Below are 71,923 nucleotides of genomic sequence, written 5' to 3'. Positions count from 1 at the left end.
CTTTGCTTTGTCTTTTCTGGGTCTTTGAGTTTGAAGATTCAGGCCAAGTTCATGGAGACTGCCATAATCGGATAGTGTGAAGTTGACGTATGGATGTTGGCAACGACGATTGGATCTAACCAATGTGGGAGAATTACAGAAAACATGAAATGTGTTTTGGTTCAATAGTAATTGCCAAGTTGGCTTTGTACTTGTTTATAAGGCAATTTTTGACATGGCTTATTTTTATTGTGCCATCTCATACATATTGCAGGAAATGCATGTTAAGCAATTGCATAAAGTCTGTTGTCCTAAATAATGTTGCCACATCATTAAAAATATGTCAACTCATTTTTCGGTTAGACACATAAGCAAAAAAATACTAAAGAAAGTTAGTGGAGTGACCAATTGTGTTTAGTTTTGAGATTTTAGAAACCAATAATGTTCAATTAAAATTTCAAGAACTAAAAATACTCAGTAAATAAACTTCAGATACCAATAATGTAGTTTTGCCTAAATAACAAGATTTATACTAAGAATTGTAGCTCTTATGTGGCGTTTGGTACAAGGTAATGTTTTAAGATTCCTAGGAATGTTTAAAGATTCCCATGTTTGGTTGCAAATCATGCTAGGGAATCAGATGTCAGGGGAATTTGGATTCCTCCCTTAAACCCCTCTCAGTGGGAATGTGGATTCCTTTTAAAACAGGTGAGAATCCAGATTCCCAAGCTTAAAGGAAATTATATGTTTTATAAATTGACAATTTTAACCCTTTTTTTAAAATGACTTGGTAGTTCACATTCAAATCTAAGGATAAAATTGAAAAAATAAATAATTCATTTAAGATTCCTGGAAATAAACCAAACATAGGAATAGCTACATTTTTAAGAATGTGATTCTTAAGAATCACATTCCTAAAAATCTGAATGCCAGAAGTAATGTGAATTCTCCTGTACCAAACGTTACATTAGAGTTTTTTTTTTTTTTTTGGGTGAGAAACTTTAAAAAAGTTAAGTGAATACTGACAGTTTACTTTACCTCTACTCTGTCAAAAGACTAAAAACGTGAAAGTGTCACATATGATACAACCCCCCATCAACAAACAAAAAAAAAAAAAGGTGTCACACAACAAGATGAATGACACAAGTAAAAACTACTTTTAGACACTCAAAGATTAGCCACAAAAAAAATAAACTTTACTAAATCGAATTCAAACAAACGTGAACGTCGGTCAAACCGACTCAATCTTGAATCGAAGTTGCGGAACAGACTTATACCGCACGTTCACAACGGAGATATAGATCGACGCCACGACAACGACGGCGGCGGCAAGTTGAGGCTGATTCGTTGTTGCTACCTAAGGCTATGGCTCACCACTCAAACTCCTCTGCTCAGGTCTTCGACGGCGTCGAAGGGATCACTGATCGGAGTTCCACTTGCACGGCTGCAACGGCGGCGTAAGCACAACTTTTTTTTAAAAAAATATATATTCAGATTTCTGTATTTTGTTTTTATATGGATTTTGGAGGATATAATTAAGACACCTGATATATTTAGGAGTCCTGATTTAGAAAGGAAACGATAATTTTATTTTTTATTTATTTATTATTTTTTTGTGATATTGCAAATTTTAAAAAAAATTATTTTTTTGTGTATTTGGATTTTGGAGTGGTTATGACTTATGAGCAAAATAATTAGGCTAATCTTTTTTTTAACTTACTTTAATCTAGCCTTGCTCTCAACATCCTTTTTTTTTTTTTTAAATCTTGCTACCTAATATTTAATATTTGGGTAAAGCTTAGTACCATTGACCAGTTACATAGGACAAATCTGGGTCCAACGTCCTGTTGTATTGCCATGATGACACTTTTAACCACATATCGCTTAATCATGCAGCATCACCTCAAGCCAAGTTTTACTCAAAATTCGGTGCCGGTGAGTAAGTGGTTCTTAATTTTTCAGATTATTTTTGAATTACTATTATTAAGGAATTTTTTGAAAAGCCAAGGGACAACCCTGGCCAGTGGCCACCTAGCTTGGTCTGTAATTGAGAAGTTTAAGATAAGTATATAGGTTTGGTCCAAATTTTGTCATTATTACACGATATTTTGACCAGTTACATAGGACAAATCTGGGTCCAACGTCCTGTTGTATTGCCATGATGACACTTTTAACCACATATCGCTTAATCATGCAGCATCACCTCAAGCCAAGTTTTACTCAAAATTCGGTGCCGGTGAGTAAGTGGTTCTTAATTTTTCAGATTATTTTTGAATTACTATTATTAAGGAATTTTTTGAAAAGCCAAGGGACAACCCTGGCCAGTGGCCACCTAGCTTGGTCTGTAATTGAGAAGTTTAAGATAAGTATATAGGTTTGGTCCAAATTTTGTCATTATTACACGATATGGTATGGGGACTTTATGACTACTGAACTAGTCATGCTACTCATGCTTGAATAGTCCAACAGGAGCGTCACTTCCAATACTCAAACTCTACTAATCTATTAAAGAAATAAGAACAAAAGTCTTCTATCTCAAACTGAGGAGCAAGAGCTCTTGTTTTCACCGTCTTCATCTCGCTTAATCATGCACTACTCTCAGCAATGGATTGTCATGGGCATAATAATATGTGCATCTTTTGTACACATCTTTGTCCCTGTGGAACCTTATCCCATAGCTGATAAAATCACAAGTCTGCCGGGGCAACCTCAAGTCAGTTTCCAACAATTTTCCGGATACATCACCGTCGATGAAAAGCAACAGAGAGCTCTTTTCTACTACTTTGTTGAAGCTGAAGGGCAGCCAGCTTCAAAGCCACTTGTTCTCTGGCTAAATGGAGGTAAAATTACGTTGATTTTTGATTTGTCACCTAGCTCACAGAATGAACTCTTTAACTCTAATTAGTTTTCCATTTGCTGAATGTAAAATTTCCGAGTTTGATATACAAAACTATGTGAACATGTGCTTCTTCTCTTTCCGTAGGGCCTGGTTGTTCATCTTTTGGAGCAGGAGCTTTCCTTGAGCATGGCCCCTTTAAAGTGAAGGGAGACAATCTGGTCAGGAATGAGTACAACTGGAATAAAGGTATTCTAATTTTTTCCAAGTCCGTGAGTACTCTTGTTTATCTTGTATCGTTTCCTTTTCAACTGCCTATGATTAATGATTTACTTTGTTTATTGGTGCATTTGACTATTTCTAGACCAAATCTGATTATTTATTTTTATTTATCCGGGATTAAAAACAAACCTGATTTACTTTGTTTATATAGCTGTTATTTACTTCTTAAGTTAACCTTTGTTACAGAAGCAAATATGCTGTACCTGGAATCACCGGCAGGAGTTGGTTTCTCTTACTCTGCTAATAAATCATTCTACACCTATGTGAACGATGAGATAACAGGTTTATATTCTTTGGCCTTATTTCTTATCGTCAAAGGCATGTAACAAACAAACTTTTTCCTACTGAGTTCATTTGAAATTACTTTTGTTGAGTTTTATGCAAATAGATTGTGCAGATATCATCTTTCTGCCAATGATTTTAAAGATAAAATACAGATGTGACAACTGTGATTTCGGAACAAACATAAACAAAAGAAATTGACATAAATCACAACTTACATTCAAATATCAGTGCCTTTTATATGTGTAATTTTTTCCAAGAAAATTACTATAAGGATGTTTAAATATCCAATCATTTTATATATGGACATTTTGAAACTGATGACATGTCTGCTTTTGTTAAGCACGAGAAAATCTTATATTTCTGCAGCGCTGGTTTGCCAAATATCCAGAATACCGAGACAAAGATTTTTTTATCACAGGAGAGAGCTATGCAGGTAAATTTTCCATTTTAAACTAAGACCATCAGTTCTGGTGCAAACAGCTGTAAGATTTTGTGTTGATGCCCATATACACGTTGCTTAGAGAAAGTCTAATAGAGAGCATGGACTAGAATACAATATTATGGTCTACATTACATAGATAAGGTATTAAAAATATAAATATGCAAGATTTAATTCAGTATGAGGAATAGGAATTCTTATAGTAGTCTAGTTTTCCCAAAAAAAAAAAAAAAAAAGAATCATCCTCCTACAAATCCAGGTGTATTATAGTTGTTCATTTTATTGATACAACATTAAAGCCTTGTACCTGTTTCTGTAATAGGTCACTACGTGCCCCAACTTGCCCAGCTCATTATTCAGTCCAATGTGAAGATCAATTTGAAGGGAATAGCTGTGAGTAGAACATGAAATTTTTACTTTTGGAAAAACATATAATAAAAAAAATTCTCATGTCAAATAATCTTGACTAAGCAGAATTTTATTAATTTGTACTATTGCAGGTAGGGAATGCTCTTCTTGATTATTACACTTTTATCACCTCACCTGGCGAGTACTATTGGTCTCATGGCTTGATATCTGATGCCGATTATCAACTTTTCACTAAAGTATGCAATGGTTCTGAGATTAGGAGTAGTATAAACAGAGAAGTCAGTACTGCTTGTTATAATGCAGCTGAAGAACTCTACGCAAAACTTGCCCTTACATCCGGGATTGATCTATACGGTGTCATTAGTGATGTGTGTCTATCACCTGTTAAGTCACAAATTGACAAGCTACATGAACCCCTCTTGTCCAGAATTCAAAATTTGTCATCTCTCCATTCAAAACTAGAGGCTCTTAGTCAACAGGTGAAGTTTACACACCATTGGGAACGCTTATATTGTGATATGTCTTTATCATTTTTTTTGTAGTTAAAACTCAGCCTTTTCTTCCTGTAGATTTCAATTGATTATTACCTTTTCTTCCTTATGCTTACAGCAACTTAAAGTGAAGGAACTGATCTGTGGAGAAGGCATCACACAAAAATATTTTAACAGGAAAGATGTGCAGAAGGCTCTCCATGCCCAGCTTCTCGGAGTCCAGCAATGGACTTTATGCAGCGAGTAATAATATGCACTAATAATCATAGTAATTATTTCACTTTAGTCTAGGTAGAGGTTGGCCTTAATGTGTTGATAAGTGTCTTCCGTCCAAAGCCAAATGTGGCGATTTTGAGTATGAGAATCAATCTCTCCAAAAATAAAAATAAGACTAAGACTACTTACCAATCTCCCATTCCAAATCCGGCAAAACTGTAAGTTTTGACGACTGGGTATAACCAATGTAAGCATCTCAAAGATAATGAAATGAAATTAATCACAATTTCATGGTTCTTTTCAAAACTAGTCCTGATAGTGGTACAAAGAAATGTAGTATACATTTTGTTTCTATAAATAAGTAATTCCTTCCTCTTGTTGACATTGGAATTGTTTGGGTTCCTTATTTTGCCTTTTCAATTTCAGAGTTCTACATTATGATTCTGGAAACCGAAAGATACTAACAATTGGTGTTGTGGGCTCACTTGTCAAGACTGGCATCCAAGCCTTGGTTTACAGGTATGGTAATAAACTCTTTACAAAGCTTTTTACTATTTTACTTCCTATCCTTTTATCACATTTGTAGAAGAAAGAAAGGGTTTTGCTTACAATCTAGTTTATTTTGATGTAATATGACAGTGGAGATCAAGATGCAACAATCCCATTTACGGGGTCTCGGACACTGGTAAATGAGTTGGCAAAGGAGTTGGGTCTGAAAACAACTGTGCCATACAGAGCATGGTTTGAGGGAGAACAGGTCAATATGCTCATATGGTTGTGTTGAATGGTTCGTGCCAAATGGTATTGTCTTTTCTGATTTATTTTTCACTGCAGGTAGGTGGATGGACACAAGTTTATGGTAACAATCAGTTATCTTTTGCCAGCATAAGAGGAGCTTCACACACAGCTCCATCGACGCAACCAGCGAGATCATTTTCACTGTTTAAGGCATTTCTCTCAGGAAAGCCACTGCCAAACGCATGAACTTATCAAAATCATGAATAAAATAAGAATGTGCTTGTATTATTAATCTGCGCGTCATTTATTTGAATAGCAAAGGCATGTATTCATGAAATTGCATTAAATAAATATGTATGCACTTGTGTTATTAATCTGAAAATATTCCAACTGTGCCATTTGTATTTATGTCTGGTGGACTTTGCTTGGATTGAATTTCATATAGCATACATTGAAGGACCAAAGCCATATCTTCAGAACAACAAATATTAGTCTTCAAAACAGATGCTTTCCGGAAAATCTGAGAGCACCAAGCAAGAAGAAAAAAAAAATCTCATTAAAATTTAAAATTCAAAAATTGCAAAGCTAATGAAACAAACAAGGATGACTTCATTCAATTACTAATTTAGCCTCTGAACTATTACAAAAATAGCGTGAATTCGGAATTTCATAATACTTTTAACACCTTAGGTGGAGTATAAAATAAGAATAAAGCTAGAGGTACAAACAATTTTACAAAAAAATTTACAAACTGCTGATGTGGTGAGTAATTATTGGTAAATGAAAAAATGATATTAATGGGCGGCTTAGATGAAAACCAATAAAAGATTGGTCACGTCAATATTTTGTAAAAATATTGTAAAATAGTTTGTAGATATAGTATTACTCATAAAATAATACTTTCATAATACTTTGACATCCTAGGTGGAGTCCAATTAAGACCTTACTATAAAATAATGGTACAACATTTAATCCAAAAATTTAAACTTATGAATGTGAGCTTAAGAATATTATGGGTGCATTGTTTAGGGGACAAATATAGATATAATCTTAGTTTCTTTTATCCCATAGATTTTCACATATTTCACCTCGACACTGTGTTAAACTTATGCCTCTTCATTGAAAACGATTTTTATTTTTTTAGCATATAATGTGGCTAGAATGATCCCCTTAACCTCAATGAGTAATCTTCAGAAGTAGCCTAAAACGTATCTTCAGAGGGCTGGCCTAACATATTTTAATGTTAGAAGGGTTCGAAATGTGAAAGTCCACTTTAGATTGGACAATTCAAAGTAGAGGTAATATCTTGGGCCTTACAAATGAGGGCTCGCTGAATACATTTTTTCTGGTAGAAGTGTTCGAAGAGGATTTTTTTTTTTTTTTATAATTTAGAAGAACTGAAGTCCACTTAAGTTCAGGCAATTCAAAGTTACACGTGTAATAAGTTTAAGTAATGTTATACTACTGAAACATTATTCATTAAATTAATATTTTAAAATTTTCACCGTTAAATTACATGTTCTTTATGTTCTTAGTATACATGTCAAATTTTGTACCAATCAAGTGTCAATAATGTCATCTACCAAATATTTAAATTTTAAGTTTTATATAGTAAAACTATGCATAAAAGATGAATCATAGATCAATTAGTAAATAACATCTGCTTAATGCAAAATTTGGCATGTGCGTTAAAAAGATAGAGAATATAAAATCCAACAATGAGATTTTCAAAATATTAATCCAATAAAATTTTATTAAATTGTGTAACATTGCTTATACTCTCTCTCTCTCTCTCTCTCTCTCTCTTCATACACACACACACACACATATATATATATATATATATAATTTTTCCACATATCTGGTCCTACCTATATACATTGCTACGACAGAGTTCTTTCCAACCAAATCATTTAGACTTCATTTCTTAAAGCAAAATATAAATAATAATTAAGGTTTCATTTGATTGGGGATGGAAAAGTAGGCAATAGAAAATGGTTTGATTGGGGTCATGTCTTACAAAACAATTTTTTTTTTTTTTTTTGAGTGTTGGGGGGGGGGGGGGGATGTATTTCATTGCGACCCAGTCCATTGCAACCCAACACCGTGACGCAATTAATTTATCGAGTCCGAACACCATGACCATGCCACCGGGGAGAGAGAGAGAGGTTAAATGTGCTATAGCATGTTGTATATTTAGATCTTACTCTATTAAGTTTGTAAAAAAATTTACACTTTGGCTCTCTAAGTATGGTTTTTTTTTTTTTTTTTTTCCTTTCAAGAATGCTCTATCTTATGTGTCGGTACTTTTAGGGGATGGAGAAACTTTATACATTAAAAAAATAAAAATAAATCCAATCAAATTGTGAGGGACACACAAACAAATCCCAAGTAAGGGCTCAATTTACTGATTGGGGCCATATGTCTTACAAAAGAAAGTTTTATTATTTGGAGTAAATTACAAAGTACACTCCTAAAACTTGGCTTTGTTTAAATTTTACACCCCATAATTTCAAAATTTTGATTTTATACCCTAATGTTTGGTTTCGTAAACAATTCCCACCCCGGTTACTTTTTGTAGTTAAGTGGCACATAGGACTGCTGACGATTTTTTTTTTTTTTTTTTTCCTGCCAAATCAGCCTTTAAACCCCTTTTAAAATTTTCAAGAACTGGCTTCTCCAAACGACCCCGTTTCACCCAAAATAAAAACACAAAACCCATAACCTAGCTCCCTAGCACGTACAAATCAATCATGAAACCAACTCCACCATCGACGGCTTCAAATCAAGTCTAAGGTGATGACCACGCCAACAGTGAGCTGCTATTCCAGCTCAGTTTTTCTCTCTTTTTGGAATTGGTTTACTTGAGCCTTCATTATAGTTTTTGTTGCTGAAAAGATTTGGATTTTGGGGGGTTTTTGTTGCTGGATGAACGGGATGATTGGGTTTTTGTTGTGTATTATAGGGCTACATGAAATCCCAAAGGAAATTTCTAATACTGATGCCAAGAAGATAGTCATGAATTTCCAGTTATTTAAATATTGATGATGAAATAGTTACTGATTACATTTTACTTGACAAGAATTAGAAGTGAAGTTACTAACAAGGTGGTTTGTTTCAGCCTCAAGACTAGGATGATAAGGAAGATGGTGTGTGGACACTTCACCTCCGTGCAGAAAATTAAAAACCCCAACTACCAGGGGAAGTGGAAGGCACCATTAATTGATTATTATTATTATTATTATTATTATTATTTTGAGAAAGGCACCATTGATTGATATATAAATCTACAAATTGCATAATGTAATATCAATAATTTTTAAGTTTTATGATGTGCCGTGACCCCCCATTAGTTTGTTGCTGTTACTGGTATTCTGTAATACGTAGTTTTTTTTTTTTTTGGATGAAATACTTAGTGGTTTTGTTATTAAGCAGATTTCAAGGATGATCTAGACCTATACCTCTTCCCCAAATTGAAGTAGTTTGGCAGAAGAAACGTTGTCGTTTGAAGAAGCCAGCTCTTGGATTTTTTGAGAGTGGTTTAAGGGCTGATTTGGCCAAAAAAGAAGAAGAAGAAGAAGAAGAAGAAGACAAGTCAGCAATTCTATGTGTCATTTAACAACAAAAACTAACCACAAGAGGGGGAGGGGGGGGGGGATTTGCTATTGGAACCAACTTCGGGGTATAAAATCAAATTTTTGAAACGTTATGGTGTAAAATCCAAATAACCCAAAACTTTAAGGGTGTATTTTGCAATTTACTCTATTATTTATTATGGTAAATTGTAAATTACACCTCTAAAGTTTGAGGTTGCTTAGATTTTACACCCCAAATTGCAAAATACACCCTAGTTTGGCTCCATTAGCAATTCACCCTCCATGATTAGTTTCTGCTGTTAAGTAACATGTGCATACTGACATGTTTTATTTTTATCAAATCAGTCCCAAAACTACGTTATTTCAATGAAAAATAAAGGCTTAGTTGGCACTATCCAAACGGTGCCCGTTTTGGCTAAAGAGAAACTAAAAAAAAAACAAATAATAAATAAAAAATAAAAAAATTAGTCAAATTGTGAGGGACACATAAACGAATCACAAGTGGGGGGCTCAATTTACTGATTGGGGGCCATATGTCTTACAAAAGAAAGTTTTATTATTTATTAGGATAAATTACAAATTACACTCTTAAAGTTTGGGATTGCTTAGATTTTACACCCCAAATTGTAAATTACACCTTGAAGTTTGGTTCCTTTAGCAATTCACTCTCCACGGTTAGTTTCTGCTGTTAAGTAACACGTGCATGCTAGTGTGTTTTATTTTTGCCAAACCAGTCCCAAAACTACATTATTTCAACGAAAAATAAATGCTTACCTGGCACTATCCAAACAGTACTACTTTGCCTAAAGAAATATTGTCTTGAATTTTCTTTTTGTGTTTTAGCTTCGGGCAAAATGGTACCGTTTGGATAATGCCAAGTAAGCTTTTATTTTTCATTGAAACGACGTAGTTTTGGGGCTGATTTGACAAAAATAAAACACATCAAAATGCATATATGTCACTTAATAGCAGAAATTAACCATGGGGGATAAATGGCTAACGAAACCAAATTACAAGATGTAAAACCAAAGTTCTGAAACTTTGGAGTGTAAAATCCAAACAACTCTAAGCTTTAAGGATGTATTTTGCAATTTACCCTATTTATTATTATTCAGTCTTTCAAAACAAAGTTGGTGTCTCACTTTTACCAATTAAAAATATGATTTTTTTTTTTGGGACGTGGTGGGTCATGGCCCTCCTTGTATTGTCCTTAGTTCTACCCCTAAATATATGATAACACTACTTAATCCAAAAACTTAAACTTATAGGTTTGGTCCAATTCTATGTTATATAAACTAATCACTCTTATCATTATTACACAATGTGGGTACTCACTACTTTTTTTTTTTTCTTTTTTCTTTTTCCTTTTTTGGATAATAAGAAATCTTTGTTGATCTCAAGAAAAATAAGAAGTGGCTTCAATTGAAGCAGAACTATGTCCTACCATAAAGCATTAACAAAAAACGAACAACAACATCACATGTTACATTGTCATTAAAATAAATAAAAATTAAAAAAAAAAAAAAAAATCGTATGTTACATAAAGACACTGCTTCACTACCACGCGAATAGTTCAAAAATAGCAACACCTCCAACTCTAGATCTATTTAAGAATAAGCACCTTCAAGGTCTTCTATCTGAAACTAAAGAGCACTTGTTCTCACTGTCTTCATCTCGCTCAATCATGCAGTCCCAGAGATGGATTGTCATGGGCATAATATGTGCCACTTTCATTCACATTCTTATGCCAGTGGAACCTTTTCCCATAGCTGATAAAATCACGAGTCTGTCAGGGCAACCACAAGTCAGTTTCCAACAATTTGCAGGATACATCACAGTTGATGAAAAGCAAAACAGAGCTCTTTTCTATTACTTTGTTGAAGCTGAATCACAGCTAGCTTCAAAGCCTCTTGTTCTCTGGCTAAATGGAGGTACAATTACAGTATCTACTTGAATTATATCACCAAGGTCACTGAATGAACTCTTAATTAACTCAAATTTGTTTTCCTGAATTTTCTATTTCTGAGTTTGATATACAAAAACAAAACTATGTTTGACATTTTACTTCGTTTCGATGTGTGTACGTGTGCTTCTTCTCTTTTGGTAGGGCCTGGTTGTTCATCTGTTGGAGCAGGAGCTTTGCTTGAGCATGGGCCCTTTAAAGTGAGGGGAGACAATCTGGTCAGGAATGAGTACAACTGGAATAAAGGTTTTCCAATTGAGGCTAAGTCCATGACCAGTACTCTTGTTTATCTTGTATCATTTCCTTTTTAATTGGCAATGATTAATGTTTTACTTTGTTTATAGGTGCGTTTGACTATTTACATGCAGACCAAATATGCTAATTTATTTTTACTTATCTGGGATAAATGACAAACCAGATTTAAGTGAATATATAGCCATTGTTTACCTCTTAAGTTAACCTTCGTTACAGAAGCAAATGTGTTGTATTTGGAGTCACCGGCAGGAGTTGGTTTCTCTTACTCGGCTAATAAATCATTCTACACCTATGTGAACGATGAGATAACAGGTATATGTTGTTTGGCCTTATTTCCTATTATTTAAAAACACACCAATCAGTCAAACTTTTTCATATTGAATTGATTTTAAGTACTTTTGTTGTAATATCCATAATGAATACCATACGTTAATAGTTTTTTCACATACCTTCTCTTTGCTGACGGTTTTTCTTAGATTATTTAGACCCATATACACTCATATTTGTTTTAACTTAAATCAATTAACCAAGTTGTTACTTAGGTTGATTTTTCAAATCTAGATTAAACTCAATCAATCATATTACTTAGTGCGGAAAAGTAAAGAAGACAATATTATGATGACCTAGAAAAATCAATGAAATCATCTAGTTTTAAGGTAAAAAACTTGGAGAGGATTTAGCCTTAACTATCCTCAAGGCAACAAATTCATTATGATAGAATGGAAGTTCTACAATAGATTTTTCTCCCTAAAATCTAAAGCTACCTCTTGTAGTACTTACTCACACGACTACTTTTTACTCTGAATCCACAAACTCTTCTATCTAAATTTGCTAAATACAAACATTCACGTTTGTGACTCTGAGATCTCACTCAAAGTTTTAAATCGTCAGTTATGTATGATCTTGTTGTAACAACTTCAAATCTATTGGTTCTAATAATACGTAGATGAAATTCCGGTAATGACTTTGAAAGAAGAAGACACAATATCTTTTAGATCTCAAAAGAGCATCTCCAAAATCTCTTCAAAACGCGCCTTAAGGTTTCCTTTAAATATTAGGAGAATTAGATTTGAAACCTAGCATGTTGGGCTTTAATTAAAATTCTACAGATCCGTGTCTCGATCGATCAAACCTGTTCTCTCAATCAGTCAAACCTGGCATTTTTCAAATTTCAAAACCAGTAGCTTCATTTTTCTTGTATTCTGACTTGCAGCACCTTGAGTATTATCTAATAAACCTATAGACTTAGAACCTAACAGTTTAAAGATAAAATAAAATACAAATGTGACAACCGTGATTTGAGAACAAAGAAAACAAAACGCAATTTACATAAATTACAACTTAAATTCAAAAATCAATATCCTTTATATGTGGAATTTTTTTTCCAGGCATTACAAGGATGTTTATATAACCAATCATTTTATATATGGAGATTTTGAAACTGACTACGTGTCTACTTTTGTTAAGCACGAGACAATCTTATATTTCTGCAACGCTGGTTTGCCAAATATCCAGAATACCGAGGAAAAGATTTTTTTATCGCAGGAGAGAGTTATGCAGGTAATTTTTCCATTTTAGATGATTACCATTGTTTTTAGTGCAAACAGCCGTAAGGTTTTGTGTTCATGCACATTCAAGTACAACCGTAACCGAGAGATCAGATAGAGAGCATGGACTAGAATACAATATTATGGTCTACATTACATAGATAAGATATATATATATATATATATATGAAGACTCAAGGCAATATGGTGAATAGAAATTCTTTTATAGTATAGTTTTCAAAAACTAGAATCATCCCCCCTACAAATTTAGGTAGTATTATAGTTGTTCATTTAATTAATAAATCACTCGCACACATAGATTTCTTTTAAAACTCATGAATCCTATTTTTGTAACAGGTCACTATGTGCCCCAACTTGCCCAGCTAATTATTCAATCCAATTTGAAGATCAATTTGAAGGGGATAGCTGTGAGTAGAACATGGAATATTATTTCTGAAATAAATTTAAGAAAAAAAAAATTCCCATGTCAAATAATATTGACTTATCAAAATTTTATTAATATGTACTATTTCGCAGGTAGGGAATGCTCTTCTGGATTTCACCATTGATTTCAACTCGCGAGACGAGTATTACTGGTCTCATGGATTGATATAAGATGACGATTATCAATTTCACACTAACTCTTGTAATGGTTCATCCGAGATCATAAGAAAATACATGAACCAAGAAGCTGATACTAAATGTCTTGTTGTATATGTCCTAGTCAATCAACAACTTACTAACACCATCGACCGATACGATGTCACCGGTGACGTTTGTCTATCACCTGTTAAGTCACAAATGGACATGCTATATGAGCCCCTTTTATCTAAATTTCAAACTTCGTTACCTCTCCATTCAAAACCAAAGGCTCTCAACCGGCAGGTAAACTTTTTGCACGCCCCTGTCAAAACTCTTATATATTGTGACTAGTTTTTATCACATTTTTATATTTTAAAATGGGTCAAACTCAGATTCCATTCCTTTAAGTGCTATACATTAGATAATTGTCCTTAGAAAGGACAATTCAATATGTGTTTTATTGGTCACTGTAACTGTACGTCTGTCTTTAATTTGACAGCATACAGCATTTAAAAAATTGAATCTAAATTTTTCCTTTAAAACGCAACATTTTCTTCAGTTTATTTATTTATTTATTATTTTGAGAAACAAACACACGCATGAGAGAGGAAAAAAAGGTTCTAATACAAACGTGCATCAAAACTTCATTTAAAAGTTATGGAAACTTTTGCAACATTTTCAGATTTCAGTTGATCGTTGCTTTATTCATCTTCCCTCTACTTACAGGAAGCTGATAAGAAGGAACTTGTCTGTGGAGAAGGTATCACAGAAAAGTATTTAAACAGGAAAGACGTGCAGAAGGCTCTCCATGCCCAACTCGTTGGAATTAAGGAATGGGGTCTCTGCCGAAAGTAATAATATTCAGTGTTTTTTTTTTTTTTTTTTAATAAGTCTTAGTAATTATTTGCATCTTTAATCACAATACCATGGGGCTTTCCAAACAAAAGTCCCGGTAGTGGTGCAAAGAAATAAAGAATTTGTTTTGTTTTAATACATTATAATCCCTCCTCTTGCTAACATTGGAATTGTTGGGGTTCTTTGTTTTACTCTTTTAGCTCCGATTTTCTACAATATGATGAAAAAAATAGAGAGATATCTATAATTGGTGTCATAGTCTCACTTGTGAAGTCTGGCATCCGAGTCTTCATTTACCGGTATGGTAATAATGTAAGATAAACTCTTTAAGCTCTTATGCTATTTAATTACTTCGTATGTATCACAATTTGGAAGAAGACAGAAAAGGGGTCCTGCTTATTATTTAGTTGATTTTGATGTAATTTGATAGTGGAGATCAAGATGCAGCAATCCCATTTATCGGGTCTCGGACACTAGTAAATCAATTAGCAAAGGAGATGCGTCTGAAAACAACTGTGCCATACAGAGCATGGTTCGAGGGAAAACAGGTAGATACGCTCATATAGTTTTCTGTTGAATGGTTCGTGCTAAATGGTATTCATTTTCCCTTATTTATTTTTCACTGCAGGTTGGTGGATGGACACAAGTATATGGTAAAACCCAGCTATCTTTTGCCAGCATAAGAGGAGCTTCACACACAGCTCCGTCAACGCAACCAGCGAGATCATTTTCACTGTTTAAGGCATTTCTCGCTGGAAAACCACTGCCAAATGCTTGAACTTATCCAAATCATGAATAAAATAAGAATGTACTGATATTATTGATCTGCTAAAATTTGTATTTGACTAGGAAGGCATGTATTGGTGCAATTGCTTTAAATAAGAATTTACTAGTATTATTAATCTGAAATTATTCTCAGAACTGTGCGGTTTGCATTTAAGATTTTAAGTCATGTGGACATTATTGAATTTTATACAAGCTCCGAAGGTTCATCAATGGAGGAATCTAAACACATTGAGAGAGAAAGAGATTGAACAATACGAAACTTGTGAAAAAGAATTCATGTGTATAAACTTACCATACTCTGTTCTTTATATAGTGAGAACAGAGGCAAGAAAAGAAAAACAGAAAAATAACCAACTAACTATCCAAGACAAGATGTACACGTGTAATAAACTTGTAACTAACTCACTTATCTATTTACTGTAAATGACGGTCGTTTCATGACTAATTATGCTATGCTACTGCTATGCTTTTGTAGTTTACTTCTATATATACAAAACTACAAGTAACAGATACAAACACTATACAGTCTACAATTACTCAATATCTCAATAGACTTCTTCCTTGAAGTGAAATTAACATACAATGCAGTGAAGGCCAAGAGCAATGTCTTTAGAACAATAATATTCGTTCTACAATGTAATCTTCAGAAAATTAATATGCTTTCTGGAAAATCTTACAGCACCTAGCGAAAAAAAGAAAGCTCTAACATTTGCAGGGTATGGGAGAGGCGATAATAGGCAACCATAACCCCAATTTTGTTTGGAGATGTTGATTCCCAGATTTGATCTCTATTTGAAACTCTAAATATTGGTTTATGTTCATGTTTTGCTCGTTTCATGAAACAAAAATGAAAAAGATCCCCTTTATTTGAAATGAATCCATTCCATGATTCAGATTAGAAGTTACAAAGGTGAATCCATTTCATGGTTCACGTCATCACAATTTTAAATAATGTGACACTTTTTATATTGTATCTATGATATTATTAAAATGTAAAGAATAAAAGACAGTGATATTGATTTTAGATTGAGAATGAGTGGAAGCAATAGAAAAAGAAAACACGTGAGTTAATGTGGCTCTGCCTTACCTTTTCATCTAGAAGTGATACAATTCCCAAACTCCAAGCTTATCTAGAAAAATCAATCACCTAGACAGCTGAACAAAACAAAGGATTCAAACTTTTGAGAGAGAGAAACTAACAATTAGATACCAAGGTCACCACAAAAAATTGGTTACCTAAAAGTATGACATAATATATGCCAAAAATTAGTTTTATATCTTATACTTTCTATTGTAAATGAAATTGACAAAAATAAACAAAAGCCAAGTCTTCAACTTATGGTGAAAAAATTAAGTACGAAATAAAAGGAAAAAAAAAATGTAAATAAAATAAATTAATGTTTTGACAGTTTTTTTTATCTATATCTATATATATCTAAATGCTAAAGCGTAGATGAAAATAACTTTTCATCTATATATCTAATAGAGCCACATCAGCGTCCATGTCATTATTTTTTTTTTCTTTTCAATTTCCTATAATTGTTTTTAAAAGTTATTTTTTTAATATTTACACTTCTCCAACCTTTCTCCCTCCCTTATCTTTTCATCTCCCCACTACTTCTCCAACCTTTCTCCCTCCCTTACCCTTTTATCTCCCCATTACCTTCTACATTAATATCATTCTTCATTTTTTTCCTTCATATTCCTTTATTTTTGTCTCTTCTTATTCATGCACTCTTACTATAAATTTGTCACTATCTCTTCCATTCTATGCACAGTTTTCCCTCACAAAAAAGACTCTCTCTCTCTCTCTCTCTCTCTCTCTCTCTCTCTCTCAAATTTTTGGTGGATTTTTTGTTTTTCTTAATAGTTGTATTAAAAGTACTCTATAATGCTATTTATTTAGAGAAAGACAAAGGTTAGCCAAACAAAAATAATTAGATGGGTGACAAATTTTAGCTTTTGCAATTTTACTTTAATTGTTATTATTATTTTATAACAATGCATATATAGAAATTTAATTCTTAGATTTTGCTAATAATTATTTATTTGATAATATGTTTTGGTGGATGAAATCATAATTTCTACAAAGAAAATAAGCTTAATAGATTGTCAACAACAAATTTTTTTTCCTAATTGGTCCAATTAATCATTGTTAAGTTTATTAATTTTCCTAGTTACGTGTTTTGGTGTTTAAGATTGTAGGCAGAAAAAAAAAGGGTTGAGAAAGTTTATTTAAAACTAAAAGAATAATTTCCAAATTTTATATTCTTTTTAATAATTCACAAAATTTTATAAATAACTTCTATTAAAAAAAAAATGAATACTTTCGTTAACTTGCCTTTTGAATTTCTGAGAAAAATTGTATTATTTTCATTTTGGTGCAACAAAATTTATATTTATGATTTAACACTATCCTTATATTACATTTATGATTGTTCCTATAATAAATAAAAATATGATTATGAAATACATTATTCTTTATTAAATTAGTTTAAAATGAAAAAAAAAAAAACCAACATAAAAATGATTATCACGCACAACACATGGGTTTGCGATTAGTTTCCCATAAAAGTGGTGTCAAAACTTTCCTAAAATTGATTGTTAACCATTGCCCTAAGGGCACCCATTATCATGACCTATTAATATACACACACACAGACATATAAGTTGAGGTGTAGCATTTAATGTTCTTACGCTCCTATTGAACTGCATCAACAATCAACATTTCCTTCCCTATATTTAGGATTTAACACTGTCCTTCTATTACATTTACGATTATTCCTATAACAAATAAAAATATAATTATGAATTACATTATTCTTTATTAAATTAGTTTAAATTGAAAAAAATAATAATAAAACCACCATAAAAATGATTATCACGCGCAACGCGTGGGTTCGCGGCTAGGTTCGTGACTAGTTTTAAATAAAAGTGGTGTCAAAAATTTCCTAAAATTGATTATTAACCATTGCCCTAGGGGCACCCATTATCATGACCCATTAATATACACACACACACACCTATAAGTTGAAGTGTAGCATTTATTGTTCCTACGCTCCTATTGAACTGCATCAGCAATCAACCTTTCCTCTCCTTCATTGTCTATTTATCTCTCCACTGCTCTCTATTTTACCGTTACACTTCCTTCGTGTGTTCTAGTTAGCTTAACTAGTAAAAAAATTTATGGTAATTTATGGTTGAATAAGAGATTTGGGATTCAATTTCCACCTACACTAAACACCAATTGATGTCTTGGTCTAATAATAAAGAGTTATCATCAAGAGCGAACGTCATAGGTTGAAACTCTCTCTAATTTTTATTTTTTTTTAAAAAGGTTGCACTTCCTTCATATTCTTTTCTTTTATTTTTTATTTTTTAAAAATGAATATTTTGACTCTTCTTCTCCCTATTTTATTTTATATAAATTCAATATTATTTCTTCCATTCAATTCATATTTTCCCCAACAAAAAACAGTGAGTACTCTCTCTCTCTCTCTCGCTCTCAAATCTGAAACATAACATTTATTATTGCTATACTCCTATCCACATCAGCAGTCATATCATCCACTTCTTTTCTCTTTTTAAACTTTTATTATCCATATTCTTAATAAAAATAAATAAATAAATTTTTTCTCCCTATTAGTCCACATTTACTATTACACTTTCTCCAACATTTCCCCTCATTCTTCTCCCTGCTAGTTTTTACTTTACCGCTACACTTTCTTCATATTTTTTTTCTCTTTTTTATATTTTGACTCATCTTCTACCTATTTTATTTCATATAAATTGATATCATTTCTCTCATTCAATCCATATTTTCCCCCACAAAAAACTAGAGTACTCTCTCTCTCTCTCTCTCTCTCTCTCTCTCTCTCATTATTGTTCCTTCTTAAAACTATGATTAAGGTTTATGGTTTTTTTTAATATGTGTTTTGGTATTGTGTGTGTGTGTGTTTTTTTTTTTAATTTTCCATTGCTAAGTCTTCAATCTCCCTTTTATAACTTTGGCTAAATTTTGGTTTGGGTTAATAATTAGTTTTTAAAAAAATAAGAATTTAGTTTATATTAAAACACAATCTACATGACTATGATTTTGAATATGGCTACCCATTTTTTGAGTAATAAGTTATTATAAAGTTTATCTTTTATTCCTTTGGTTTCATTTTAATTTTGGTTAAAATAACATTATAAGTTTGTGATGAGTTTTTTTATTATTATGATAATCTCTTTATTTATTAAGAGATGAGAAATTTGAATAGTAAATTTGAAACTTATAAAGTTTAGTTGTATATTGGGCAAATATAATACACTACAACAAAAGTTAGAAGAATATAGTTCACCTTTAAAAAAAATAATAGTATGATATTTTTGTAGAGATAAAAAGATAAAAAAAAAATACTTGTAGAAATATTTTTTTGAAAAATAGATAATAGTGGAATTAATTGTTATTTTTTTATATATTACACCACATTACATAATATTTATATATTCCCACGTCTATGTCTAGTTACACTTAGCTCAAATAAATAGATATGGGTAATTTTTTTTAATTATCTACATTGTTTGGATTAATATTGGATTGGATATAAATGTAGGTTGTATGGGCATATGATGAGTTCCACATCAAGTGTGTACCAGGTCAATTTGGGTTATAGAAGTAATTACCAAGAGATTTAGTTATAAACAGATTTGGGCTTTTAGGCTAGAGCATAGATAGAAGATAGACTTTGAATTTATGACATCCTCTATATGATGATTGCTCTTTAACATCAACCCAAATTACCAATTGATTTTTGACGTAAACAATGTTCAAATCTTAGATCTTTTATTTGACGATAACAGATTTTACTCGTTGAGTTAACTGGAACCTGTGATATATGTATAATTAGTACTTTTATTACGTTGAGGGAAGTTAGGGATACAAATTTAGTACATAGTTTTACAAACTATCGTATTTATTTATTTATTTATTTTTATACAAGATAAAATTTCTACTCTAGCCTAATCTAAGTGTATATGTGTGTAAAATTCCCTTCTAGAGACTTGAACTCCGGCCCTTACCCCCTACACCCCACAAACACTTATATTTATGGAGTGACCATCGCACCAAGGGTATGTGGTGATTATTTATTTTTAATACAACACAAAAAAGTAATTAAGCAATTTATTTATAACATTGTTAATGTGACACAAATCATATTTATTGCTACATTGATTTGGAAGCTTTTTATGATACTTGTAGGGACTTGACTTTCAGACTAAGCCTAAAGATGAGTGGGATCTTAGCCCAATAAACCTAGTACAATAAATTTGTAAAAAGTGGGCCAAAGAGCTAGGCTTTAGTGCGGGGATAACGACTACAATGGATTTACATGATGATCAACCAGGGATGAGCTGAGCTTATTAAAGAAAGTTCGTCCTCGGCACCATCTGAGGAGCTCTGTTCCTGCATGTTTTGGATGGCCATGGTTGCAGGTGTTCTTGTGATCGCCATCGTGCTCTCCCTCTTTTTCTCCTCCCTCTTCCCTATGGTCGGTTTCTCTTATTATATAGTCTTCTCTAAATGATCTTAGCTTTCCACTTGTTAACCATCTAAGCCTATACTTGAGTGTCTGTCCTATTAGACATCCTTTCTGGTGTCCTGTGAGTTGCGGTAATCGAGGTAGTGCTGTTCAGAGGTCATTTCCTCATTAATACGGCTAGGACGTCAGTTTAAGGCACTTAATGCAAAGGTGATAGTTTCTCCTTGAACTGCTCCTCTACCATGCTCCTATGGCTGACCCCTTGTGCTCGTCCTTCTTTTCAGAATGCTCTGGGAGGCTACCTTTGATGGCATGCCACTTTTCCTTTTTATGATCTTGTTGGCCGAGGACAAGATTGTCCTCGGCAATGTCTCTCGGCAATATGGGCTTTCTTAGTTCGTCCTCAGACGTTCCTTCCTTCTCGTCGTGGGTCTTGGGCCCAGTACAAAAATGGGCTAGGATTGCCGAATTCCTAGACCCTACAATAGCCCCTCAAAATCTTGATGTCCAAATCCTCAGACGGAGAGGAGGATTTTGATGTCCTCAGGTCTTTGTCACGACTTGTCCAGTCTTGCCTTCCGTCAACATCTAAGTCTCTTCACCTGCCCAAGGCCCATTCCTAGCGCTTCAGTATACGGAGCACGCCCTCATTAATGCCCTTGCGAAGGGACACAGATCCAACGGTTGAGGACTTCTTTGGAAATTGGGCGGGAGTTATTTCGCCTGCAACTCTCTCTTTGAGTTCCATGCAAATTAATTTATGCTAGATTTCGCCTCCTATATAAGGCACTCTAGGGGAATCGTTCTTCCACATTTACAAATCCTTGAGTTCAACAGGGACTTTAAGTTCTCAGCCCTCTAGGCACTTCCAAGGACCCTGCCAAGATCGTGATCAAGGCCTGAGAATGAGATGGCCCTTGATTAAGGTAGGGGTAAGGAAGCCAAGCCCTTTTCAAGAACCAAGAATGCCACCCAGATCCTGGACGACGCAATTGAGGCAAAGGAAGCAGAGGCCAAAGATATTCCTACCTTTCAACTGAGCAAGAAAGGAGACCCTCCTTCTTCGCCCAAGAACCGAAGCGGGCATAGATCGTATCAAACTTTCGGTGCGACAAAGTCTGGGTCTCACCTTGATGGTAGGACATCTTGTAGTTAGGAGAAAGGTTTGTGAGAAATATGACATTTTTCTCCAGTATGGTTTTTGTCTGCCCTCCAAGCTGGTAGTGATTCACGTCCAATTTACTTACCGATGGAGGTTTGTGACATTACTGAACGGCTGATGCCCGAGCATTGTCGTCTCCAATGCTTAATTATCATGAAACTGAGAGAGAATCAAGGGAATGTCATGGGATGGGGCCATCAGGCGCTTCTGCTTCTTCTCCTTTCTCAATGCCGGTATCACCCGCACCAGCTCGATTGCTGCTGGTAGCCTTAAAACAAGCTTGCCTCAGCCTTTCTTTTTATAGTTAGCTTTGAAACAAACCTGCCTCAACCTCTCTTTCTATAGTTAGCTTTGAAACAAGCTTGCCTCAGCCTCTCTTTTTATAGTTAGCTTTAAAACAAGCCTACCTAAGCCATTTGGTGTATGATATACCTTTCCTTTATTTAATAAAAAAGGGCTATACTTTTTACTTTACAAATTTTTTCTTTCTCTGCAGTGATTATTTAATATGTGTGTTGCCATTTGTCCCTTCAATGGGACTTGGAACTAATGCCGTTGGTGGTAACAAAAAATCTCCACCCTAACTTTAACAAAGCCGACTACAGCACTTGGCTGCTAGCCTTAAATAAGTTAGCTATGTAGGAATATTCGAGAACATAGCCATGTGTTCTATACCGCAAACTGTGCAACTGTGAGAGGATGCTAAATTTAAAGTAAGTCATCCAAGGGGACCATCGTGCATTAAGGCTCTACTCAGCATTTACAATGACGTTGTGGCGTCGGTTTTCCCCAAGCGTCTGATCTGAGGATCCAAGCATGCCTTAGGTTCTACCTAACACTTAGGTAATTTGTCAAAAGTTGTTAGTTTCCTCATAGGTTTGAGTCCGAGGACCATGCAAGACCTTAATTCTGTCTAATACTTAGATAATTTGTCAAAAGTTGTTAGTTTCCCCATATGTTTGAGTCCGAGAATCATGCAAGACCTTGGTTCTGTCTAACACTTAAATAATTTGTCAAAAGTTGTTAGTTTCCTCATAGGTTTGAGTCCGAGGTAACACTTAGATAATTTGTCAAAAGTTGCTAGTTTCCCCATAGGTCTAAGTCCGAGAATCATGCAAGATCTTGGTTCTGTCTAATTGTCAAAAGTTGTGAGTTTTCCCATAGGTTTGAATCCGAGGACCATGCAAGACCTTAGTTCTGTCTAACACTTAAATAATTTGTCAAAAGTTGTTAGTTTCCCCATAGGTTTGAGTCCAAGGACCATGCAAGACCTTGGTTCTGTCTAACGCTTAGATAATTTGTCAAAAGTTGTTAGTTTCCCTATAGGTTTGAGTTCGAGGACCATGCAAGACCTCGGTTCTGTCTAACACTTAGATAATTTGTCAAAAGTTGTTAGTTTCCCCATAGGTTTAAGTCCGAAGACCATGCAAGACCTTGGTTCTATCTAACACTTAGATAATTTGTCAGTGTATGTTAGTTCTCCCAAAGCAAGAGGTCCGAGGACCCGTCACAGCTAAGGTTTTGTTTAACCACTTTAGTAGGTTATAAGATATCAACATATACTTTCCAGAACTAGCCCCGCCGCAGAGCCTCCTTAGATCGCTCTGCGTTACTGCCAGTTTTCCTAATGGAGGTCCAGCGAACTCGGCCGCCAGATTTGCGAGGACCTAAACCTGGACAGAGGTACAGGGCATGTACATGATGTCAGAAGCCCCTAGAACTATCCCTCATTTAGCAATCCCCATATAATCCGCACTTCGAAATATAGACCTGAGCAGAAGCTAAGCTAGGACAACAACTGTGTGCACCTCGTTTAATGTCTTACTCGCATAGTAAACTGGCCACCATAATGGCTTTCCCCTGGGACCCTGGCCGATAAGGGCATGATCCTATCTTAACTACCCGTTGCACTTACTATCACACAAGCTCTTCCCACAGATGGCACCAATTGTAAGGACTTGACTTTCAGACTAAGCCCAAAGATAAGTGGGACCTTAGCTCAGTGAACCCAATACAATAAATTTGTAGAGAGTGGGCCAAAGAGCTAGGCTTTAGTGCGGAGATAACGACTAAAATGGATTTACATGATGATCAAACAGGGATGAGCTGAGCTTATCAAAGAAATTTTGTCCTCGGCACCATCCGAGGAGCTCTGTTCCTACATGTTTTGGATGGCCATGGTTGCAAGAGTTCTTGTGATCGCCATTATGCTCTCCTTCTTTTTTTCTCCTCCCCCTTCCCTATGGTGGGTTTCTCCTATTATATAGTCCTCTTTAAATGATCTTAGCTTTCCACTTGTTAACCATCTAAGGCTATACCTGAGTGTCTGTCCCATCAGACATCCTTTCTGGTGTCCTATAAGTCGCAGTAATCAAGGTAGTGCTGTTCAAAGGTCATTTCCTCATTAATGCGACTAGAACGTTACTTGAAGGCACTTAATGCGGAGGTGACAGTTTCTCCTTGAACTGCTCCTCCACCACACTCCCATGGCTGACCCCTTGTACTCGTCCTTCTTTTCGGAATGCTCTAAGAGGCTGCCTTTGATGGCATGCCACTTTTCCTTTTTATGATCTTGTTGGCCGAGGACAGGATTGTCCTCGGCGGTGTCTCTCGGCAATATGGGCTTTCTTAGTTCGTCCTCGAACATTCCTTCCTTCTCGTCGTGGGCCTTGGGCCCAATACAAAAATGGGCCGAGGTCGCCGAATTCCTAGGCCTCACAATACCATGGTAGTAATTTTAACATTTTTCACTCAACAACTTCCTATAGGGATGTTGGCAAATTGAGCATTCACATTTTTGGTGTTAAAAAATTTAACTTTTAATACCTTAAAAACCTAATTTATCTATTTTGATACCACATATAATAGTACGCCCTATATCTTATATTTTACATTAGCATATCACCCAATTATTTTAATATAAATACCTATAAAATATCCACTCACAAAAGTGAGAGCGAAAGGCTGAGATGAGAGAGAGAATAAAAAATCAATAAAAGCAAATAGCAACTTGCCCCTTTGTCTACAGTCGATTGCCACTAATAGTAATTCACTGTAGCTAGTTGTTAAATATTTTTAAATTTGGTAGCTCCAATATAGCATGCATTTTGCTGTTTGTGGTGCAAAAAATAGTTTTTTTGGACAAGGGGGGCCTATTTTAACGCTAGAAATATGAATGCTATATAAGAAGTTTAGAAGACAGTCAAATTTCCAAAAAACAGGCGCAAGATATGAATATGATTTTTTTTTTTTTAATTTATTGGCTTTTGGCAAACAAAAAGTACTCTTCCCATAGATTTTCATTTCTTTCACCTCTACACACCTTACTTCTCTTCAATTGAAAATGATGTGACTTAGATGCTTGTAATGTGACTAGACTGATCCACTGATCCTTAATGAGTGAGTAATCAAATATGTCATTCAGTAAGTATATGCAACTTTCTTTAGACTTCGCTACTCAAACAGAGACATGCACTCACAGTGTGGCATACCAGTATGTGGAAAAGTCCAAAACTCTATTAAGAAAAATGAATAATTCTAAAGACCAATACAATTGCATATTTAATTTGTGCAATTGAGTGTTTGTTTGAGAACAATTTATCTAACATTTTATTGAAAATATTTTACTGAAAGTGTGCTAAAATATACTTGTACTTGAAAAATGAAAAAATGAAGGAAAAAAAATGAGATTTTAAAAAACCTACGCATAAAAGCTAATACTAAAAGCTGGTGTCAAAAACACTCCGAGTGGTGGAGACTTTTTGCCCATATGAATTCGCCTATTTTCGTGGTGCACTTATAATTGCACAAGCTAACAAATTATAAAATTAAATGCAAAAATGGTTGTATTCACAGTATTGACCAGGTTTTCCACACAAATCTTCAATCAAGGGACTAGATCTACCAAAGTTTTACACACCTTATTAGTCTTCATTGAAAGTGATGTGACGTAGATGCTTGTAATGTGACTAGACTGATTCACTGACCCTTAATGAGTGAGTAATCAAATGTCTCATTTAGTAAGCAATGCAACTTTCTTAGACTTCGCTACTCAAACAGAGATGCACTCACAGTTTGGCATACCAGTGTGCGGAAAAGTCCAAAACTCTATTAAGAAATATGAATAATTCTAAAGACCCATACAAATTATACAATTGCACGTAAAACAACTTATCTAACTTTTTGTTGAAAATGTGCTAAAGTATATTTGTACCTTGAAAATATTTTAAAAATGTGAGAAAATGAGAGAAAAAATGAGATTTTAAAAAATTGTACTTAAAAGCTAATGCTGAAAGCTGGTGGCAAACACACAGTGGTGGAAACTTTTTGCCCATATGAATTCACCTATTTTCGTGAAGCACTCCCAATTGCACAAACCAACAAATTGTGAAATTAGATACACAGGTTTTTCGCACAAATCTTCAATCAGGGGACTAGATCTACCAATAATCACATGGTACCACTTTCCAATCATGACATTTTCAAGGCCTGATTCTTCTAATAAGCCACACGCTGAATGGGCCACTAAAATTTTGTGGGTATTGATCTGTCCAGATTCCAGAATTCATTAGTGCAACATGCCAAGACTCTATAATGAGGACATTGTTGGTAGGGTATGATTAGGAGCAAGACTCCAAATTTGGCCGGATAAAGTCACCACTTTACATCAATTGAATAGCACCACATCATGTGATACATGAGAATGCAGAGGTCGATCGATATTTTATGGGTCTTTTTTTATTTTTTATTTTTTTTAATTTCATTTTATCTTCTTCTAACAATGTATGTGAACAGAATATAATGTAGGCAGGCCTTTCAAATGAAATTGATCACTTGGGAGCATCTCTGTCTCTCTCTCTCTCTGTCTCTCTCTCTGTGTTTGTCCAAAAGTAGGTAGAAACATTTGGTTTGAATTAAGTAATTAGGACTTTGCAAGAAATCTAAATTATGAGTTTCTATGTAAAGTTTAATTATTCATTTTTACTTAAAATAAAGTTTAAGCAGAACTATTTGAGTTCCAAAATAAGAAATTTTGGTCAAAATAAAAAAAAGAGGTGGTGCTAGCCGATATGGAAATCCGACTAGGATCATGATGGCTCCCAACACGCTTTAGGAGAACTTTTTGAATCTAAATCTGTCTCTTTCTAAATTCCCGAATCACGTCCAAATAAGATAAGAAGCATTACATTCTTTGATTGTTTACCACGTAATCACTATCTCTCTGTGGATTTTTCTGGTTTTTTAAAATCTTTCAAAATCATGGTGATGAAGATTAAGAACAATGACATTTTTTTTAAGGATTAAAAAAAAAAAGATGGTGCTTTTGAAGTGAAGTCTTGCTTAGTTTCGGTAATGCTAGGGACATAAATATTTTGACAATTTTTTTTATCACTATTGGCATGGTAAATTGTTATAATAGAAATATCACTTTTACATGAATCCACACTTATTTTACTTTTGTTAGCACCAATCACAACATGTTACTTCAACAATTGTGAAAATTGTTGTGTTTCTAAACTTATTTGCATAGTTTCCACAAAAAAAAAGGGGGGGCAACTGAAATCTAGAGTTATAGACGCTATCTCACGTAATCAGTTGTTGCGCACCTATGTCTGTACACACTGATATGCCCATTTCAAGTATTTGCCAAAAAATAAAGCATTGCATATTACTATTACTATATTAGTACTTAGAAAAAAAAAAATACCAGGTAACAACTGTTACAAAAAGGAGGAAGCAAACAAGAGCAAAGAAAAGTGTATCAATTATCATTAAAATAATTAATTAATTAATTAATTAAATAAAACAAGGAAGTTGCAATAACCTAGGCAACGTATACTTGAAATGGATTTGAATTATGTATTTTGATATAGCCAGCTATCTATAAAAAACTGAAATAAAAGAAAATAATGAGCTGGCTAAAAGTAGCTAAACATTTGCCAACCCAAGAAACACAATCAAGTTGCATCCTCTCTCTCTCTCTCTCTCTCTCTCTCTCTCTCTCCGTTTGTCATTATGCAACATAAATCATGGATTATCATCGGAACAATCTATGCAACTCTTGTGCAAGTATGCCTAACTCTTGACTCCATTTCGGGAGATGATAAGATAGTCAGCTTGCCAGGGCAGCCAAAGGTTAATTTCCAGCAATATGGGGGATACATAACCATTGATGAAAGACAACACAGAGCTCTTTTTTACTATTTTGCTGAAGCAGAAACAGAACCAGCTGCAAAGCCTCTAGTACTTTGGTTGAATGGAGGTAAATTCACATTAATCTATTTGTTAAACTCAGCTTCAAATCCTTACTGACTTGTATGAATTCAAAAGAAAAAAAAAATTGAAATCCTTGAATGAATTTTGAAGGTCCTGGCTGTTCATCAATTGGTGCCGGAGCATTTTGTGAGCATGGGCCCTTTAGACCAAGTGGAGACATTCTGGTCAAAAATTATTATAGCTGGAATAAAGGTATACCCATAAAACTTTATCTTGAACTTTTTGAATGTGGAATGTGCATGTGTGTTCATAACATTATTATTAAAGTGAAAAAGGAAGGTCTATTTTCTAAATTTCACTTTGCAACAGGAGCATATATTTTACTCAAGTAAATAGTTGGATTTACTTCTAAGTTTCTCTTTTGTTAATGTTACAGAAGCAAATATGTTATACCTGGAATCCCCGGCAGGAGTTGGATTCTCCTTCTCTGCTAATAAATCTTTCTATGACTCCGTGAACGATGAACTCACAGGTTTTGACTTCATAACTTCTACCATCAAGCCTAAGAGTACCAAAGAAAGAGATATTCTTATTATTTTTCAAATATCATTACTGAACTGAATTAATTAATTTCATTAGACAACTTCAGGTGTAGCATAAATGGGCTTATATGTATACTTCAGACTGACATTAAAACTACGTAGCATCATTTCATTAAGAAAGAAAATCTGCAGATTTGTTCCCATAGAAAAGATGTTGTCCATGGTGGAAGCATTTTATCTAATATAGATTCCAAATTTGTTCATCAACAGCACAAGATAATCTCGAGTTCCTTCAGAGATGGTTCACAAAATTCCCAAAATACAAAGGTAGAGATTTGTTCATCACAGGGGAGAGTTATGCAGGTATATTCTAAGTAGATAAAAATAACTTGCTCTTAATGAAACCACACAATAATTTAGAGAGGAGAGATTGCTGAAAATTCTGCTTCCTGCTAGGACATTATGTTCCACAACTCGCACAGCTCATTATTAAACGAAATGTGAAGTTCAATCTCAAGGGCATAGCTGTAAGTAAAAGTTCGCAATTTAGAAAGAAAAATGAAGTTAAATGCAGTACTTTTTAGGCAATGTGCTCAAACTTTCTTGCCTGCAGATAGGGAATCCTCTACTGGAGTTCAATATTGATTTCAACTCCAGGGCTGAGTTCTATTGGTCTCACGGATTGATATCCGATTCAACTTATGAAATTTTCACTTCCATCTGTAATTTCTCCCAAATTAGAAGACAGTCAGCTAGTGGCACTCTCACTCCTGTTTGCTCTGGAGTAATAAGACAAGTTTCAAGAGAAGTTAGTGACTTTGTCGACACGTATGATGTCACTCTTGATGTCTGTTTACCATCAGTTCTTTCACAAGCCCAGGTGCTGAATCAACTGGTGAGACTCAGCTTTTTCTCATTCAAATTTTCTTCTTTCCATGCCTTATACATGCATGGAAACTCTGTTTCCCCTGTTTCTTGTACCTATTTATGTTTTCCTCTGTGTTAATTTGATCTCACTTACAGCAAGATACGGAAAAAGTAGATGTTTGTGTGGAAGATGAAACAAATAAGTACTTGAACCGGAAAGACGTACAGCAGGCTTTCCATGCTCGACTTGTTGGAGTCTCCAATTGGACTATTTGCAGCGAGTAATAATCTTACTACACTTCTTGATGTTTGCGTTACAATCAATTAGGATAAAACTTTCCACGCCTATTTTAAAATGAAAAGATTCCATCAGAAGAGTAACATGACAAGGAACTCTAAATATTAAAATTGCTTCAATTAATTCCAACTCCTCAACAACATCTTAATTATAATATTATTGTGATGGAACTAGAGATTTAAAGTTTTCTAAGTTTGAAATCATTTTCAATGTTTCAAATATGTTTTTAAGTACCACGTGACCAACATAAGGTTTTTGTTAATAGTATGCATTGTTTTTCTCCTCTGACCATCATTGATGTTAGTAAGTACACTTTCAAAGTTATTCATTATTTTACCTGATCAGTTCTTCTTTAAAAGTTATTTTATGGTTGTGTTCTCTTTTTATAACAGTGTCGTCAAATATGAAATGCAAAATCTTGAAGTACCTACAATCCATGTTCTGGGTGAGCTTGCCAAATCAGGTATCTGGGTCTTAGTATACAGGTATATAAAACTATAAGTAATTTAGATAGTTTATCGTCCATGATTTCATCAAATATGTAAGTCTGTCAGATTAGAAATAATGATGAATTATGCATCTCTACAGTGGAGACCAAGATTCAGTTGTCCCACTTACTGGGTCACGAATACTTGTAAATGGACTTGCCAAGGAGTTGGGACTAAATACAACTGTGCCTTACAGAACGTGGTTTGCAGGAACACAGGTTAGTATTATGAGAATAAGTTAAATAACAAACATAAATGTTACAACGCAACCTTTACTTAGTCTTTCACATTTCTGACTTACAGGTTGCTGGATGGACACAAGTATATGGCAATATCTTGTCTTTCGCAACCATTAGAGGAGCAGCTCATGAAGCTCCATTTACACAGCCAAAGAGATCACTTGTGCTATTTAGTTCATTTTTGGCGGGAAAGTCAATGCCAGAATCAGCCTCATTGACTGAGCATTGAGCAAGTTCATAAATTAATGTACAAGATTTAAGCAACCATATTGTTTCGTTTTGAATTTTTTTTCATCAACTTCTCATTGCAACAAAATGTACTTCAGAAGTAGAATTCAATGGTTGCCCTTGCTGATTTAATGGTAAAAACCGACTGTGTCCTGCCATGATACGTAAAAGAGCAAAAATCTATACTGCCAAGTAGGTTATCATTGACAGCAGAGGCAGAGGAATTGATAGTTTGACAACCAGCAATGGACTAGATGTATTATTCTAGTAGTGTTTGTGTGAGTTTTAGAGACCGTGGGAAGGAAGTATATATATATGCTGCCGGAAGTGTTTAAGAACTTGAAAAATGATCAAAAAAATAATGGTACTTTGATACACTTTCTTTAAGGTGATAATTGCCCCCCACACAAAAGAGTTTATTATTTAGGTCATTAATAATAAACACATAGCAAGTCTAAAGTTTCCTTTTAAAAGAAATTCCTACAAAATTTGTGTATTTGACTATGATTTAGGTCATTAATTTATAGATAAGTCTCTAAGAAATTTAAAAATGATCCGAAAATAAAATAATGGGACTTCATTTGCACAAAAGAGTTCATTATTAGAATGTTCATAAGTTCTATCAATTATTTTACTTGTTAGCGTGTGTTACTTTGAGCCCGTTTGGATAGAGTGTTTTGAAAGCCTTAACGTGCATTTTTATTAAAAATGCGAATACGCGTGCGTTTGGCACTGTAATTTTACTAGAAATTGCGTTCTTTCAAATGCAAAATATTGCTTTTTGAAAATGGAGTTCCAGCCAACCTTTTGAAAATGGCACTTAAGACGCAGATCTTGTAATACTTTTTAAGGCTTGAATACCTAATATACCCTCATGTATTTGCTAAATGACAAAATCACCGGCCAGCAAATAACCTCACCTCCAGGGACGGACCCACGTTGAACCCAAAGGGGGCCCAAGCCCCCCCTGGGCCCAAAAAAAAAAAATTTAGCAAGTAAATTTGCCCAAAAAAAAAAAACAAGAAGAAGACTTGGGCCCCCCCTTTCTTTTTAACCCAGCCCCCCTCCAAAAATCCTAAACCATCCCACTGAGTCAGCCAGCCCATGTAAATGTAAAAAAAAAAAATAAATAAACAAAGTAAAAGCACTAACCCAGCAGTCCAAAACAAACGGAAAAACGAATTGAAAAAAAAGAAGAGAATCTAACAATATAGGGATGAACTATAGTTCGTGTGCTTTATTTTCAGCTCATCCCTTTGTTATCTAATATGAACAACAATATTTATCTGAAAGCGTGCTTGTCTCTGCCTTTCAGTGTTAGGGGAGATGAAATGATCTAGGCTTTGTTTTCTACCAGGTCCTAGACTGCCTTTGTTTCCTTTTTCTTTTTGGGAAAATATTTATAAGAATATTATGAGATTGTATTGTCATAAGCTGTCATGAGTTCCTCACTTTTTGGGAAAATATTTATGAGAATATTAAGAAATTGTATTGTCATAACTTATTTATGATTTTGTAGCTGAATGGGTCTCTGACTTGAGGTTTTTTTTAACTAAAATTTTAAAGTTTCAAAGAGTTGCTCAAAATGGTTTGTCCTGTTATTAGGTTGTTACTCACGAACTAAAAATATATTGAAAATAAGGCTTTGTTGCTCCAGTCTTCATAGTTCACAAGTATTTAATCTATCCTTCAAAACCTAATATAATTTTTGATTATTTGTGAATCTTAGAATTTAACAATCTGTGCTTGTGGACTTGTAGTATTTGTGTTTTTACTGATAGTGATGAATTGATGTTGGTGATTGTGAATTGAATCTGTGCCTGTGGTGTTTTTTGCTTTTTTTTTTTTTTTTTTTTTTTTTTTTTTTTTTGGCTTTTTGGCTTTGTGACTCTCTGTCAATCTGTGTTTGTAACACTCTCTCTTATATTATATAGATAAGAGTGAGAGAGAGAGAGTGTGTGTATTTGATTGTTTGTTGACTAGTAGTTGGGCTATATAAGGACAAGTGAAGTGATAGAAAAAAAATGGTAAAGTTAGGAAAAAATTTTGCTGGTACTGCATAATAAATTCATAGGGCCATAGGGTCAGTAGTGGGATTGGGTGAGGGTCAGAAATAAGGAGACAGGACAACGACAAAGAGATAAATAAAATTAGAGATACAAAGACCAAAGACAAAAAAGAAAAAGAAAAAAACAAATCATATAATATAGTAAATTGTCACATAAATTTAAGAAAATAACAGTGATTCACTTGCGCCTATTGTTAACTCATAATGTTAAATTAGATAAATTTATAAATTGAAAAGAAGTGAAAAATACTCAATTTATATATTGAAAATGATATAGTTTTGACATTTAGTTTGGATTCAATCATAGATAATTTTGAAGATTTAAAAGAGCGTCAAGTTCTCTTTTCATAGATAATTGTATTAAGAACCAATAGTGTTTCGTGTCTTTTGTTTTTGTTGGTAGTTGATTGTATCTTAATATATTAAGAAACAATGATTTTTGTGTATTTGTTTTGGTTGATAGTTTTTTAATACTATATAGATACGTCTTTGAAAAAAAAAATTCGCTTAACTCCGGCCCCTCCCAGCTTAAAATCCTGGGTCCGTCCCTGCTCACCTCCCTTACTTTCCAGCAGCTACACTGTGCTCAAGGTCTCAGGCAGATGTTGGAACAGCAGTGGAGAATGTTGACACAACAAAAAAGAGCTTAATCGTTGCAGTATTGAAAATTGAAATAAGAAAGCACCACTCACAGGAACACCATGTCCACTGGCTCCTTTTTCCATGTTTGCAAGAAAAAGCTGTTCGTGTGAACTGTGAAGGAAGTATTTGGTTTCTCTTTCTCTGCTATCACTTTTCCACTTTCATTATTTGTCGTTGATATATATATATATATATATATTTGGACAGGTTTGTGGTTGATATTAGCTTTGGGAAAAGAGAAAGTAATTAGGGTTATTTTAATATAGTTTTAGCTTTTGATAATATTACCTTTTTTTTTTTATTTAAAGAAAAGGTTAGAGGGAGAGTGAATATTATTGTTTTATTATTATTTTCATGAGCTACATCAAATATGATGGAATAATATCATCAGAATTAAGACCTTTCTAGTCCTTTTGGTAATTTGCACCAAAACAACAATTTTAGACTAATACTACATACAAATTTTACCAAACGTTTTAATATAATTTTTAAAATTGTGTTTTCTAAACGCACATTTTAAAAATGCTATTTTTAAAAGCGTCCATTTTCAAACAACTTATCCAAACAGGCCCTTTATATACCCACAAAAAGCTTCAATATGGGACAAGTCCTAAAACATAAACCTACTTCCTTTCATATCACAATCTACAATACAAAGTTTTTAATAGGATGCACAAAGTAAATTTTATTTTAATTTAGCCTTGTTTTTGTAATTCAACAATTTGGATTAACCAAGTCAATAAGAAATAACATTTTCTAAGTCAACTAATTTGAGTTTTGTTTTAACTCCAATGGAAACACTTCACAAATTTATGGTTAATAAAAAAAATTTCTTGGAATTTTTCAATGTTGTAGTGTTAAATTATATTTAGAACAAAGTTTAATTACAAAATTAGTTGTAGTCTAAGTTTACAACCTTACTCAATATCTTTTTATTGGAGATAAATTTTGACAACTTCACCATTGGACTATATATTTTTTTATATCCTCCATGTTTGCAAAATTTAAAGAAATTTAAAAATCAATAGCTATGTTATCAATAAATTGTTTAAATTGCAAGTTTTTATAGTTTAAAATTATGCATAAAATATAATCTTATAAATCATATAGTAAATAATATTTAATTGACACAAAATTTGACAAGTGTATTAAAAGCGTAAAAATCATGCAATCCAACAGTTAAATTTTCAAAATATAGTATTAGTTTGGATATAAATTAATTTGGCGTTTACTGCGTTTCAGCATTTGCGTTTTGGGCATGGGACCCACGCTATAGTTGCACGCAGTAAACGTGTCCTTCTTGCATTTACATTTTGACGCTTTTTTTTTTTTTTTGCTGCTGTGCACGCTTTTTGGGAGACAACGGCTACTGTTCATGAATAGTAGCCGTCGTTTTCTTGACTTTTCAACCCTCTTTTATCAGTTTTGGGTCTCATGAACAGTGTACAGGACCCACAAACTTCACTTTTTAGCAATTTTTCATTAAAAATAAATCTTACGGTACTATTCACACATTTAAAAATTATTTTGCTACAGTGTTTTCAGTTTTAGCAACAATAAATTTTATCCAAACAGACCCATATAGCAATGTTACTGATATTGAGTAAGGTTATAGCTTAGAACTATAATTAATTTTGTAGTTAAATTTTGTCCTTATATTTATTGTTTCTTTTATTCAATTTTCGTGATGCCTTACTTAAATTTTGGTATGAAAGCATAATTCGGGTATATTAATGTAACTAAAGCATGAGGTTCAACATGACTCATCCTCTCACCAAAGGCGAAGAGCCACTTCTCTGGCTCCCGTTTCCGTGCAAGGACACCCACAAATTCATCATCTTCGAGCCTAAAGTGATCCTGATCTTTTGGAAATTGAATTTGGAACCACAAATAATGCGCATGCGTCATGATTGAAAAATGACAGGGTTAAGTCACCACCAACTTCGCTACCTAAATGTGAATACAATCCAAGTGTTTTTAATAAAAGAATCCAGAATATTTCTGATCAAAAAAGAAAGAATCCAGAATATGTCTGCACCCATTTTTTGTGGGAGTGGCTTTGAGGAAAGGTGGGCATGAGTGGCCGTTATATTCTTCTAGAACTCATTTCGACCTTTCCCTTGAGGCAGTGTAGATGGTTGGCTGCGTGTAATAATGTGAAGTACTGATTAAATTAAGAGGCAACTTGGGGTTTTGGATGAAGCAATCAAACAAATACCTCGAAAATAATTCTACTTTATGAGAAAAAGTCATACCCAGGTGCTTGTCCTGACTGCTCTTTTATTGTAGGCAGATTGATCTTAGATATAATTAGGAACTTAAAACTTTGGTACATGCTTTACCCTTAACATCTATGTCACTTGTATTTTGACTTTGAACACCATACCTCAACTCAATCCTAAGATTTAACATGCATACTTGTTTTTTTCTTTATTTGATGACATAGGAGAATTTCACTCAAACTAGTTGCACATCGCAAAACATACTATATTAAGTATTATAAAAGAAAACATGCATACTTGTTACTAATGGTTTTTAACAAATCCACTCCACATTTCTTGGACGAAAACACTTAATCCAAGAAGGTCGGTAACTATACAGTGTTGAGTTGGGGACTACTAGCACATGGAGTAATTGCTAACATTCTAGAGCAACGGGTAGAGTACGTGTTTTCTTTCCCTGAACTTCCTTTACTACAAATTTTGTTATGTTAGGACATATGTGGTTTCACTTGTTAAAGAGCGTATGTTATTATTTTATGTAATTGGCTAATCATTTGACAAAATGCACTTTACTTATATTTGGGTAGATTTAGGATGTGTTTAATACGTCAAGAAACCTTGTTTCAAGTTCAAGTGTTAAAACCATGCAAGTTTGTCCAAGAATCAAGTGAGAAAATGCTGAATTTTAAAACTCAATAGCTGCTCAACACCTCCTCAACACCTAGCTATCTGTCGAGATCTTCAGCTGATGCTTATCGCAATCTCGATAGCTTCTCGATAGCTGGTTGATTGATCGAGAAAGTTTCTGTCCCCTCGACACCTTCTCAACACCTCCTCGATAGCTGCTATTTGTCAAGATTCATTAAATCTCGACACCTACTCGACACCTCCTCGATAGCTGCTATCTCTCGAGGTTACGGGAATTCAGATTTCTGTTTTTGGGCCAGGCTTATGTATTTGAGTAGAGTTTCTTTTCTCACAACCCTAGACCTATATAAGGCTTATTTTAGAGGTCGTCATATAAAAGAATTTAAGGAGAACATATGCAAAATGTGACCGATGCCTTATTCTCTCTGAAAGAAGTTACTGCGTCTTTGCGCCTTAAGGTTTTGTAACCAAGTGCTTCTTGATCTTCATTGTTGATGAAGTGAAGAACTTTGCAGTCAACATTCTTCTTCCTTAAGTTGGTGAATGAGTCACGTACTAGGATTCGTGCAAAGGAGTTAGTCACGTACTAGGATCCATGCATCATAAAAGGATAGTGTTCATATATTGAAGAGTTCAGAGGTTCTGAAGTAGTAGAAGGTTTCTGCTGTGAGTTCATCTACGGAGATTGTAGAGTCGAGGGACAAAGGTTTTGTATTAGATCTGAAACTTCTCTTTACTATAATGGATTGCTTTTCGGGAAGGTTTCCCCTCAAGTTTTTTTACTGTGAAACTGGTTGGTTTCATTGGTTTTCCTAGGTCATCATATCTTGTCTTATTTATTATTTTCGCTGATGATTTTGACATGATATTGATGTTTGTTTGTTTTAACAAGTTTGGTTCATAATAAATCTAATTAACAACTTAGGTTTAAAACTTGTTAATTCTATCAACTGGGGTATAAATTTCCCAACAAGTGGTATCAGAGCGGGTTCACTCTGATTGGATTAACTTCTTGAGTGTGATCTATTGACCCCTGTTGTCAAAGATATAGGACAATCTTTATTTATACCTCCTTTATTTGATGGAAATAATTATGTGTACTGAAAAGTTCATATGAAAGTTTTTTTGCAGGCTCTAGATGAACAAGTATGGCAAGCTGTTGAAGTTGACTAGATTAAGCCAAAGGAATCACTAGTGGATTGGGATGATGCAACAATCATTGCGGCAAATTTCAACAGTAGGGTCTTGAAAATATCATTCACAGAAGTTGCCAAGGAAGCATGGACCATTCTTGAGACCACCTATAAAGGTACCAAGGCAGTAAAGACTGTGAAGTTTCAACAACTCACTAGTAGTTTTGAAGAAATAAGAATAGAGGAGGATGAGACCTTTGATGAGTTTTATGCTAAGCTCAATAATATTGTGAATTTTACTTTCAACCTTGGAGAATTTATAGCAGAATCCAAAATTGTTAGGAAAATCCTTAGGTCCTTACCTGAAAGATTCCATGCCAAGATTACTGTCATTGAAGAAGCAAAGGACATTGATTAAATTCCTTTGACTGAGCTTGTAGGGAACCTTCAAACCTATGAAATGGGATTAGGTTCAATGGGAAAAAGTGAAAAGAGTAAAAACTTGGCTCTTAAGGGTATAGAGGAAGAGATTGAGGACTCTAAAGATGAAGATGAAAGTGAAGATAAGGATGAAGATCTAACCTTCATAACTGATGAGATTATCAAGTTTCTTCAATTTAGGAAAAAGGATAAGGGCAGACCTCTTAGGAAACATAAATTCTCAAGGCAAGAATGAGAAACTCCTTATTCAATATCATGAGTGCAAAGGTTTTGGTCATATGAGGATAGAGTGTCCAAACTACCTCATGAAGGAAAAGACCAAGAAGTTAGAAAATAAAGGGTTGGTTGCTACTTGGAGTGACACTGAGGATGACACTTCTGTTGAGTTTGCGGATGAATGTCATCACGTTATAGCATTTGTTGCCTCAACCGATAAGGTGATTGTGGAGAGTGCTAGTGACAGTGAGGATTCTTCTTCTGATGAAGTACCCAAGAAGTTGACCCTTCAAGAAGCCTGTGATAAGCTATGCACTGAATTCATAAAATCTGAAAAGACTTCTTATCTTTGTAGAAAAGAGTTTAATGGGGTAAAAACTGAAAAAGCTGATCTGTTAGTCAAGCTAGATGAGACTACAAGGTTAGTTGAGATTCTTGTTGTGGAGAACGCCTCATTAGAAGAGAAGGTCAAGAATCTTGAGTTTGAACTTAGTCAAGCTACAACTCAAATAGAGAGGATGTCTAATACAAAGCTTGATGAGGTATTGAGTGCTCAAAAGCCTAGTTCTGATAAGACTGGCTTAGGATATGCTGTTTCCTCTAGCCCTTCATCTTCCACGGCTTCTGGATCAAGGACTATCTTTATGCCACAATCTGAGAAAGGTAATAAAGGTATGAAATCCAAAACTAATTTGGTTAATTCTAAATCTTTTGTTAAATCTAATGTTTGTCATCATTGTGGTGTTGCTGGACACATTTGTCATAATTACTTTAAATTGTATCCTCATAAGTAATTGTCCAAACGGTCACAGGTTTCCTCTCAAGGACCTACACCTTTGTTTGGAGAGTTATTAAAAGTCTTAAACTTTTTAACTTAATTTCAGGAGAATTTTAATTCTTCTATGTCCTTTAGTAGACATACTAGGACACGTGCCTTTTCATCTTCACGGCCAAAGACTCGTGCTGTGTGGGTGAGAAAGGAGCCTAAGAATTAATTGTCTTTTCTGTTTGTCCTCTGTTTTAATTCTTTCTATCTAAAGTAGGACTGTTTTGCTTGATTTCTTATCTGCTTTTGATATCATGCTTTCATGCATCTGCATTTTTCTATCATGCCTTCATGCATATGCATCCTTCTTTCATGCTCTCATATTGTCTGTTTTTGTTTGGTTGGTTAGTTTTTTATTTTGTTTTGTTTTCAAAATAAAAATAAAAAGGAAAAATCAGAAAAATACAAAAACAGTGTGTGTTTTGTGTACTTTGATACTTGTGTACCTTGGATGGCCAATGAAACAGAGTTTTCTAAACTTTGTATCTCTTGTAACTTAGATAAGCATGTCTATACACAACTAAGCAAGTGAGCTTTGTGGCTCTTATTTGTGATGAGTAAGACGGGTAGGACTAGAAAATTCTAAGAGAAAGGCATAAATAACCATCTCACCACTATTGCTCGCCAATCATAATATGACACATGTATGCTTCGGCATAGCAAAAGTGCAGTGTCAAAGACACTCGTATGATTCGGCATAGCAAAAGTGCAATGTCAAATGCTTAACATCTTGGGTATTTCTTTTCTCTATTTTATATGCTCATGCATAATATGCTAAAATAAAAGAAAATATACAAAGAAAAATAAAAAGCAAAAAGATCAAAAATACTTTAAATATGGTTGCAAGCGTGTATTCTAGGAGATGTGAGAGTTATAGGATGTACCTCGAAGGTGATAGTCTCTATCAAACAGTTATAATTGTGTATGAGCTAAAGTTATTTTCTCATATCTCAGATCGTCATAACATGTATACACATATGCAATCTTGCGATATTTTTCACACATAACACGCAATATTCTTTACTACTCTTGATACATGTGCAGGTACAATGTAATTTGGTCATCACAAGAGTTTACATATGCTAATGTATGCTCACTAAACTGTCTTAACTCGTTTTTGAAATATAAAATTGGTTAGACTTGTTTAGTGTGTGTGTGTGTATGTTTTGGGATTTATGTGCTTAACATTTTTCTTGTTGAGAGATTTGTTTTTCACATGTTTTATATCCTTCTATTATCTTGTCATCTATCGCATCTTGTTTCATTACATTTATGCATTTATATGGATTTCTTATGCCCCATTGATCATCTTTGATCATCTTTATGTTTCAATCATGACAAAAATGGAGAGAAATTGTGGAGAATATGTGGTTTCTTTTTAAGATTCTACATGCTAGAGGGAGAAATACATTCCTTTGTAAGGGGGAGATGTGTTTCATCTTGTTAGGGGGAGTGCTTACTTTCTTGTTCTTGTACCTTGGATCTTGTGACCATTTGTTTACATGCATTGTACTTATCTTCTTTATATGCTGATGTATGTTTCTTTCACCTATCTCTACATGTATTGTTTCTTTTCTATCTTTATACACATGTTTCTTATACTTGTATGCAATCTATTATTTCTGTTTCACACAAGATGCTTTGATGAGTTTTGTTTAAAGTGTTTCAGAAATACAAGTTGTCAAAGTCTACTTATCATAAACTCTCTTCTTGCAAAATTTTTCAAGAGTTTGTGTTAGGATAAATTTTATTGTATTCAATAAGTAAATATGAATTGAGTGATTTATGACTTCTCTCATATGGTCATTTGTTAGCTGTGGTTTTGTCACGGATTGCCAAATGGAGAGATTGTTAGGACATATGTGGTTTCACTTGTTGAAGAGCATATGTCATTATTTTATGTAATTGGCTAATCCTTTGACAAAACGCACTTCACTTATATTTTGGTAGATCTAGGATGTGTTTAATACGTCAAGAAATCTTGTTTCAAGTTCAAGTGTTAAAGCCATGCAAGTCTGTCCAAGAATCAAGTGAGAAAGTGCTAAATTTTAAAGCTCGATAGTTGCTCGACACCTCTTCGATACCTGGCTATCTATCGAGATCTTCAGCTGATACTTATCGCAATCTCGATAGCTGGTAAATCAATCGAGAAAGTTTATATCCCCTCGACACCTCCTCGATAGCTGCTATCTGTTAAGATTCATTAAATTTTGACACCTTCTCGACATCTCCTCGATAGCTGCTATCTGTCGAGGTTACGAGAATTCAGATTTCTATTTTTGGGCCAGGCTTCTGTATTTGAGTAGGGTTTCTTTTCTCACAACCTTTTACCTATATAAGGCTTATTTTAAAGGCCTTCATATAAGAGAATTCAAGGAGAACATATGCAAAAGGTGACCTATACCTTATTCTTTTTGAAAGAAGCTACTGTGTCTTTGCGCCTTAGGGTTTTGTAACCAAGTACTTCTTGATTTTCATTATTGATGAAGTGAAGAACTTTGCAGCCAACATTCTTCTTCCTTAAGTTAGTGAGTGGGTCACGTACTAGGATTCGTGCAAAGGAGTTACTCACATACTGGGATCCGTGCATCATAAAAGAGTGGCGTTCATATATTGAAGAGTTCAGAGGTTCTGAAACAGTAGAAGGTTTCTGCTATGAGTTCATCTATAGGAATTGTAGAGTCTAGGGACAAAAGTTTTGTACTAGATTTGAAACTTCTTTTTACTATAGTGGATTGCTTTTCGGGAAGGTTTCTCCCCAAGTTTTTTGCTGTGAAACTGGTTGGTTTCATTGGTTTTCCTAGGTTATCATATCTTGTCTTATTTATTATTTCCGCTGCATGATTTTGACATGATATTGATGTTTGTTTGTTTTAACAAATTTGGTTCATAATAAATCTAATTAACAACTTAAGTTTAAAACTTGTTAATTCTATCAACCGAGGTCTAAATTTCCCAACATGTTACATGAGGATTATTATGTTATACATACGAACTAAAACTTCATTGGCTGCATGTCTCTTTCATAGTATCAGAAATATACTGCTTGATTTGTAGAATTATACCACGTTAAAACACCAAGTTGCAATGTAGTAAAAAAAATTATTAAAAAAAATTTAAAAAAAAAAATGATTTATTGTCACGAATATCCTTACTCAAATAACAGAAAAGTTTTAGTTTCTTTCATCTAAAGGAAAAGCACAAAGCAGAATGGAAATGCCCAATAACAGGATAAGGTAACATACTAATTGTTACCAGATGACTCAGATCTACTAAGACGTATCATGAACTATTTCAACATGGAGCATAAAGTCACAAGTCATATAGTACATTATTCAAGAATTGTCCCCAATATATCTTCACCCCGATACAAATGATAGCTTAAATGAGTTCAAAAAGAAATCCCATTAGAATTTAATCACAAAAATCATGCATCATACTTGGATATAATGAAATGGATCACATTTGAAACGAAGTTAAACAACAGAGAAAGTAGCTCAGGGTTGGAGACAGCAATTTTTTTCTTCGAACTGTTGTTCTAAGAAATGAGTATATTAACATAAAAAATTTCTTCTCAATCCTTTTTTCCTTAATGTAATTGTTGGGGAGATTAGACCTTAGAGAGATTCAATTGAGTAGGTAATATAACATATGTGAACACCACTTAATCCAAAAGCTTACACTTATGAATTTAAGCTCAACTATGTTATATCAACCACTTGCTCTGGTCATTCTTATTCAACATGAGACTTCACTCACAAATGTATACCCAACAATTATTTAGTTGAATGCTAGATTTTTTTTTTTTTAAATACAAATCTTTTTTGAGAAAGGGAAGATGTTTTATGTACACGGGAAGTATACACAATTCTTTATTACATAGGAAGCATACACAAAAATAATGAAAGAAATCTACAAGTGAATGCCTATCATTATTTCCCATGCAATGAGATCACTCAAACATAGATCTCACCAATGAAGAGATTTCATCTCCTCTTGATATATTAGCATACAGAGTGTCAAACAATAATTGCACAAATTACAATTCCCAAATCATGAAAGCTCTTACAAAGTGAACATTCCAAGATCTTTTTTTTTATGAGTAATTAATGATATTTTATTGAAATAGGAGATTACTTCATGTTCACAATGATGAACACAAGTATCTAGAAAATTACAAAGAAATGAAGAATCATACAGGAAATCCAAGTGAGTCTTGGAACTCATGAATGGAACTACAATGAGTATAACCCCATGCACAAAAGCATCTTTGTTTGCCACAGAAAATTGAGAACAAATCTGGAAATAATTCTTTTAGAGGTTGACTCCTGCATCAAATGTTGTACAAAACCTCACTCTACGACCATCCCCCACCTCATAATAAACGTAGCTCATTCTTTTTATATTTTTTATTTCATTTTATCTTCTTCTAACAAATGTACGTGAACAGAATATAATGTAGGCAGGCTTTTCAAATGAAATTAACCACTTTTGAGCATCTCTCTCTCTCTGTGTTTTTCCAAAAGTAGGTAGAAACAGTTGCATTTGGTTTGAATTAAGGAACAAGGACTTTGCAAGAAATCTAAATTATGGGAATCTGACTAGGATCATGATGGCTCCCAACACGCTTTAGGAGAACTTTTTGAATCTAAATCTGTCTCTTTCTAAATTCCCGAATCACATCCAAATAAGATAAGAAGCATTACATTCTTTGATTGTTTACCACGAAATCACTATCTCTCTGTGGATTTTTCTGGTTTTTAAAATCTTTCAAAATCATGGTGATGAAGATTAAGAACAATAACATTTTTTTAAGGATTAAAAAAAATAATAATAATAAAAAGTTCTTTCGAATGAAGTCTTGCTTAGTTTCGGTAATGCTAGGGACACAAATATTTTGACCATTTTTTTTTTTATCACTATTGGCATGGCAAATTGTTATAAGAGAAATATCACTTTTACATAAGTCCACACTTACATTACTTTTGTTAGTACCAATCACAACATATCACTTCAGCAATTGTGAAAATTGTTGTGTTTCTAAAGTTATTTGCATAGTTTCCAAGAAGAGGGGGGGAGAACAACTGAAATCTTGAGATAAAGACACTATCTCACGTAATCAGTTGTTGCACACCTGTGTGTCTGTACACACTGATATGCCCATTTCAAGTATTTGCCAAAAAATAAAGCATTGCGTATTACTATTACTATATTAGTACTTCGAAAAAAAATGCCAGGTAACAACTGGTACAAAAAGGAGGAAGTAAACAAGAGCAAAGAAAAGTGTATCAATTATCATTAAAATAAACAATAAATTAATTAATAAAGTAAAACGAGGAAGTTGCAATAACCTAGGCAACGTATACTTGAAATGGATTTGAATTATGTATTTTGATATAGCCAGCTATCTATAAAAAACTGAAATAAAAGAAAATAATGAGCTGGCTAAAAGTAGCTAAACATTTGCCAACCCGAGAAACACAATCAAGTTGCATCCTCTCTCTCTCTCTCTCTCTCTCTCTCTCTCCGTTTGTCATTATGCAACATAAATCATGGATTATCTTCGGAACAATCTATGCAACTCTTGTGCAAGTATGCCTAACTCTTGACTCCATTTCGGGAGATGATAAGATAGTCAGCTTGCCAGGGCAGCCAAAGGTTAATTTCCAGCAATATGGGGGATACATAACCATTGATGAAAGACAACACAGAGCTCTTTTTTACTATTTTGCTGAAGCAGAAACAGAACCAGCTTCAAAGCCTCTAGTACTTTGGTTGAATGGAGGTAAATTCACATTAATCTATTTGTTAAACTCAGCTTCAAATCCTTACTGACTTGTATGAATTCAAAAGAAAAAAAATTGAAATCCTTGAATGAATTTTGAAGGTCCTGGCTGTTCATCAATTGGTGCCGGAGCATTTTGTGAGCATGGGCCCTTTAGACCAAGTGGAGACATTCTGGTCAAAAATTATTATAGCTGGAATAAAGGTATACCCATAAAACTTTATCTTCAACTTTTTGAATGTGGAATGTGCATGTGTGTTCATAACATTATTATTAAAGTGAAAAAGGAAGGTCTATTTTCTAAATTTCACTTTGCAACAGGAGCAAATATTTTACTCAAGTAAATAGTTGGATTTACTTCTAGTTTCTCTTTTGTTACTGTTACAGAAGCAAATATGTTATACCTGGAATCCCCAGCAGGAGTTGGATTCTCCTTCTCTGCTAATAAATCTTTCTATGACTCCGTGAACGATGAACTCGCAGGTTTTGATTTCAGAACTTCTACCTTCAAGCCTAAGAGTACCACAGAAAGAGATATTCTTATTATTTTACAAATATCATTATTGAACTGAATTAATTAATTTCATTAGCTAACTTCAGGTGTAGCATAAATGGGCTTACATTTATACTTCAGACTGACATTAAAACTATGTAGCATCATTTCATTAAGAAAGAAAACCTGGAGATTTGCTCCCATAGAAAAGATGTTATTCATGGTGGTAGTATTTTATCTAATATAGATTCCGAATTTGTTCACCAACAGCACAAGATAATCTCGAGTTCCTTCAGCGCTGGTTCACAAAATTCCCAGAATACAAAGGTAGAGATTTGTTCATCACAGGGGAGAGTTATGCAGGTATATTCCAAGTAGATAAAAATAACTTGCTCTTAATGAAACCACACAAAAATTTAGAGAGGAGAGAGTGCTGAAAATTCTGCTTCTTGCTAGGACATTATGTTCCACAACTCGCACAGCTCATTATTAAACAAAATGTGAAGTTCAATCTCAAGGGCATAGCTGTAAGTAAAAGATCACAATTTAGAAAGATAAATGAAGTTAAATGCAGTACTTTTTAGTATGTGCTCAAACTTTCTTTCCTGCAGATAGGGAATCCTCTACTGGAGTTCAATATTGATTTCAACTCCAGGGCTGAGTTCTATTGGTCTCACGGATTGATATCCGATTCAACTTATGAAAGTTTCACTTCCATCTGTAATTACTCCCAAATCAGAAGACAGTCAACAAGTCGCACTCTCACTCCTGTTTGTTCTAGAGTAATAAGACAAGTTTCAAGAGAAATTAGTTACTCCGTCAACACGTATGATGTCACTCTTGATATCTGTTTACCATCAATTCTTTCACAAGCCCAGGTGTTGAATCAACTGGTGAGGCTCAGCTTTTTCTCAATTCAAATTTTCTTCTTTGCATGCCTTGTACATGTATGGAAACTCTGTTTCCCCTGTTTCTTGTACCTACATGTTTTCCTCTGGGCTAATTTGATCTCACTTACAGCAAGATACAGAGAAAATAGATGTTTGTGTGGAAGATGAAACAGATAAGTACTTGAACCGGAAAGACGTACAGCAGGCTTTCCATGCTCGACTTGTTGGAGTCTCAAATTGGACTTTCTGCAGCGAGTAATAATCTTACACTTCTTGATGTTTGTATTACAATCAAATAGTATTTAAATTTTCCATGCCTATTTAAAAATGAAATGATTCCGTCACAAGAGTAACATGACAAGGACCCCTAAATATTAAAATTGTTTCAATTAATTCCAACTCCTCAAAAATGTGTTAATTATAATATTATTGTGATGAATAATGAAATTTAAAGTTGTTTAAGTTTGAAATCATTTTCAGTGCTTCAAATATGTTGGTAAGTAGTTAAAGTACCACGTGACCAACATAAGCTTCTTGTTAATAGTATGCATTGTTTTTCTCCTCTGACCATCATTTATGTTAGGACGTGCACTTTCAAAGTAATTCATTATTTTACCTGATAAGCTCTTCTTTCAAAGTTAGTTTATGGTTGTGTTCTTTTATAACAGTGTCATCAAATATGAAATGCAAAATCTTGAAGTACCTACAATCCATGTTCTGGGTGAGCTTGCCAAATCAGGCATCCGGGTCTTAGTATACAGGTATATAAAAATATGATTAATTTAGATAGTTTATCATCCATGATTTCATCAAATATGTAAGTCTGTCAGATTAGAAATAATGATGAATATTGCATCTCTATAGTGGAGACCAAGATTCTGTCATCCCACTTACTGGGACACGAACACTCGTAAATGGACTTGCCAAGGAGTTGGGACTAAATACAACTGTGCCTTACAGAGCGTGGTTTGGAGGAACACAGGTTAGTTTTATGAGAATAAGTTAAATAACAAACATAAATGTTAAAACGCAGCCTTTACTTAGTCTTTCACATTTCTGACTTACAGGTTGCTGGATGGACACAAGTATATGGAAATATCTTGTCTTTTGCAACCATTAGAGGAGCAGCTCATGAAGCTCCATTTACACAGCCAAAGAGATCACTTGTGCTATTTAGTTCATTTTTGGCGGGAAAGTCAATGCCAGAATCAGCCTCATTGACTGAGCATTGAGCAATGGGATTTTTGCGGTGAACAGTGCGTACAAAGTTGCCTACAAGATGCTGAAGGAATGTACAAGATTTAAGCAACCATATTGTTTCGTTTTGAATTTTTTTCATCAACTTCTCATTGCAACAAAATGTACTGCAGAAGTATAATTCAATGGTTGCCCTTGCTGATTTAATGGTAAAAACCGAGTATGTCCTGCCATGATATGTTATATAGCAAAAATCTATACTGCCAATTAGGTTATCATTGACAGCAGAGGCAGAGGAATTGATAGTTTGACAACTAGCACTGGACTAGATGCATTATTCTAGTAGTGCTTGTTTGAGTTTTAGAGACCGTGGGAAGGAAGTATATATGATGCCGGAAATGTTTAAGAAATTGAAAAATGATCAGAAAAATAATGGGACTTTGATACACTTTCATTAAGGTGATAATTGCCCCCACACAAAAGAGTTTATTATTTAGGTCGTCAATAATAAACACATAGCAAATCTAAACTTTCCTTTTAAAAGAAATTCCTACAAAATTTGTGTATTTGACTATGATTTAGGACATTAATTTATAGATAAGTCTCTAAGAAAATGAAAAATGATCTAAAAATAAAATAATGGGACTTCCTTCACACAACAGAGTTCGTTGTTAGAATGTTCTAAAATCATATGTCCGTAAGTTCTCTCAATTATTTTATTTCTTAGTGTGTGTTACTTTATATATCCTCAAAAAGCTTTATAAACTTTTAATACGGGACTAGTCCTAAAACATAAACCTATTTCCTTTCATATTACAATCTACGATACAATGTTTTTAATAGGAAGCACAAAGAAAATTTTATTTTAATTTAGCCTTATTTTTGTAATTCAATAATTTGGATTTACCAAGTCAATAAGAAATAACGTTTTCTAAGTCGACTAGAATTTTGAGTTTTGTTTTAACTCCAATGCAAACACTTCACAAATTTATGGTCAATAAGAAAATTTCTTGGAATTTTTCAATGTTGTAATGTTAAATTGTATTTATTGTTTCTTTTATTCAGTTTTCGTGTTGCCTTACTTAAATTTTGGTATGAAAGCAAAATTCGGGTATATTAATGTAACTAAAGCATAAGGTTCAACATGACTCATCCTTCCACCGACGAGCCACTTCTTTAGCTCCCATTTTCGTGCAAGGACACCCACAATGTAGTTCCGAATTCATCATCTTCGTGCCTAAAGTGGTCCTGATCTTTTTGGAAATTGGATTTGGAACCACAAATAATGCACATGCGTCATGATTGAAAAATGACGAGGTTATGTCACCACCAACTTCGTTACCTAAATGTGAATACAATCCAAGTGTTTTTACTAAAAGAATCCAGAATATGTTTGCTCCCATTTTTTGCGGGAGTGGCTTTGAGGAAAAGTGGGCATTAGTGGCCATTATATTCTTCTGGAACTCATTTCGACCTTTCCCTTGAGGCAGTGTAGATGGTTGGCTGCGTGTAATGATGTGATGTACTGATTAAATTAAGAGGCCACTTGGGGTTTTGGATGAAGCAATCAAACAAATACCTTGAAAATAATTCTACTTTATGAGAAAAAGTCATACCCAGGTGCTTGTCCTGATTGCTATTTTATTGCAGGCAGATTGAACTTGGATATAATTAGGAACTTAAAACTTTGGTACATGCTTTACCCTTACCATCTATGTCACTTGTATTTTGACTTGAACACCATACCTCGACTCAATCCTAAGATTTAACATGCATACCTGTTTTTTTCTTTATTTGATGACATAAGGGAACTTCACTCAAACTAGTTACATGTCGCAGAACATACTGTATTAAGTATCATAAAAGAAAACATGCATACTTGTTACTAATGGTTTCTAACAAATCTGCTCCACATTTCTTGGATGAAAACACTTAATCCAGGAAGGTCGGTAACTATACAGTGTTGAGTTGGGGACTACTAGCACATGGAGTAATTGCTGACATTCTAGAGCAACGGCTAGAGTACGTGTATTCTTGACATTCTAGAGCAACGGCTAGAGTACGTGTATTCTTTCCCTGAACTTCCTTTACTACAAATTTTGTTACATGAGTATTATTGGGTTATACATACGAACTAAAACTTCATTGGCTGCATGTCTCTTTCATAGTATCAGAAATATACTGCTTGATCTGTAGAATTATGCCACATTAAAACACCAAGTTGCAATGTAGTAAAAAATAAAAAATGAAAAATAAAAATAAAAAGATGATTTATTGTCATGAATATCCTTACTAAGATAACAGAAAAGTTTTAGTTTCTTTCATCTAAAGGAAAAGCACAAAGCAGAATGGAAATGCCTAGCAGGATCAGGTAACATACTAATTGTTACCAGATGACTCAGATCTACTAAGACGTATCATGAACTATTTCAACATGGAGCATAAAGTCACAGGTCATATAGTACATTATTCAAGAAGTGTCCCCAATATATCTTCATCCCGATACAGATGATAGCTGAAATGAGTTCAAAAAGAAATCCCATTAGAATTTAATCACAAAAATCATGCATCATACTTGGATATAATGAAATGGATCACATTTGAAACAAAGTTAAACAGCAGAGAAAGTAGCTCTGGGTTGGACTTTGGAGACAGCAATTTTTTTCTTCGAACTGTTGTTCAAAGAAATGAGTATATTAACATAAGAAATTTCTTCTCAATCCTTTTTCCCTTAATGTTATTGTTAGGGAGATTAGACCTTAGAGAGATTCAATTGAGTAGGTAATATAACATATGTGAACACCACTTGATCCAAAAGCTTACACTTATGAATTTGAGCTCAACTATGTTATATCAACCACTTGCTCTGGTCATTTTTATTCAACATGAGACTTCACTCACACATGTATACCCAACAGTTATTTAGTTGAATGCTAGATTTTTTTTTTTTTTTAAATAAAAAACTTTTTTGAGAAAGAAACGATATTTTATGTACACGGGAAGTATACACAATTCTTTATTACATAGGAAGCATACACAAAAATCTAAAATCTTCTCTAGAATAATACAGAAAAGATTTATAATCTAAATGAAAGAAATCTACAAGTGAATGCCTATCATTATTTCCCATGCAATGAGATCACTCAAACATAGATCTCACCAATGAAGAGATTTCATCTCCTCTTGATAAATTAGCATACAAAGTGTCAAACAATAATTGCACAAATTACAATTCCCAAATCATGAAAGCTCTTACGAAGTGAATATTCCAAGATCTTTTTTTTTATGAGTAATTAATGATATTTTATTGAAATAGGAGATTACTTCATGTTCACAATGATGAACACAAGTATCTAGAAAATTACAAAGAAATGAAGAATCATACAGGAAATCCAAGTGAGTCTTGGAACTCATGAATGGAACTACAATGAGTATAACCCCATGCACAAAAGCATCTTTGTTTGCCACAGAAAATTGAGAACAAATCTGGAAATAATTCTTTTAGAGGTTGACTCCTGCACCAAATATTGTACAAAACCTCACTCTACGACCATCCCCCACCACATAATAAATGTAGCTCATAAATGATAAATCTCTCCCAACCCACCAGGATGCTTTGCCAAAGGCTACAGCCGTACATACTTCTTACAACCCTCATTGTCTACTGACCCTGATCTTACTCATACTTCATTCTGACAACCTATCTCCATAGATTATGATCTCCTTCCATCCCATATCTGCATAACTATTTACCCAACAGAGATTGATTAGAAGCGCACAATTTTCTTACCCCCCCCGCCCCCCAAACCCTGAATAATCCCCCAGCACTCCCCACAAAAAACTCTGCCACAACCTTTCCAATCTATTAACCACATTATTGGGGATGGTAAATAGTGATAAATTATAGGATGAGAGGCTAGCTAGATAATGTATGTACTTTTTAATTCTTATTAGCATAAATTTCAAACTAGTCTAGTTTGCAATTGTCTGTGACATTTCAAGTCTTTGACGTAGTGCAAGTAGATTAGTTTGATTTCCTATTTTCCATACACCAGTAAGTCTTCCAGCAATCATATGTTGGTCCACATAAGGTAAACATATCCATCCAATGCATTGGCAATAATACTTCGAACATTATGTTAATGACAAGATAAAAGTTATTCAAAATCACATGAACAATTACCCATAACTGTCCAGCCTAGTATAATGCGACTACTTCAGCTAAGGAACTTGAAAGGTTAGCTTCTACAAAATGGGCTTTTTAAGTTTTAATGGCCTCAAAACCAACATCCAGTCTTTCTGTCATATGATCAAAGTTCCTACCATGCATGGAGCCCCAACAGCAACATGACTGATGGATAACTGTCCATCAGGGCAAACACCTAATCTGAACAGAAGAGGGAGAAGGGGGCGGGGGGGGACATTGGGATCCAGAAAATCCTTTAAAAATCTGGGAATTTTAGAATATATTGTTAGAATCAAAGTTATCAGGTTGATGAACTGGATTGTAATTTCTCAAAGTGAACTAAAATTTGAATTTCTAGAATGAAAGAGTAATTGGAAACCGGCTATGGTAATAACCAATGATCACTAGCTCCAAATGAGATCCCCTTTTATAAAAGGCATAGTGGAGGGTAAATCATGGGTTTAAGACCCACCAAGTGAATGGGTCACTAGTCCACAACTCAACATGACACCCTTCTAGTTGCCTTCTTTCTTAAGAAACACTCATAGAACCTAGTAATGTGCTAACATAAACATGAAATTGAGAAAAAAGGAGCAATATATTCAAGCATTGTTGTAAAATCAAGTATTCTGCCATGTATACTACAATATACATAAAATTCCCAACTATATTGAGAAAGAAATAGGGAAATATGTGCAAAAAAATAAACTACTTTTCATACACAATCGCAATCAAATTATGTGCAAAATTTCAAATCGTCATCTTTAATATTTGTAAGAAAGGAAAGGAAATATATATATACACACACACACACACACATATATATACACTAGCCTTTGAGCACGTGCTCGCGCGTGCTCAGAGACTCTTCTATTTTTTTGGATAAAAGTTAATAATTTGCATCTATTATAATTTAGAAAAAAAAAAAAATTCAAACAAATAAAAAGGATAACTTTTAGAGATAAGCAGTCACTGTAATTTCGTTTTTAAACGTGAAGGGAAAAAAAATCCTAAATTTTAGGAATTCTCTTTTTGAATTCAAAATGAAATTTGTTATTTGACATTTATGACCTTATTTTTAAATGAAGTTACCATTCATTAATGAGGGTATTTTTGAACCACATAAAAGTCCAGTTGAAAGAGGAGAATCCTCTTATATATAGTATAGATATATATATATATACATGCACACTTCCACCAATGTTGAAAATGTGAATCATAAATGGGGTTAAAAATGAGCACCTTTTGTGACGAAAGTTAAAGAAAATAACAACAATTAAAGCTTGAGCCCCAAAACTTTTTCCATTTTCAATGGTAATTATATCAAGTACCACAAATTTTCCATTTTCATCCTCCTCATGCGTCCTATGCCTCGAATTGGGTTACTCAATTCCCTCCAATCTCTTATATCACGTCCATTAAATTTTTTTATCAAAACAACTTTTCCATACGTCTTTAATATCAGCTTCCTTTACTAGCACTCTTTGATCTTTATCTTTAATGCTCTTGACACAATTTAAGTTTCTTGTTTTCATTTCCCTTGTCTTAACAAGTTTATAAATGTTCTTTTTTTTTCATTCTTTACTTCCCTTTTTGCAACATTATAATTTTCATAAGCAGCCTTATCTATACGTATAGGTAGACTTCTATATCTCTCTTTAATCTAACAGTTGCTTGAATATCCTCATTCCACCACCAAGTCTCCTTATTCAGTCACCCATATCCTTTAGATTCTCCAAGTACTTCTTTAACCACTCTATTCGTCTAGACCCAACTTGTTTCTCTCCCTTCAAACTCCACCACTTATTTCTTGAGTTTCTATCTAATATCTTTTCTTTTCCATTCTAATGCAAATATCTAGTACCAACAACCTATGTTGAGTGGATACACTTAACAACATCTACTATCAAATTATCAAGTAAGGATGAGATCTATTTGACAAACATTTGTCCCATTTTAAAAGTAATTAAGTGTGATTCCCTCTACTGAAACTAAGTATTTCTTAATATCAAATCATATGCTATTGCAAAGTCTAGAATGACATCTCCTAATTCATTCCTTAATCCTTACTCCATATCCCTGGCCTCCACAAACTCTTTCAAAACCTCACATTATCTTTTCCAACATGACCATTTAGGTCTCCTCCAATAAAAAAAGATTTCTCATTCTTCCAACCCTATTTAAGGAGCATATGCATTGACTATGTTAATTGTCACTTCTCCTAAAAAAATTATATTAACATAATTCTATCCCCTATCCTCCCCTAACCTCAACAACTTCTTTATGAATTTTATCCATGATTATCCCTACCACATTTCTAATTTAATCTTTTCATGTATACCATAATTTATATCTTGTATATATTTCTCAATATTTCTCCAATAAAAAGAAAATAAGTCCTTAAATGTTTTCTTTTTTAATTTAAATTTAATTACTTACCAAACAATGAAAACTACTTTTTATCCAGAAATTTCAACAATAAGTAATCTTTAGACCACCACAAACAGCTTAAGAGTGCACACATCCTATATATCATGTATCACATCAAGGGATTGAGTTGAATTGCAGCCAATGCAAGGACTAAACCTTTCCATGTGGAAACTTTAAATATATATATATATATATAAACTCAGGAAGGTTCAGCAGTTGTTCTATCATATATATGTCCACAGAAGCAAAGGAATCAGCAATTGAGAGAGCAAAGCCTAAAATGTGCTGTCCAACTTGAAAACTAACAACAACACTAGCTGATACCCTCATGATACCCTCTTGGGGTAAACAAACTGAAGTCTTTGTAAAGTTCTAAAGAGAAACAAACCACAAAAACTATGATGCTGATCCATATAAAATGTATAAAAAAAATTTAAAAAGCCACAGAAAGACATACTATTACAATATATAATTAGAAAAGCATAACAGCTGGAAGAAGAAAATAACACATACTCTTTATCACCAAGCTTCACTTGAGTTCCACCAAATTCAGGTAAAAGGACAGTGTCTCCTTCTTTTACACTAATGGGGATCAAGTTTCCCTCTCTATCACGAAGCCCGGAACCCACAGCCACAACTTTTCCAGAGTTCATCTAAAGCATCAAACCAGAGAAAATCTCACTAATATGAGTCTTAAACTGATGTACCAAATAAGAACAAGGAAATAAGGATAAACAGAAGAACACAGCATCAAACAAGAAATTGCAAACAAATGGCTTATACTAATAAAGTTTGATATTTTCTCTGCCAGTTTGCTAAGAATCAGTAGCAAAGGAAAGAACCACACACTTTAAATTTAGATATCTTTCATTTTTGAGGACCCAAAACTCAAAATTTTCCCAATAGCCCAATATAGCTTTTCTCCCCCACATACAAAAGCCTCTTTTTCTCCAACTGACTAACAAGAACAATAACTGGACAAGTATCACCCCTGGCACCAGATAATGCACATAAAATCATAATATTCTAACGAGAAAAATTCAGAACAAGAAAACATTATAAAGGAAAAAATGTTCTGCTTAATATTCACTAGGAATAACCAGTACCCACTAACCAAAAATATATCAAACAAAAAAAAAAAAAAACCCACATTTAATCTAACACATTTATTGTGTCAATTTAGTTATACAAGAATGAAAATTTCTCCATATTTTATCCACATAAACAGTACCCAGAAACAGAAAATCATCACCTTCTGTCTACTTGCTGAGAAAACGATGGAAAACATAGAAACAAATTTAAAAAGCAACAAGCTTTGAATCTCACACTCAACTCAACCTAGTACATTTCTTTGACATAGTATTTTACAAATATTTCGAATTAACGGAAACCACAAGACACGAGACTAAAAAATCATTCATGGGTTTACTTAATTTTCCTAAGATTTCTCAGAAAACCAACACATTGATTAGAAAAAGCATATAAAGATATAACCTTTATTCAAAAAATTAAAAAGTGGGTGTTGTTGTGATTGAAGGAATTAGACCGACCTTGGTGGCCTTCTCAGGGAGCAAGATTCCGGCATTGGTTTTGGCTGGAGGGACGACTTTCTCGATCAAAACACGATTCAGCAGTGGAATAAAACGCTTAGCCATCTCAGAAAACCAAAGAAGCAAAGCACAGAGAGGCCGAGGTTTTGAAAAGTCTGTTTCTATGTAGGGTTTTACTAATAAGGGTTTATCAGTTTGTCCAGGACTGGAAATTGCAAAAAAGTCCTCAGGTCTGGAGGGGAAAATGGGCTTTTAACCTTAGTTTTTTTTTAATATTTAGCACAGCGTCCTTTTTGAAACTATTAAGTACGCATTCCTATTTTGAAATTCAAATATCTAAAAATCGAGTTTAAGTGTAACTTAATTTTCATTGAAATTTAATTTTTAGAAAATTGAATTTTAAGTAAGTTCAATCACCTAAATTTTTTAAAAAATTTAAGTAGAACTCGACATTGTTAATGTCGAATTACACTTAAAAATATACATAGAACTCGATTTTGAGAATATCAAGTTTTACACAAAACTAGACCCTTTTGGATATACACCACTGTAAGATTCTCTAAAAAAAATCTTCTCCCCTCTCTCCGTATGTGTGTGTTAAAAAATACTTAGTATTCTAAAAAAAAAATTTACACAAAACTCAATTTTGTTAAAATCGAGTTTCAAAAACAGGGCATTTTGCTAAATAGTTTCAAAATTATGGACAAATGCTCATTTTCCCCTAGGTCTAGATCTCTCTTCATAGTTTTTGGAGGGGTTATTATGTAAATTCACATTTGATCTAAGGTTGACAATGTAAAGTTTGACCTCAATTAAGGTTGTGCATACAACCCACTGTCCTAACCCAACCTAACTCAACATCACATTTAGTTTTTCGTGAGCCGATAAGTTGGATCGAGTAATTTATTTTTTTAAGCTTGAGTTGGGTCGAGTTCGAGCTAGCATAATTGGCAAACCATCTAATCCGAGGAATCATTTGTGACTGTATTTAATCTTGAAAATAATTGAAATCTTGAAATTGTAACAATTTGAAAGGGTTTTACAATTTTGTCATTTTGAATCTCATTTGTTGAAAATTGTTTCAAAATTTTATTTTTACTTAATCTATTCTTTTTTGGTGTGGATGGAAAGTTTATTTCTTATAAAGAACTTGGTAGCTTTACCTTAAAATGACCTCCTATTTAGTCGTTTGGTAACTCTTTTAATCAAGGGTCATGTTAACGGATACTCTTAGAGCAATTGTTAATAAATCATAACAAGAAAGTTTTTGTACCACTTTTATGGGAAATATAAAAAGTTGTCAACAACATTTATTATTTTATCATTCTCCCAATAAAATGTTTCTAAAATTACTTTTTAAACGGGCATTGGTTTACATTTCCCTTTAATCAAATATTAAGGATATTATTGACTCATGTGTATTGGGGTTTTAGACTTGTTAAAGTATCAGCTCTGTGAGTACAAGGCCGGCCCAAGGCCTGGGGAACTTAGGCCTAGGCCTAAGGTCCTCACCACAAAAAATATTTACCCTTTACAAAAAAAAGGCCCCATCCCATTGTAAAAGGCCCAAAATTTTATAAAAAAAATATGAATTTTTTCAAATTGTTGTGCACTTTTTATTATAGATTTACAAATTGACATGTTACCAATCACAAAAATGTATTTTAAATATTCATTAATTACATTATTAACGCTCATCAATCACTATTATTTCACATTATATTTTGTGAATATTTTGTAGTACCTTTAGCATTTTTCTTTTTTATTTCTAACAAGGCTTTAAAAAAAATTTGCAAATGTGTTAGATGATTAATGATGATTAATCTGTCCTAATAGTTTGAAATTTTAATATTTGTAAACTAATCTACTATAAAGCCACACATCAATTAATATCATAGATTATAAATTTTTTTATAAATGTAATCAACTATGTATCGTTATATATCCAAGATAAATTAATTTTCTTTAATTTTTTTTTTGTTAAATTAATTTTCAACTATGATATTCAATTCTCGATATGAAATTAACCTTAGTTTTAGTTAGTATTATTCATTAACTTATGTATTTAATACATTTGTGGGGTCATGGGCCCAGATCATACAACCGGATTTTGGGCTTAAGGCCAAGCCGAGGATAAGGGGCCGTCCGAGGATGGGTAAGTATAGCCAAGGAAACTTATGTTAGTGGATAAGGAAGACAATATTGAACATAATGACCTAGGAGTTTTTGCCAAGAATGAATCTGTCCTCGGCTAGCCAAGGCTGAGGTCTGTAAAGGATGCTTGCCATCTAGAGGTGCGATCCATGAAGCTCTGGAAATATGGATAAGCGTTGCAGGAACAAAAGACAGAAGAATCCCAAAATATCTTGGGAAAAGCTGCTATCACCGCATTGAATGCACTCCAGCTAACTCCCTGGCCTCATTAATGAGGAAGTGACCTTCGCACAGTATTATTGCAGCCTTGCAACCACCCCAGAAGATTGCTAGAGGGGGCTGATGAGACAAATATCAGGATAAACCATCAACTGTCCATGTGTTGGATAAAGGTGAAGGAATATATGTAGTATAAATAAGGGTAGAGACTTAGAGAAAGGGGGACCGAAAAAATAGAGAAGAGGCACTGTAGCAATCTAAATTACACTTGTACTCTGTATTAGTCAATTTATATGGAGACCTACCTCCTCGGACAGTGAGTTCGTCTCCTCGAACAATGAATTCGTTCAGCTCTATGTCCCTAGTTCTTGCTTAATCATCTCCTACGTTCATACTAGCCGTTGTCCAATTCATTAGCACCTAGTTCTTTAACCCACTCTCTACAAATTCATTATACTGGGCTCACTGATCCAAGATCTCATACACCTTGGGCTTGGGTTGCAAAACGTGTCCCCACAATTGGCGCTGTCTGTGGGAAGAGCTTGTGTGATAGTGAGTGCAACGGTTAGTCATGGTAGGATCAAGCTCCCATCAGCAAGAGTCCCTAGAGAAGACCATTTTGGCAGTGGTGCATGCTATACAAAAGCTTCCCCATTATTTCCAAGAACACATATAGTTGTTGTCATAACTCCACTTCCGCTCAGGTCTACATTTCGAAATATTGATTACGCAGGGAGGATTGCTAAATGGGGCACAGTTTTAGGGGCTCTTGACATCAAGTGTATGCCTTATACTTGTGTCACGGGGCTAGTTCTTGCGAATCTAGTGGCCGAGTTTGCTGAACCTCCACGAGAGGAAGTGGCAGCAACACAGAGCAAAATCTAAAGAGGACAATACTTGCTACTTGGGGCTGAGCCTTATAAGGCACCCGAGGAAAGTATTTAAATGTGAACCTTAGTCATCCCTGTAGTCTTCGGACCAGATGCTAAGGGGAAGTTAACACTCTGTTACTACTGCTACACATGCAAAGTAGAGCAAGTCTCAAAAACTGCTACCTCATGCTGTGGTAGTGCACTTGGAGCTGAGCCTTATAAGGCACCTGGGAAAAATGTTTAAATGTGAACCTTAGTCATACTTGTAGTCCTCGGACCAGATGCTAAGGGGAAGTTAACATTCTGTTACTACTGCTACACATGCGAAGTAGAGCAAGTCTCAAAAACTGCTACCTCAAGCTGTGGTAGTGCACTCGGGGCTGAGCCTTATAAGGCACCCGGAAAAAGTGTTTAAATGTGAACCTTAGTCATGCCTGTAGTCCTCGGACCAGATGCTAAGGGGAAGTTAACACTCTGTTACTACTGCTACACGTGCGAAGTAGAGCAAGTCTCAAAAACTGCTATCTCATGCTGTGGTAGTGCACTCAGGGCTGAGCCTTATAAGGCACCCAGGGAAAGTGTTTAAATGTGAACCTTAGTCATGCCTGTAGTCCTCGGACCAAATGCTAAGGGGAAGTTAACACTCTGTTACTACTGCTACACATGCAAAGTAGAGCAAGTCTCAAAAACTACTACCTCATGCTGTGGTAGTGCGCTCGGGGCTGAGCCTTATAAGGCACATAGGGAAAGTGTTTAAATGTGAACCTTAGTCATGTCTGTAGTCCTCGGACCAAATGCTAAGGAGAAGTTAACACTCTGTTACTACTGCTACACATGCGAAGTAGAGCAAGTCTCAAAAACTGCTACCTCATGCTATGGTAGTGCACTCGGGGCCGAGCCTTATAAGGCACCCGGGGAAAGTGTTTAAATGTGAACTTTAGTCATGCCTGTAGTCCTTGAATCAGATGCTAAGGGGAAGTTAACACTCTGTTACTACTGCTACACATGCGAAGTAGAGCAAGTCTCAAAAACTGCTACCTTATGTTGTGGTAGTGCACTCAGGGCTGAGCCTTATAAGGCACCCAGGGAAAGTGTTTAAATGTGAACCTTAGTTATGCCTGTAGTCCTCGGACCAGATGCTAGGGGAAGTTAACACTCTGTTATTACTGCTACACATGCGAAGTAGAGCAAGTCTCAAAAACTGCTACCTTATGCTGTGGTAGTGCACTCGGGGCTGAGCCTTATAAGACACCCGGGGAAAGTGTTTAAACTTAAACTCAATCATGCCTGTAGTCCTTGGACCAGATGATTAGAGGTAGTTAACACTCCAGGCCATCTTCGCCAAGTGTTTAAACTTAAACTCAATCATGTCTGTAGTCCTCGGACCAGATGATTAGAGTTAGTTAACACTCCAGGCCATCTTCGCTAAGTGTTTAAACTTAAACTCAATCATGCCTGCAGTCCTCGGACCAGATGGTTAGAGTTAGTTAACATTCAACGGCAACTTTCCCAAGTGTTTAAACTGAAACTCAACCATGTCTGAGTCCTCGGACCAGATGATGTGGGGAAGTTAGCACTCTGGCATCTCTCTAAATGATTAAATAGAACCTTAGTTATGCATAGATCCTTGGACCACATGCTTTGGAAAAATTAACACACATGGTATCTTTCTATAAGTGTCAAGATAGACCCAAAATTATAACCAACTCCTCGGATTGGTAGCTCTGAAAGGAGCAATTTATAGTACAAATATGGGGCGTGAAATAGCACTCATCCGGGTGTAAATCGAAGGATTAAAGCAGAATTAACTCTTAAGAATTCAAAACCCCACCTTTTTCCTCGGATGAGAGGAAAAAACCGGAGTTTTGAGGGGCTATTGTGGGGTCATGGGCCCAGATCATACAACCAGATTTTGGGCTTAAGGCCCAAGCCGAGGATAAGGGGCCGTCCGAGGATGGGTAAGTATAGCCAAGGAAACCTATGCTAGTGGATAAGGAAGACAATATTGAACATAATGACCTAGGAGTTTTTGCCGAGGATGAATTTGTCCTCGGCTAGCCAAGGTCGAGGTCTATAAAGGATGCTTGCCATCTAGAGGTGCGATCCATGAAGCTTTGGAAATATGGATAAGCGTTGCAGGAATAAAAGACAGAAGAATCCCAAAATATCTTGGGAAAAGCTGCTGTCACCACATTGAATGCACCCCAGCTAACTCCTTGGCCGCATTAATGAGGAAGTGACCTCCGCACAGTATTATTGCAGCCTTGCAACCACCCTAGAAGACTGCTAGAGGGAGTTGATGGGACAAGTATCAGGATAAACCATCAACTGTCCACGTGTTGGATAAAGGTGAAGGAATAGATGTAGTATAAATAAGGGTTAAGACTTAGAGAAAGGGGGACCGGAAAAATAGAGAAGAGGCACTGTAGCAATCTAAATTGCACTTGTACTCTGTATTAGTCAATTTATATGGAGACCTACCTCCTCGGACAGTGAGTTCGTCTCCTCGGACAATGAATTCGTTCAGCTCTATGTCCCTAGTTCTTGCTTAATCATCTCCTACGTCCATACTAGCCATTGTCCAATTCATTAGCACCTAGTTCTTTAACCCACTCTCTACAAATTCATTGTATTGGGCTTACTGATCCAAGATCCCATACACCTTGGGATTGGGTTGCAAAACGTGTCCCCACAACATCAAATTAACCTCAATTTGATTAATATTAAATAATTTTATTTAATTAATATTTATATATAAAAGGTCCCACATATCTCTTTCACCTTAGGCCCCAAATTAGGTTGGGCCGGCCCTGTGTGAGTAAGTATTGAATATTTTGTTTTAGACTAAAGTGTACTTTAAGCCCTTATATATTTGGGGTTATTTTTATTTTGCCGCTTTACATTTCAAAACTTTCATTTTCACCCTTCATGTTTGAATTGTTTTCATATTGACTCTTTACATTTTAAATTTTTCTTTTTTGTCCTTCATATTTGGTTTGATATTCTGTTTAGCCCTTTATATTTCAAAATTTTCACTTTCATAAAAAACTAAATGAAGAGTTCAAATGAAACTATTGAAACATAAAGGGTAAATACAAAATTGAATCAAACATAAAAATCCAAAATTAAAATTTTGAAGTAAATGGCCAAAATGAACAGAACTCCAAGATTTCAAGTTTGGCCAAGCATAATATAATACTAGCCCGCACATGAATGCACATTCAATGCTTAAGACAAAAATCTACTCTTTTTTTTTTTTTTTGAGAAGGAAACACATCAAACTTTATTAAGAAAAACCAGCAATGTCATCTTGGACAACAGAACGTATGGGTGGTGGAACATCCTCCATCCACGCCGAAAAAACTGAAATACAAAGAGCAAGACAAAAATCTACTTGATCACACAGTTCTACAAGCAAACCAACTTTCCACCATTATTAAAAGGAGAGGTACCTATGCTTTGAAATAAACCTAATCGCTTCTCAAAAAAAAAAAAAAAAAAAAAAAAAACTCAGTCACCAAGGTCGACGACGGACCTGACCCTTGACAAAGGTGCGAAGCATGTATTTGATATTAAAACCCCTAGAATCGTACCCCACTTTGCAATTCTCCCTATATAGTCAGCGCTTCAAAGTAGAGATATGAGTGGGAGCTGAGTTAGGACAACAACTGTGTGTAATTGAAAAATAATAAGGGAGTTTACATGTAGCATGCACCACCGCCAAAATGGCTTCTCCAGTGGTAGGTAACGAACCTCAGCCTCATGTAGTGACTTGCTCACATAATAAATTGGCCTCTGCACACCACTATCAACCTGTATCAGCACCAAACTCACTGTATTGAAGGCTACCACAATGTAGGCAAACAAAAATTCATCTATCTCAAACCTAGACATAATGGGTGACCAAGAAAGATACTCCTTCAACTGCTGGAAAGCCAAGATACACTCCTCGGTCCATTCAAACTTATTCCACTTATTCAAAAATCGAAAGAAAGGCCTAACACCTATTTGCTAACCGAGAATGAATCGGTTCAAAGCAGCAGTCATTCCTGTTAACTTCTGGACCTCTTTGGATTTTGAGGTGGTTGCAATTGTTGATTGCCTTAATCTGATTAGGGTTGACTTCAATTCCACGGTGTGTGACCATATAGCCCAAGAACTTCCCTGATCTGACACTAAAAGAACACTTGGTTACATTAAGTCATAGCTTATGCCTCCTCAGGATCTCAAAGATACTCCTGGAGGTCATTAATGTGCTCAGATTCCAATTTTCTTTTGACCACCGTGTCGTCTATATAAGTCTCAATACTTTTCCCTAACTATGGCTCAAACATCCCTGGTCATCATCCTTTAGTAGGTAGCACCTGCATTCTTCAAACCAAAGGCAACACTTTGTAATGATAATTCCTAATAGGAGTGACAAAATTTGTCTCCTCTTGATCGTCCAAAGCCAAAGGTATCTAGTGGTAGCCTTGAAAATCGTCCAAAAAGCTCATCTGATGATGACCTACAGTGGCATCCACTAGCTAGTCTATTCGAGGCATGGGAAAAGGGTCTTTTAGGCAGGCCTTTTTCAGATCTGTAAATTCTACACATACCCGCCACTTTCCATTTTTCTTCTTCATAACCACTGTATTGACCAACCACTCAGGGTAGAACACCTCTTTAATAGCCCCAACTCGCTTAAGCTTCATCACCTTGTCTTTAACAGCGTTAGAATGATCCTTAGACAAGTGCCAAGGTGGTTGTTTCTTAGAGATGGTAGATGGATTGACATTTAAATAATGACAGATGAAGTTTGGATCCACCCTCGAAGCTTTGTAGGCATTCCAAGCGAACACATCAACGTTTCTTTGAGAAACTCTACCAGCTCTTCCTTCTCTTAAGGTAGTAGCTGAGCCTTAACCTGAAAAAACTTCTTAGGGTTAATCAACTCATAGCAAATTTCTCCAAATGCCTTACATTTCACATTCTCGGCTAGCCCAACTACGGGTAACACCGAAGACTTGACTGCTAAAACCCCCCTAGCAGAGGTCAAGGACTCAGCTACAGGCTGATGTAAAATTGCAGACACGAGGCACTGCCTAACCACGGATTGGCTTCCCACTAGCTCTTCAATTCGATTCTAGACGGATACTTCACCCTTTGATGCAGAGTTGAAGAAACAGCCCCTAGGGCATGAAGCTAAGGTCTGACCACTATGGTTATGTAGGGAGAGTATGCATCCACTACAATGAAGTCCACTTCAACCACCTCTGAGCCTGCCTGCACAGGCAACCTAATCTAGCCTTTTGGGATGACAACTTTCCTACCAAAACTCACTAAAGGTGAATCATAGGCTGTCAGATTCTCAGGCTTCAAATTCAACCATCTGTACAAGTCAGGGTACATAACCTCTGCATCGCTACCCTAGTCTACTATTACCCTTTTCACATCATATCCTCATATTTTGAGGATTATCACCAAAGTATTATCATGTGGCTGGATGGTTCCAATCTTGTCTTCATCCGAAAAACTTAGCACAAGTCGGATCTCCACTTTAACCTTCCTCGACTCAAGATTAGAATCATCAGCTGGAAGCCAAGCTACAAACATTACCTTGGAAGGCTGTGAACCAGTTCTCCCAGGTGTAGCAAATATGACATTGATTGTGCCTATCAGGGGCCTTGAAGAAGTATTCCCCTGAACCTCTAACCTTGATTGGTCTCCCTGTCCGTTAGGCCAGTACAAAAATTGCTACAACCTTCCTTCTCTGACCAGTTGCTCCAGATGATTTCACATAGTTCTGCAGTCCTTGGTGGTATGTCCCTGCTCTTAGTGGTATTGGTAATGAAGACTCTAATTGCGCCTTAAAAGGTCTCTACTCATCTTGTTTGACCATTTGAAGTATGACTCGTTATTAATCTTCTCCAAAACTTGGTGCATGCGTTCTCGGAACACAGTGTTCACCACTTAAGGAGTTGTCTGCCCAAATTGCCTGGCAAAATCCCTTTAGGGTCTGCTATTATTGTAGCGGTTCGACCTGAAATCCCTCCTCTCTTGAAGGATAACCTTACCATTTCCCTTGCCTTGCTGTTAGTCTTCCTCAACCCTCTTATACTTATCAATCTAATCCATAAGCTGGCATACACTAGTAATAGGCTTTCCAGTCAAAGACTTCCTCAAGCCATGCTCGGTGGGTAGGCCGACCTTGAAAGTTCTAATGGCTACGTCGTCAAAGTCACCATGTATCTCGTTGAATATTCTATAGTATCTGTCCGAGTATGTTTTCAAGATCTCCCCTTCTCTAATGGACATGGACAACAAGGAATCTAAGGGCCGAGGAACTTTGCTACACGTGATAAAGCGGGATCCAAATGCCTGAGTGAGTTCTTTAAAGAAATCAATGGAACTTGCACCCAGACCATCGAACCACCTCATTGCCACAGGCTCCAAGCTAGATGGGAATACCTTGCACATCAGGGCTTCATTCTTGGAGTGCACAGTCATTCTTTAATTGAAATGGCTAACATGCTCCACAAGGTCCATTTAACCATTGTACATGGTGAACATGGGCTGAGTGAACTGCCAAGGAAGTGTTCCTCCCTCAATCTTGCGCGTGAAAGGTGATCTGGAAATTTGGTTGAATGCTCTACTCATAGCATCATTTCCCAGGCCCCTTAAAGATGAATCTCTATTTATGCGCTCATGATGGTTGTCTTCATCATATAAGAAAGACTCACTAGCAGGAGTCCTTGATCTACGCCTATAGCTACTATCCTTTTCATTGTTAGAGGAGAAATCTAAAATGGAGGAAGCTTTCTTTCACCTTTCATGGCGTAAGCTTCTATTCAAGTGATCAATCTCTAACTTCATGGCTTTAGTATTTTTCTCATGAGAGAGGTGGCTACCACCCCTAGAATGACTCCTACTAGTATGGGTAGTGTGCACACTCCCCTCCCAGTCCCTTCTCTATTCAAGATCAAGAAAGTGATCTTGACGTTGAGACCCCATAGATTCTGCCTGATTTGGACCAGAACCTACCATTGTTGAATGTTAGACTCAATATAACCCTAGTAATTCCCACAGATGGCACCAATTGTAAGGACCAGATTTGAGTTCCTAGCCCAAAAGATGAATGGACTTAGGCCCAAGAAGCCCAAAACAATGAATTTGTAGAAAATGGGTTGAAAAACTGGGCTTTAGTAAATCAGACAAACACTAAAGTAGATTCAGATGACAAATGAATGAAAATAGACAGGTTTATGTTGAAGAAAATCATTTTCGACAAAGTCTGAAGAGATCTGTTCTTATATATTTCTTTCAGGTTTGATTACAAAGTCTGTTCTTAATGCTACAATGTTTTTTCTCTTAGTTTCTCGATCCCCTTGTCCCATTGCCTCTTCCTTCTTTTATACTCTCTTCTCCTTTCATCTTTGTCCTCCACGTGCATACCAAATGGCTGGTGTTGATACTTGTCCATCAACACCTTCCATAAGTCTTGTGTAGTAGCTATAAGGCTAATAACCACTATTCAGGTATCACCTCCATATTAATGCGGTCAGAGGGTTAGCTGCAGTATATTTAATGTGGTGGTAGCAGCTTTCCCCTAAGATATTTTAGGACTCCTCCCTGTTTGATGTCTCTAAAATGCTTATCCGTTCTAACAGAACTTCTTGGAATGTTACCCTGGGCGATAGACCACCTCTTCGGACCTTGGCTTTAGCTAGCTGAGGAGGCATTTATCCTCGACCCACCTTCTTGAGGCATTATGACCAAAACTAACCTTTTTATTTACTAACACAGTCTCTTCTGACCAAGATTTCCCCTCCTTGGACAACCTTTTGTCCTCGGCTTGCGCCACAAGCCCAAAATATAAATAGGTAATGAACCCCTGGGGCCAATACCCCTTCAGAATATATTTCAACAACAAATTTATATACAATTTGATTAAGATTTTTTTTTTTTTCTTCTAGCTCATCTCACCAAGACCAGAGGATCAATTTGGAAATATTAGAAGATTAAGGGTCAATATGATTTTAACACTAAGTATAGGATTTTTTTTTTTTTTTTTTTTTAGTTTTCCGTATTTTTAATAACTCATTTGAATAATTCGATAGTTTTAGATCTTTGAAGAATAAAAAAACTTTAGTAATTGAGATAAAATCATATTCGATAACAAAATTTCATTTAAATTTATATTTTTAAAACGTGACTATATTTATGCTACCAAAACTGTATTTTTCAGAAAAGTTTAAATATACAATACATTTAAATAGTTTTGGAATTATTTTACATTTTTCCTTTTTAAATAAACTATTATTTTTTTAACCAAAGGCTTCCCCATAGGATTTGGCTTACCTCCAGTACTTTTTTAACTGAACATTTCCTATTGTTATAAATATACAATAGCAAGTGATAGTGAGTTTTAATCTCCATATTTTATTTAGTTAGTGAGTGATGTAGCAGTTTTTCAAAAATAAAAATAAAAGAAAATTCTAGTTTAAAAAATACTAGAGGTAAGCCACACCCTTTCCCATATTATGCTCTAGTCATTTTGTGTAAGACATGGATTTTAATGAAACATATTTCTCAAGAGTGTCTTACAAACCAAATGGACCTAATTTTAGGTGATTTGACATTAAATATATATGTGGTTTTCATGATCCCTTTGCCGACTCTCCTGCCACGAGGGATCCATTGAGATTGATTCAAGTTGGACATACAAAATCAGGCTTTTTCTTCTTGATTTTTTTCCCGATACGTCGCTCCACGAGCAAGGAGTGAGAGAACCAAGCGGGCTGTGGTTTTCAAATTTAACATATATAAATAAAAGTTCAACTCAAACCAATCGTATCATATATTATACATTAAATATTAGGCGTTACACGTTGTCGTTATGCAATATGGACTAGTTTTAGTTTTACACGTGTATGACATATCTCTGTCACGTAACTCATTATATGTACATTAAGATATGTTGGATTTATCTTGACCTTAATTAAATTAACCAATTACTTAAGTTGATTAATTAGTCAATTTATGCAAGATTCAATATAGGCACAACCACATCACCAATCTAGAATTTAATTTAGCGAAAAATAAATTTCAAAAGACATGATAATATAGTTATGATAGAGAAAACCCTAACGGGTGATATATTAGTCACAACTCCTTCAAAAATCCACCAACAAAGATTGAGATTACAAGTACACGGAATGTACCTAATCCCAAAGTACCTATAGTCGAACGTCCAAGTTATCCAAGCGCAACTCCAACTTGGTTGGATACTTGGATTACTCTCCTTAGCAACCTTTTTTGATGTTCATGGATCTCTAATCAATAACTAACTTCACGGCAACAAATCTGTGGTAGGCCTGTTTCAGTTTTTACACCAACGGATCTTTAGATTTACTTGAAAGTTTCTGATATGGTCTTTGTGTTATTGATTTTTTGCTAATTCCCGCGTCTCGATAGATTGACTAAGAGTCGGGAAAGAGTTAAGGAAATAGAAATTTCACTNAAAAAAAAAAAAAAAAAAAAAAAAAACCTAATCCGGCCCCCAAACTAGCAATTTAGAAAGGCATCACGGTAAGATTTTCTCGGATCTATTTTATTTATTAGATAATAAGAGTGAGAGATAAAAGACTCATCATATTAGAATTTTTTTTTTTTTTTTTGTAAATAAATTAATGTCTTTTTTTTTTTTGGGTGAATAGACATATATACTCTTGATGGAATTGAAGAAGTACAAATAGGAAACCAATGTTAAATGAAAGAGAAATAAGTCCCTTGTCTATCATCTTGAAAAATTCCTGTGTTCTCTATTAAAGGCCAAACAACTTTATAAGTTTATGTTTAAAAAAAAAAAAAAAAAACTCCTAATAGAATAAGTAGTCTTCATCTATCAAGAAGACTACTTATTCGGATAAACTCTATGGGGCCACGTTAAGTTTTCTAATGGAGAAAATTTTGCAATCACCACCAAGAAATCTCTTGCCTTTCTCATCACCATATTCTCACACGCTTCAAAAACTTCATCACTTTTCATGCTACAAAAAGTATCTTAACCCATTTCCAGGTATTATTTGCCTTTCAAATATTTTATTCCCACCTTTCTGTTCATAAATTAGCCTTCAAAGTCATTGCTTATACTTCTAGCAAGACCAGAACTTTAACCATAATTCAATACTCACCTTATTCTCCATCACTCCAGACTCCTCTTAACTGAATTGGCGCTTATGATCACCATTCAGCAAAACAAAACAGACTTCCCTAAGAGAAAGGATAGAGCAATTTAAATTCTGCTGACATGTGCCACCCAAAACTATGTCTTCTCTCTCTCCAATTTACTTTCCTTCTTTTCTTTTTCTTTTTCTTTTTTTTTTTTTTTTTTTTTTTCTGATTACTTAATTTGAACTCATTAGTTTTGCCTGAATATTGATCATGTTTATATAGTCTAATAGAAACTATTTGTAGTACTTTGATAAACTCCTTCACTTGACGTTGCTGAACATTTCCTATTTGACCAGGAAAAAATTGCCAAATGCCCTTTTCGGGCAAAAATAGCAACTTTTTGCTTCCTTTCCCAAACTAATTAGGGAAATGCTTCTCTTTTAAAACTCAATTTGTGATAAATCAAGTTAGGCCTTATAGCGGCATCTTTAAAGAGCTTATAGTGACGTTTTCAGGACCTATAGTGGCGTTTTGTAATTTAACCTCTATGAAATCGAGTTATAGGTAAAAAAAATTGCCTATAACTTGATTTCATTAACTTGATTTCATTGAGGTCGAGTTACAAAACGCCACTATAGGTTCTTAAAACGTCACTATAAGTCCTTAAAAACGCCGCTATAAGGCTCTAGATTTTTTTTTTAAAACTCAATTTATCACAAATCAAGTATCAAAAATTGGCATTTCCCTAATTAGTTTAGAAAATTGAGCAAAAAGCTGCTATTTTTGCCTGAAAATGGCATTTAGCAATTTTGTCCATTTGACCATGATATATAAATACTTTATTTTGTCATTGCTGAACATGTTTACTTGGCCATCATTAACTATTTCCTTTTTCTTGTTTGTTTACTTTTGACATTACTTCGCTGAATATGTTCATTTAGCTTTACTAGACTTTTTCGATATTGCTTTGCCGAACATGTTCATTTAAGCACGTTGCACTAACTAAATCTAGTCAGTTTTGCCTTATTGGACTCTTTAAGACCGATCTGAGTTTTGTTTAAAACTTTCACTTTGTCATGGTTGTTAAGAATATAAAGAAAAAGAAATTGAATAGTCTGTATATTGATATATATTATATATGTTACAATTGAGTCTTATATAGGCATAGCATGTGTGAAGTATAAGTAATATGAGTGTACTTCAAGTACAGTATACTAAGACAAGATCCAATAGGCTAGACTGATGTATATTCTAACATCCCCCTCAAACTTGAGGTGGAAAAGAAAAAGCCAACTAGAGTTTGGATATAAGATCTCAAAGACAACTAGGCGGATGAGTCTTCCATGAATACACCAAATACATTGAAATTGACTGCCATATACTATTTACTCTCTCTCTCTCTCTCTCTCTCTCTCTCTCTCTCTCTCTATATATATATATATATATTCTTAACATGATATTAGAGTCTTATATAGACATAGTATATGTAAATATGAGTGTACTACAAGTAAAGTATACTGGACCAATCTCAGTAAGCTAGACTAACATATATACTAACAATGGTTAAGCTTTGAGCCTTGCTAGATACATTATTTGGCCTTACTAGATACACTATTTGGCCGTCACTAGATACACTTTTTTGGCTCTGGTAGATAGACTTGTTAGCCATTGTTGGGTTTTTTTATCTAAGCTTAATTTATTAGACATTTTATTTTAACTTTGCTAAATGTATTAAGATAATTACTTCAGCTGGCACATTATCTTAGCTCTGTTGAATCCATCACAAACACTTTGCTAAACACTGTGTATAAGTTTCTTCCCATCATGAATCTCTACTACATGACAACCTCTAATGTTGTTAGAATATTCTACAATCAATCCTGGCATTGCTAGACACCTCATCACATCATTGTTGGATGCCTTTTATCACCATTAGATATCTCATGCTTGTAATCGCACTGTCACCAGAAGCATATGGCAAACTTAGACACTTTTACAACATGTCACAACTAAACATCAATACTAAATGCTCCCTATTGAACCTTTATGTTGAAAAATCAATGTCTCTCACAAACGGAACATCTTTAAGACTCAACAATAGTATTTTTACAAAAACAAAACACAGAGTATCCACAACCTAAATGCTTTAATGAAATTGATGAGAAAGAGGGAGAGAGATGTATCTTTGTATGTTGTTCCCTACAACACCACAAGCTAATAAGATATTCAACATTTGCACAAATGAGCCATTGTCCTATCATATAGACAACCTAAGGGTATGAGGCCAAGAGATGCAACTCTTTGACAATGAGCACAACTTTTTGCCATGGGCTAGACTACGCGCACTCTGTTTGGATTTGATTTGGCCCCATATTTCTAACTCTTTGATTTTCACATGGTCTTGCTTAATGCCGGTAACAAAAGGTTGTACAAATAATGAGTGGCGGTGTTCATACTAGCAAACATCTTGCATTCGTTAATGGTTGTACGAAAAATTCTAATATTGATGAATCACCTCACAACCATCCTTGACATTGTCGGATGCTCTATCATCTAATTACTTAAAAAAGGGTTGTGGGGTTCTTACACAATGCATAAAATTTTTACTATTGTAGGATTTGGAAGAGATTATTGATAATAATAGCTAGTCTTACCATCAATTTTTTTAGAAATGTTGATTTCCAGACACAAAACCAAGACCTATCGCTTTTGTTGGAAGGTACGTACTTGCCCTCGCGCCAGGCCTGACCTTTTATGATTTAACAATTTCTGTTCCCTATAGAGGAAAAGTTCTCTCTTCCTGATTTTGCTAATTTACTCTTTATGTTATCATTCATCTTACTTTACTTATTATTCATCATTCATTAATTGTTAAAAGAGAAACACAACAATAGGAGCCAACTCATCTACTCGCACAACTCCAATTCTAACCACCAACTTATTAAAACACTAGCCTCATCAACACACGCAAAAGCACGTGTGATGAGGCTCTTGCTCTTTTCTTTTTCTTTT

The 71,923-nt window shown here is 34.7% G+C and overlaps 4 protein-coding genes and 1 pseudogene across 6 annotated transcripts; 4 read left to right on the top strand and 1 right to left on the bottom strand.

The window, feature by feature from the left end:
* Positions 1 to 2,096: 2,096 nt before the first annotated feature.
* On the top strand, positions 2,097 to 6,043 carry LOC112001017 (serine carboxypeptidase-like 46). The gene is made up of 10 exons (XM_024033182.2): positions 2,097 to 2,819; positions 2,963 to 3,064; positions 3,284 to 3,379; positions 3,723 to 3,815; positions 4,144 to 4,214; positions 4,322 to 4,669; positions 4,800 to 4,924; positions 5,324 to 5,416; positions 5,537 to 5,654; positions 5,732 to 6,043. The coding sequence occupies exons 1-10, from the start codon at positions 2,567 to 2,569 to the stop codon at positions 5,879 to 5,881; spliced, it is 1,449 nt and encodes a 482-aa protein (XP_023888950.1). The 5' UTR covers positions 2,097 to 2,566; the 3' UTR covers positions 5,882 to 6,043.
* Positions 6,044 to 10,872: 4,829 nt separating this feature from the next.
* LOC112001026 (serine carboxypeptidase-like 46) lies at positions 10,873 to 15,342 on the top strand (annotated as a pseudogene).
* A 12,476-nt stretch (positions 15,343 to 27,818) lies between these two features.
* LOC112001014 (serine carboxypeptidase-like 45) lies at positions 27,819 to 30,925 on the top strand. 2 transcript variants are annotated; one of them, XR_002881774.2, is made up of 10 exons: positions 27,819 to 28,168; positions 28,273 to 28,374; positions 28,559 to 28,654; positions 28,935 to 29,027; positions 29,121 to 29,191; positions 29,278 to 29,559; positions 29,688 to 29,812; positions 30,222 to 30,292; positions 30,418 to 30,535; positions 30,621 to 30,734. XR_002881774.2 is itself a non-coding variant. In XM_024033179.2 (10 exons), exons 1-10 carry the CDS (start codon positions 27,922 to 27,924, stop codon positions 30,783 to 30,785), a joined length of 1,392 nt encoding a protein of 463 aa, XP_023888947.1. In that variant the 5' UTR covers positions 27,820 to 27,921; the 3' UTR covers positions 30,786 to 30,925. The 2 variants fall into 2 exon arrangements, 1 of the variants encoding a protein (XP_023888947.1); XM_024033179.2 differs by having other exon boundaries at positions 27,820 to 28,168; positions 30,222 to 30,314; positions 30,621 to 30,925.
* A 13,496-nt stretch (positions 30,926 to 44,421) lies between these two features.
* On the top strand, positions 44,422 to 47,578 carry LOC112001018 (serine carboxypeptidase-like 45). 2 transcript variants are annotated; one of them, XM_024033184.2, is made up of 10 exons: positions 44,423 to 44,765; positions 44,868 to 44,969; positions 45,153 to 45,248; positions 45,529 to 45,621; positions 45,715 to 45,785; positions 45,870 to 46,151; positions 46,279 to 46,403; positions 46,817 to 46,909; positions 47,013 to 47,130; positions 47,216 to 47,578. In XM_024033184.2, the coding sequence occupies exons 1-10, from the start codon at positions 44,519 to 44,521 to the stop codon at positions 47,378 to 47,380; spliced, it is 1,392 nt and encodes a 463-aa protein (XP_023888952.1). In that variant the 5' UTR covers positions 44,423 to 44,518; the 3' UTR covers positions 47,381 to 47,578. The 2 variants fall into 2 exon arrangements, with proteins under 2 accessions (XP_065629572.1, XP_023888952.1); XM_065773500.1 differs by lacking the exon at positions 45,153 to 45,248 and having other exon boundaries at positions 44,422 to 44,765.
* Positions 47,579 to 49,598: 2,020 nt separating this feature from the next.
* Positions 49,599 to 55,717, bottom strand: LOC112001019 (10 kDa chaperonin). Its single transcript, XM_024033185.2, has 3 exons — positions 55,512 to 55,717; positions 54,475 to 54,614; positions 49,599 to 49,860 (listed from the first exon to the last, which is right to left on the bottom strand). The coding sequence occupies exons 1-3, from the start codon at positions 55,614 to 55,616 to the stop codon at positions 49,812 to 49,814; spliced, it is 294 nt and encodes a 97-aa protein (XP_023888953.1). The 5' UTR covers positions 55,617 to 55,717; the 3' UTR covers positions 49,599 to 49,811.
* Between the last annotated feature and the right edge of the window lie 16,206 nt (positions 55,718 to 71,923).

This window comes from Quercus suber, unplaced genomic scaffold (genome assembly GCF_002906115.3).
Source record: "Quercus suber isolate HL8 unplaced genomic scaffold, Cork oak 2.0 scaffold_76, whole genome shotgun sequence".
NCBI classification, from domain to species: Eukaryota; Viridiplantae; Streptophyta; class Magnoliopsida; order Fagales; family Fagaceae; genus Quercus; species Quercus suber.
Note: the sequence above shows the minus strand (reverse complement) of the source record. Positions and strands in the feature narration are given on the sequence as shown.

What these genes read in the sequence shown, in the direction of transcription:
- LOC112001017 (XM_024033182.2), top strand. Translation starts at nt 2,567, where the DNA reads ATGCACTACTCTCAGCAATGGATTGTCATGGGCATAATAATATGTGCA. An exon ending in CAATGGACTTTATGCAGCGA is followed by an intron (nt 4,925 to 5,323) that starts GTAATAATATGC and finishes TTTCAATTTCAG; the next exon opens with AGTTCTACATTATGATTCTG. An exon ending in ATCCAAGCCTTGGTTTACAG is followed by an intron (nt 5,417 to 5,536) that starts GTATGGTAATAA and finishes GTAATATGACAG; the next exon opens with TGGAGATCAAGATGCAACAA.
- LOC112001014 (XM_024033179.2), top strand. Translation starts at nt 27,922, where the DNA reads ATGCAACATAAATCATGGATTATCATCGGAACAATCTATGCAACTCTT. An exon ending in AGTACTTTGGTTGAATGGAG is followed by an intron (nt 28,169 to 28,272) that starts GTAAATTCACAT and finishes TGAATTTTGAAG; the next exon opens with GTCCTGGCTGTTCATCAATT. An exon ending in TCAATCTCAAGGGCATAGCT is followed by an intron (nt 29,192 to 29,277) that starts GTAAGTAAAAGT and finishes TCTTGCCTGCAG; the next exon opens with ATAGGGAATCCTCTACTGGA.
- LOC112001018 (XM_024033184.2), top strand. Translation starts at nt 44,519, where the DNA reads ATGCAACATAAATCATGGATTATCTTCGGAACAATCTATGCAACTCTT. An exon ending in TCAATCTCAAGGGCATAGCT is followed by an intron (nt 45,786 to 45,869) that starts GTAAGTAAAAGA and finishes TCTTTCCTGCAG; the next exon opens with ATAGGGAATCCTCTACTGGA. An exon ending in ATCCGGGTCTTAGTATACAG is followed by an intron (nt 46,910 to 47,012) that starts GTATATAAAAAT and finishes GCATCTCTATAG; the next exon opens with TGGAGACCAAGATTCTGTCA.
- LOC112001019 (XM_024033185.2), bottom strand. Translation starts at nt 55,616, where the DNA reads ATGGCTAAGCGTTTTATTCCACTGCTGAATCGTGTTTTGATCGAGAAA. An exon ending in TCCCTGAGAAGGCCACCAAG is followed by an intron (nt 54,615 to 55,511) that starts GTCGGTCTAATT and finishes TTGATGCTTTAG; the next exon opens with ATGAACTCTGGAAAAGTTGT. An exon ending in GTGAAGCTTGGTGATAAAGA is followed by an intron (nt 49,861 to 54,474) that starts GTATGTGTTATT and finishes AACTCATTTCAG; the next exon opens with CTATCATCTGTATCGGGATG.